Consider the following 60,929-nt stretch of genomic DNA (forward strand, 5'->3'; position numbering starts at 1 on the left):
ATTAGATATATATTTTTCAAAGATTTTCTCCCAGTGTATGCTTTGTCTTTACATTCTCTAAACATTGGTTTTGCAAAGAGTATATGTTTTTAATTTTGGTAAATTTCAATTTATAATGTTTTTCTTTTGATTCATGCTTTTTGTGGCCTAAGAAATCTTTGCCTGAACAGAAGTCACAAAGATTTTCTGTGAGGTTTCTTATAGAACTTTTATCATTTTAAACTTTTATGTGGAGGTCTGTGGATCCATTGTGAGTTAATTATAGCATATGGCAAGAGGTAAGAATTGAGGTTATGTTTTTCCACATGGATATCCTATTATTCCAGCAACATTGTTAAAAAGACTATCTTTTTATCTTTTGTCAAAAATGAATTGACCTTATGTATGATTCTATTTCTGGACTCTATTCTGTTCCACTGATCCATATACCTGTTTTTACATCAACACCACACTGTCTTAAATACTGCAGTCTTATAGTAAGTCTTGAAATCAAGTAAAGTTCTCCATTTTGTTCTTTCTCAAAATTGTTTTGGCTAATCTAGGTTCCTTTTACTTCTAAAAATTTTTAAATCAACGTCAATTTTTATTAAAAAAATACTGCTTAGATTTGTGATTGAGACAATGTTGTATTTATAGATGATTTGGGAGAGAACTGAGATTGTAAGAAAACTGATGGTTTTGCTGTATAAACATAGTATTTCTTTCCATTTATTTAGATCTTCTATTATTTCTCTCTGAAATGAGTAGCTTTCAATATTGAGTTCTTAAAAATATATCAAGTTCTTGTATTCAATTTGTTAGATAACCCCAAATATTTTTTACATTATTACAAATGGCATCTTTAAAACTTTGTTTTGCAGTTGTCTGTTTCCAGTGTGAAGAGATACCCATGTTACTTTCTATCTGACTTTGAATCTAGAACTCATTAATTCTAGTTGCTTTTGAATAGATTCTTTAGGACTTTCTACATACATGCTCACTTATGAATAAGACAGTTTTCTTTCCAATCTTCTTTCCTTTACTGCGCAGTCTAGGCCTCCAGCACACTGTTAAAGAAATATCATGAGAATTGATATCTTTGTCTTGTCCCCCACATTTAGGGCAAATATTCAGCATTAACTATGATGTTAACTTAGGTTCTTTACAGATGGTTTTTTCCATCTATTCTTAGTTTTCTGAGCTTTTGGGTGTTGAATTCAAATGGGTGTTGAATTTTATAAAATGATTTTTTACACCTATTAAGATAATCATAAGCTTTTTTCTTAGAGAAGGCAATGGCACCCCACTCCAGTGCTCTTGCCTGGAAAATCCCATGGATGGAGGAACCTGGAAGGCTGCAGTCCATGGGATCGCTGAGGGTTAGGCACGACTGAGCGACTTCACTTTCACTTTTCACTTTCATGCCTTGGAGAAGGAAATGGCAACCCACTCCAGTGTTCTTGCCTGGAGAATCCCAGGGACGGGGCATCCTGGTGGGCTGCCGTCTATGGGGTCGCACAGAGTAGGACACAACTGAAGTGACTTAGCAGCAAGCTTTTTTCTTACTAATCTGTTAATATGGTGAATTGTATTGATTGATTTTTAAAATGGCTTTATTGAGATATATTTCACACATCATATAATTCCCTCATTTAAAGTGTACAATTCAGCGGTTTTTAGGAGAGTCCCAAATGTGTGCAATCATCCACTCCATAATATTTTCATACCTCAAAAAGAAGGTCTGTACCTTTTAGTCATTACCACCCTATCCTCCTTGTTCTCCACATTCCCTAGCCCCAAACAACCATTAATCTACTGTTTGTTTCTATAGATTTCCCTATTCTGGACTTACATATAAATAGAATTACATAATATGTGACTTCTTTCACTTAGCATAATGTTTTCAAGTTTCATCTATGTTATAGCATGTATTGGTACTTTACTCCTTTTTGTGGCCAAATAAAGTTTCCTTATATGAATATATTAATTTCATTTATCCATTCATCTATTGACAGACATATGAGTTGTTTTCACCTTTTGGCTTATTATGCACAATGCTGCTGTGAACATTCATGTACAAGTTTTTGCGTGGACATATGTTTTCCACTTTCTTGAGTGTATACCTAGGAGTGAAATTGGATTATATGATAACTCTACCTTTAGTTGTTTGAGAAACTGTCAGTCATAATTCCAAAGTGACTGTATCATTTTCCATTTCTATTAACAGTGAATGAAAACTCTAATTTTTCCATATTTTCACCCACACTTGTTATCTAACTTTTAAATTTTAATCTCCTCCTTTCTTTCCAATTTTTCTCCTTCCTTCTGTCCTTCTCTCATTTCCCTACTTCTCCTCCCTTGGACAAATTGGCAGAATATTATTAAAACTAACCAAGAAACCCATTCCTCTGGGCTTTTAACCCCTAAACGCCTCTTCACTTAAAATCATCATTGACCTCTACACCCACATTTCTACTGTATTTATCTTTGAATTTCAAATTCTAGTGGCCAAGCCTCCATTTGAATGCACTGCACTTTATCAGTATTTCTAAGGACCTCAGGGTTTGAGAAGACCCTTAAAAGTTCCCTGGTCTAACTCATTTTGTTCAATGAAGAAAGGGGGTAGAGGGAAGATTTAATGAAAAGAAGGTTGGAAAGAAAAGATGGGGGAAGCAGAGCAAGGGAAAGAGAAGCAGCACCCAGCATATGCCTGGCATTTTACATACGGGATCCTATTTAAATTTCACAGCCACCCCATGCTATCGCCCTCCCCCTATTTCATAAATGAGGCGACTGAAGCAGAGATGTTAATTATTTTGCTCAAGGTCAGTTTGTGAGAGTCAAATTTAGCTAAGGTGCAATACCAAATCCTGTGACCCAGCAAACTCTTGAATTTCAGGGAGGAGGATTACCCTCATGGATATATGACTGTCTTACCCCGGGTCCTGGGACAGAAATGTCCTGGATGGACACAACTGATGAGGCATTATTAGAGGAATAACAGTGTCTCCTCTCTGGACAGAAGTCAGTGCTCTGATAGGAGGAGTTTTGTCTCAAATTACAAACAATGCCTCAGGCTAGAACAAAATTGGTGAGGAAGTATGTTCTACAGCCATGGTTACGGTATTTGTCGCCTGGCAGGAATGCCAAAGCGAGATACGTGAGATGGTATGGAAAATTCCAAAGCAAAACTTCAGAACATGAGTTACCTCAGTAGCAAAGGAAACAACTCAGATTTCTACAAGCTATTCAAAGAGCAGCAGCAATTTATAAAAATAGACAGAACCAGGTCATTACACAACCAAGTTCATTTGTTTCATTTTGCTTTTAAGACTTGCTTTTGGAAACATTAAAAAAAATTAGACCTTGTTACATACTTAGCAAAGTCATTTGTATAAACCAAAGTACAAAGAGAGATTTGACATGCTTCCCTGTTCTTCTGTTCTATTCCTTCCTTTCCCTGGAGGTAATCAGTCTTCATTTGTTTAAATAAAACAAAAATTTTAATTTGTGTTTTATTTTATTTTTATTTTATCCTATTTTTCTAAAACAAAGATATATTCATATCCCTCCCAGTCCCGCCCCCCACCCTGTTAAATGGTTCTGCTTTGCCTCCTTGTCCATTTTTCACTAGCAATCATGCCATAGCTCTGTGGAATATTTCTCATGTTTTTACAGCTGTGTAGTATTCCAGTATGTGAGCAGATCCTTGTCTATTTGACCATTCTGATGGACACTGGGATTGTTTCCACTATTTTGCTAATACAAATAGTGTTCAGTGAACAACTCTATGTATACATCTTTTTGTATTAAAGTCAGGGTATCTTAAAAATATATGTATTTATGAGACTCTAAATAGGCTCCGAGAACCGAGAGCTTTTCTTTATTTATTTGACTTTGTCAGGCCTTAGCTGCAGCATGTAATCTTCATCGTGTCAATCGGGATCTTTTGACGCAGTGTATGGACTCTAGTTTTGGCATACAGGCTATGCCTGTTGTGGTGCTCAGGCTTAGCTGCTCCACGGCATGTGGGATCTTACTTCCCTGACCAGAATCAAACCCAAGTCCCCTGTACTACAAGGCAGATTCTTTATCACTGGGTTACCAGGGAAGTCCCCTGCCAGTGTATCTTTAGGTTAGATTCCTAGATGTGGAATTTTTGGATTGACAAGTGCACATACATGAAATTTTGCTAGAGACTGCCAAATTTCTCTTTCCATGGATTGTACCATTTTTTCATTCCCACTAGCAAAATATGAATGCCTGTTTCCTCACTACCTTGTCAACACATTACATTGCCAAACTTAGATTTTTGCTGATCTGATAGTTGAGAAATAGTATCCCACTATAGTTTTAATTTGCATTTCCTTTATCATAGGTATGATTAAACATCTTTTCATATGGCTCATTTAAGGGCTGTTAAATAGAACTTTTATTTTCATTTCTTTGTGTTTGTGTGTGTGTGTACTGTGTGTTTATATTACTTGCCTATTTTCCACAGAGTGGTTTTTCTTTTCTCTATTTGTTGAAATCCTTTCTGTAGTAGGGATATTTACAATGGCATGCAGAGCTGATGGGTGTTGCCCTATAAGTACAGATGGCTTAATTTTCAGGAATTTGGTTAGTCAAGTGACATCAAGTTGGTACAGCTGATGTCATCTTGGCAACTTAAAAATCTGCTATGGTGGAAGTATTTACGCCATGGGCAAATGCCACGAGTCAGGGCTCCTTCTAGCCCTCCCCTCCAGAACACACCACTGGACATTATTCCTTTGTCTATAAGTTGGAAATATTTTTCCTGGTTTGCAATTTTTATTTTTTATCTTGCTTATGATGTATTTTGCTACACTGTTGTTGTTTTGTACAGTCCAAATTTCAGTCTTTTTCTTTATTGCCTCCAGATTTTGTCAGTTAGAGTAACATGGAAACATACATCACCATATGTAAAGATAGATAGCCAATGGGAATTTGCTGTATAAATCAGGGAACTCAAACCAGGGCTCAGTAACAACCTAGAGAGGTGGGATTGGAAGGGAGGTGGGAAGGCTGTTCAAGTGGGAGGGGACATATGCCTGATTCATGTTGACACTGGTAGAAACCAACACAATACTATAAAGCAATTATCCTTCAATTAAAAATAAATGAAAAAAAAATGTCCCCAACTCCTTGATTATACAGAAATTCACCCATACTTTCTACTAGCATTAATATAGTTTTATTTCTTTAAAAAATTGTAAAATTTTGATCTGTTTGGAATTCATCCTGATGAAGAAAGAGATAGGTTTGTGTTTTTCCCACTGGCTATCTCTTCACCCTCACACTATTTATGAAGAAGATCTTTTTCTTTTTCTTTTTCTTTTAAGATTTTTTGGTATGTACCATAGTCTTTATTGAATTTGTTACAATGTTGTTTTTATGTTTTGGGGTTTTTTCTGGCCATGAGGCATCTGGGATCTTAGTTCCCTGCTGCTGCTGCTGCTGCTGCGTCGCTTCAGTCGTGTCTGACTCTGTGCGACCCCACAGACGGTAGCCCACCAAGCTCCGCCGTCCCTGGGATCCTCCAGGCAAGAACACTGGAGTGGGTTGCCATTTCCTTCTCCAATGCATGCAAGTGAAAAGTGAAAGTGAAGTTGCTCAGTCATGTCGACTCTTAGTGACCCCATGGACTGCAGCCTACCAGGCTCCTCCGTCCATGGGATTTTCCAGGCAAGAGTACTGGAGTGGGGTGCCATTGCCTTCTCCGAGTTATACACACACACACAGTGCACTGGGTCGTCCCAGTGCACTAGCCCCAAGCATCCAGTATCGTGCATCGAACCTGGACTGGCATCTCGTTTCATACATGATATTTTACATGTTTCAATGCCATTCTCCCAAATCTTCCCACCCTCTCCCTCTCCCACAGAGTCCATAAGACTGTTCTATACATCAGTGTCTCTTTTGCTGTCTCGTACACAGGGTTATTGTTACCATCTTTCTAAATTCCATATATATGCATTAGTATACTGTATTGGTGTTTTTCCTTCTGGCTTACTTCACTCTGTATAATAGGCTCCAGTTTCATCCACCTCATTAGAACTGATTCAAATGTATTCTTTTTAATGGCTGAGTAATACTCCATTGTGTATATGTACCACAGCTTTCTTATCCATTCATCTGCTGATGGACATCTAGGTTGCTTCCGTGTCCTGGCTATTATAAACAGTGCTGCAATGAACATTGGGGTACATGTGTCTCTTTCCCTTCTGGTTTTCTCAGTGTGTATGCCCAGCAGTGGGATTGCTAGATCATAAGGCAGTTCTATTTCCAGTTTTTTAAGGAATCTCCACACTGTTCTCCATAGTGGCTGTACTAGTTTGCAGTCCCACCAACAGTGTAAGAGGGTTCCCTTTTCTCCACACCCTCTCCAGCATTTATTATTTGTAGACTTTTGGATAGCAGCCATTCTGACTGGTGTGAAATGGTACCTCATAGTGGTTTTGATTTGCATTTCTCTGATAATGAGTGATGTTGAGCATCTTTTCATGTGTTTGTTAGCCATCTGTATGTCTTCTTTGGAGAAATGTCTATTTAGTTCTTTGGCCCATTTTTTGATTGGGTCATTTATTTTTCTGGAGTTGAGCTATAGGAGTTGCTTGTATATTTTTGAGATTAGTTGTTTGTCAGTTGCTTCATTTGCTATTATTCTCTCCCATTCTGAAGGCTGTCTTTTCACCTTGTTAATAGTTTCCTTTGATGTGCAGAAGCTTTTAAGGTTAATTAGGTCCCATTTGTTTATTTTTGCTTTTATTTCCAATATTCTGGGAGGTGGGTCATAGAGGATCCTGCTGTGATGTATGTCAGAGAGTGTTTTACCTATGAGTTTTATAGTTTCTGGTCTTACGTTGAGATCTTTAATCCATTTTGAGTTTATTTTTGTGTATGGTGTTAGAAAGTGTTCTAGTTTCATACTTTTACAAGTGGTTGACCAGATTTCCCAGCACCACTTGTTAAAGAGATTGTCTTTAATCCATTGTATATTCTTGCCTCCTTTGTCAAAGATAAGGTGTACATATGTGCGTGGATTTATCTCTGGGCTTTCTATTTTGTTCCATTGATCTATATTTCTGTCTTTGTGCCAGTACCATACTGTCTTGATAACTGTGGCTTTGTAGTAGAGCCTGAAGTCAGGTAGGTTGATTCCTCCAGTTCCATTCTTCTTTCTCAAGATTGCTTTGGCTATTCGAGGTTTTTTCTATTTCCATACAAATTGTGAAATTATTTGTTCTAGCTCTGTGAAGAATGCTGTTGGTAGCTTGATAGGGATTGCATTGAATCTATAGATTGCTTTGGGTAGTATACTCATTTTCACTACATTAATTCTTCCGATCCATGAACATGGTATATTTCTCCATCTATTAGTGTCCTCTTTGATTTCTTTCACCAGTGTTTTATAGTTTTCTATATATATAGGTCTTTAGTTTCTTTAGGTAGATATATTCCTAAGTATTTTATTCTTTCCGTTGCAATGGTGAATGGAATTGTTTCCTTAATTTCTCTTTCTGTTCTCTCATTATTAGTGTATAGGAATGCAAGGGATTTCTGGGTGTTGATTTAATATCCTGCAACTTTACTATAGTCATTGATTAGTTCTAGTAATTTTCTGGTGGAGTCTTTAGGGTTTTCTATGTAGAGGATCATGTCATCTGCAAATAGTGAGAGTTTTACTTCTTCTTTTCCAATTTGGATTCCTTTTATTTCTTTTTCTGCTCTGATTGCTGTGGCCAAAACTTCCAAAACTATGTTGAACAGTAATGGTGAAAGTGGGCACCCTTGTCTTGTTCCTGACTTTAGAGGAAATGCTTTCAATTTTTCACCATTGAGGATGTTTGCTGTGGGTTTGTCATATATAGCTTTTATTATGTTGAGGTATGTTCTGGAAGGCAAATTCTTAACCACTGGACCACCAGGGAAGTCCTGAAGATCTTTTTCTTCAAGATTTGAGATACCTCCTTTATTATATATTAAGCTTCCAGATGAATTTAGGTTTATTTTTGGATTTTTAATTCTGTTTTATTGATCTATGTATTCATGTTTCAATACCACCTTATTATACAGGTTTCATAATGTTTTAATAACTGGTAAGGTTCAACTCTCATTTTCTTCCTTTTCAGGGTTTTCTCATATATTCTTGCTTATTTATACTTTTGAATGAATGTTATAATAAAACTGTCTTAGCGCTGAGGCTCCCTCTTCTGTTGCTTTTGCAGTGTTAAAAATATTTCCTTGTATTTTCTGACTTCTGTTTCCTCTGTTCTCTTCTACTTTTGTCTAGATTTTCTCTTCCTTTTTCCTCTAACATCCTTGTTAGTTTGAATTCTATTCTCAGAAGTTCCCTCTCAGAGAAAGCATTTTCTATATTTCATCCAGCATTTTTTGAAATTATTAATTCAGTTGTTCATTAGCTATGGGACTTTGGGCAACACTATCCTTTGCTATTTTTACCGATGCATTGCAAATGAAAAATAATCTTTTTTTTTTTTACAGTTAGAAATAATTTCAGTTGGTTCTCAGTTCTATCAACAGACTCTGACTCATTTAATTTCTCCCTTTTTTAAAAAAAATAATTTTTACTGTAGTTTCTTTACAATATTGTGTTATTTTCTACTGTACAGCAAAGTGAATCAGCTATGTGTATAACTTTCACTTTTCACTTTCATGCATTGGAGAAGGAAATGGCGGCCCACTCCAGTGTTCTTGCCTGGAGAATCCCAGGGACGGTGGAGCCTGGTGAGCTGCTGTCTATGGGGTCGCACAGCGCTGGACGCGACTGAGGTGACTTAGCAGCAGCAGCAGCATACATATATATATCCCCTCTTTTTTGGATTTCCTTCCCATTTAGGTCACTACAGACCATTAAGTAGATCCCTGTGCTATACAGTAGGTTCTCATTAGTTATCTATTTTATACATAATATCAATAGTGTATACATGTCAATTCCAATCTCCCATTTCATCTCATTCCTCTCTTTCCCTCTTGGTATCCATACTGTTGTTCTCTGTATCTGTGTCTCTATTTCTGCTTTGTAAATAAGATTGTCTATACCAAATTTTTCAGATACCACATATATACCTTAATATATGCCTTAAAGGAGTATTTGTTTTTCTCTTTCTGATTTACTTCACTCTGTATGGAAGTCTCTAGGTCCACCCATGCTTCTACAAATGATTCAATTTTGTTCTTTTTTATGGCTGTCACTCCTTCTTGAAACACATTCCATCAACTTCCAAGATACCGCACACACCTGTTTTCTTCCTAATTAACTCGCTGTTCCCCTCCGGCTCCTTCACTGTTTCCTCTTCATCCCCTAAATGCTGGAGAACCCTAAAACTCAGATTTCAAACCTCTTCTCTCATCTAAACCCATCCCCTAACTGACTCTGTATTGGCTCATGGATTTAAATGTATCAACAACTCCCCAGTTTTATACCTCCAGCCTGGACCTCTATTATGCACCCAAAATTTGTACATCTAACTGCTACCTTATAAATTTCTGTAGATGTCCCAAAGGCATCTCCCAATTCACTTACCCAAAACAGCATTAATATTTTCCTCAAACCTGTTTCTCCTATAGTCTTTCCAATCTCAGTTAATGACAGTTCTATTTTTCTAGTAGCTCAGGGAGAAATTCTTCTTCCACTCTCTAATCCACCTATCCACAGGTTCAATCCTGTGGCTACAACTAGGAGCTCAGCTGGAATGGCTGAACCCACTCAGATTGCTGGGCTTATGTGGATAACCTTCACTCAAACTTCTTCAGATCTGGCCTCTTCAAGAATCCTAGAGGGCAAGCCCTGACATACAAGCACTTCTTAAATCTCTTTTTGACTTTCTTGGTGTCTTAATGTATTATTTGAGCTCAGTGTTTTTACTACTGGGGCAAGTTCAAGGGAGAAGAACCAACCCATACAAATGTATGTGCCCATGGACAAATGACTGTGCTAAGCCCAGATGCCAGGAGATTTCTCAGTTTGACAGTTACTTATTCATTCCTCATTCATAATCAACAAACTTTTGCAAAGCTGCAGTTAGTTGGCATTTTGTGGGTCCTGGTGATGTGAACACAACATTCAGCTTTCCCTCCCCACTGATAGGATAGTTCCTCAGCTATTTTGTTTGTTTTCTTTCTAAGCCAAATAACCCCAGGATTTCCTTTGAGGTCTCTTTTGCATCTAAACCCTCAAATGTTCCCAGCTTTGGAGATCAGGAGTCTCTATGCACCTAGTTCTCCAGTGTTCTGTAACTTGTACTTGTCCAAACTTTTTAATTTGTTAGTTCTGTTCTTAAGTTTTCTGATCCTTTTACTTGCATTCTTTATCTAATCCTTTCAATGGATTATTTTGATGTTTTTTTCTAACTACATGAGCTGAATATTTAATTATTTTTATTCTTGCTTTCTTAGTAAGAAATATGAATGAGCTACTAAATTTCTTTCCACGTACAGAGCTGTCTACATATTGAATTCCCCCACCCATTCTCCCAGCTCAGATTCACTAGGGAGCAAGCTTTCTCTTACCATCTCTCTCTGATATAATTTCTATCTTTTAAATTGAAAGCAGTTTGGGGCCACTCATTTGGCCAACTTCTGTGAAGGATGGCACTGTTTATTTTCACAAAACCTTCTCTCTGCCTTAGCACAGTGACCTTCTACAAAAATTGTTAACAATAATCGATGACTCTAATGTAATACTGAACACTTACCCTGTGGCTGGCATTGTACTTTATACCCATAATTTGAGCAACTCCAAACTAATCTTCCATGCCCATTTTACAGAGGAAATAGGTCTTTTTGTCTTGTGTTTCTATTCCTGGAACATGAAAAACATGCCATTTTAGAGCCTTTTCTCCTTGACTTTGTCCCTCTCCCTCCACCTTCCCATTCAGTACTCAGAGCAAACAAATGCCATTTCTTCAAAGCTTGACTGACCACTAGATATAAAACAGCCTTCCTCCACGCATTCTACTTTATTTTGTTCAGGTTTGTGTTTTAGTTGCTCAGTCCTGTCTGACTCTGTGCGACCCTATGGACTGTAGCCCGCCAGGCTCCTATGTCCATGGGATTTCCCAGGCAAGAATACTGGAGTGGGTTGCCATTTCCTTCTCCAGGGGAATCTTTCCCACCTGGGGATAGAACCCAGGTCTCCCGCATTGCAGGAAGATTCTATACCACCTGAGCCACCTGGGAAGCCCCCTATTTTGTTCATAGTACTTATCTTAAATTACCTTGCACATTCATCTGCCTCCACTAGACTTTCAACTGCAGGAGTGGAAATTTAACTAAGTATTTATAGAATCAGTGAGTGAGACAATATGCTTGGGCGGGCCGAAGGCAAACAATAGAACCTGAGGAGTCAGTATTTTTAGGCTCTGCCGAGTAAAAGCAACAGTTACTTTTGAATCTGAAAGTGTGATCCTGGGAATTAAGAGACAGCCCTCCACAGACTTGTGACTTAGAACCCTGTGCTCAATTTCGACTGGGATTCCTCTTCTGTGAAATGAGGAGGAGAGCCCTTTGGGTTCACTGCCACCCACTGTGACTCTACTCAGATAAACGTACCTCAAAAACCGCCGTTAGAAAGCTAATGAGGAGGAAGAGTCTCAGCAGCAGAGAAGGGAGTGGAAGGGACTGCGGGTTTAGGAGGAGGGAGGGGGAACCTCTGTTAACCCTGGGGACCGAGGGGCAAGAGTGAGGGGGCAGCAAGTGGGGGACGCGCAGAGGAGCGCGCCGGGGTCTGGGGAAGCGAGAGCTAGCGCGGTCAATCCTCCGGGACTGAGCAAGATAGGTCCTGGAGTGCATGAGCGGTGAAGGGTGAAGGAGGGTTGGGGGGAAGGGTGATACCCTGTAGTCCAGAGGCGCAAGCGGCGGTCAGAGGTCAGTAGGGGGCGCGGCAGGAGTGGCCAAGTGTCAAGGAACCGGGCGAGGTCTCTCCTGCTGGGACTGGGCAGGACAGGGCGGGGCCCTGACAGGTGTGAGGTGCGGGCCTGAGGCAAGTGGCGGACATTCGGGGGTCACCGAGGAGGGCCCCCGGAGGCGGAGAAAAACAAAGGCTATACGGAGGGGAGCGGGCGGATGGGGACGAGGCGCGGAGGGCCGCAGGTCGCGCGGGGAAGTCGTCGCGCTCTCAGGGGTCGCCGCGGGAGCGCCGAGGGGGCGCGGCTTGCGCCGAGGGGGAGGGGAGGGGTGGGGCCAGGAGCCGGGGTGCGCGGGTCGCGGGGGGCGGGCGCTGCAGCGGCGGGGCGCGGGCGCGGTTGCCCAGTGGCTGTCTCCTCACTTCCGGGAACGCCTGGGCGACAAGGCCGCCCCCTGCTCACCGCGCAGCCAGCCGGCCGGCCCGGGCGGCGAAGTGAGTGAGCGCGCAGTTAAGAGCCGAGTCAGGCCGAAGCTCCACTGTCCGCGCGGGCCCAGCCTCTTTCTGCAGCTATGGGGGCGTCTGCGCGGCTACTGCGCGCAGCGATCATGGGGGCGCCGGGCTCTGGCAAGGGCACCGTGTCCTCGCGCATCACCAAACACTTCGAGCTGAAGCACCTCTCCAGCGGGGACCTGCTCAGAGATAATATGCTTCGGGGCACAGGTTGGGAGCCCGGACGTGAGGGGTGGCCGCGTGCTGTCACCGGGTGGGGCTCTGTGGGCGGAGGGGCCGGGGCGCGGGCGCAACCTCTCCCAATTGCCGCCCAGTGAGGAGTCCTTGGGACTGCTGAGCGACTGCTCCCCGAAACCTCTGACGTCAATGCACAGCTTCAGGAGGGTTACTGAGGGAAGGCACTAGAAAGTTAGGACACGTTCGAAGTTCAAAGATGAGAGGAAACCACATGGCTTTGAGAAGTTTGTCCAGCCCCAGTCGGAGCTGCTCCTAAGGGGCCACCGAGCTGTGTATGGCTTATTCTCCTTGTGCCTTTGCGCTTGGAGAACTCTTAGCTCTTTCTCTTTTTACTTTTTGTTTGTTAAATGCTATGGAACTTTCTGGTTCTGACCTTTCCCCCATACTCTGATGACCGAGTATTACTTATCCTCATTGCTGTCGCAAAATTGGCTTAAATCTTTAGACACGAAAGCTATTCTTGTGCCTTGTTATCTGAAAGATTGTTTTGTTTCTCCTTCCAAATAAATTCTTATAACTCAGCACAAAATCGAGTCAACAAACTGTACACTGTACAGTGGGTGGACTTTATCTTATGTAAATTCTATCTTAAAGCTGTTTTCAAAAAGTCAACAGCAAAGTGAGTTTTTTTTTTTTCTCTCAAAAGCGTTGACCTTTATTTTCCAAAACAAAGTCATTTTGACTCTCCTTTTAGAAAGTAGAACTAATCCCTTACACAAGTTCAAAAAGAATTGGAAACAATTTTGGATGGAAGTACATAATATTAAAAGGAAAGTCCTCTCATTCCCTACCTCAGTCTCATTCTTCAGAGGGGAGCAGTGTCATGTGTTTTAGGAATCTGTATTTATGTTCAAGCATATATATCTGTATCCTTTGTTTTATGCAATATATAATCCTACTAAAATGTGTTCTGCACCAGTGTGTGTTCACCTTATATCTGGGATATCTTTCCATCTGAAAACACAGAAATCCGTTTCATTATTTAATGTTTGTGTAAGTGCCTATTTTCTGGATCTGCTATGATTTGTTTAATCCCCTACTGATGGGTCATGTAGGTTATTTTCGGGTGAGTTTCCCTTTGTTTTAAAACACTTGACATTTAAATGAAAAGAAGAATCACTCCACTGTTTTTTGTTTCTTGGAGTTCTGTGGTTCATCACCTAATCTGGTGAACTACTAGCTTTATTTGTCTCTTCTAACATTGATCTTCAAAAAAAAAAATCATAAAGTATTTTGTAGTTAATTAAGCTTCAGAAGGTTAAACTGTTTGGCTCACTTGCTAAGTGTTCTTGATGCTATGTATTGATGTCGTTAGGTAACACTGTATAGTCCCCAGTTCTGCAACCCGTTGGGGTAAGATTATCCAAACTGGAGGGGAGTAAGGGATCCGAAAGTGAATCTCTGAAAAATAACTCAGTAGTGAGGCATAATTGCGTGGTTAGGGACCACCTTCAGTGGAGTTAAAGATATGTTAACTTGTGAAAACAGAAAACTTAAAAAAATTAAAGAAAATTAACTGAACTTTTAAAATTAAGAAACAAATCTCTTTGTTTATCTATAACATCCTTTGACAAGCCTCATCATCCTCTTTCTGACTCCACAACGTGAAAAGAGAGACTAGAGGGAGGCAAGAGAGGATCTCTGGGAAAGATGTTCAGTCTGCCTCAGATACCTGCTCTTTCTGGAGTCTCTACAGGCAGTTCTTTAACAAAAAAAGCAGAAGATGGAGTTGAAGGAGGTGTCATGAGATTGTTATTACAGATGGTCTGTATCTCAGGTCTAAGAATACATCCTCAATAAATATTTGTGAACAGATTGGATATTTCACACAGGGTCAGCAACAAAGGAGAGGTATAATCTTTTATATAAAAAATACTGTTTAATGTTTTTTTGATGCTAAGAAAAACATATTTATTATAAAGCAAGAAAAACATGAGAGTATAAAGAAAATTAAAGTCCTTTATAATTCTACCATCCAGACACAACTATAATTAACTCTTTGGTGCTTTTTCTTCTATTCTGTTTTTTCTCTTTTTTTCTCTATTGTATTTACATGTGTTTGAAAAATTGTTATAGTCTAAATGATTGCTTGGATATCTTCTTTTACACTTATTGTGATTATGTTCACACATCACTAAGTAGTATTTAAAATGATATTTAATTTCATCAAGATTGCACAATTATTAATTGAAACGTTTTCCTATTATTATACCCTTATGTGGTTAACCATTCTTTGCTGTAATTAATATTGTTATGGTTATACTGGTACATGAATATTTGGCAGCACCTCCACTTCCTTCCTTCAAATAAATTCCATACTGTGGAATTTCTATAAATACTGTATCATCAATACTGCTAAGGAAGGATGGTGCCAATTTACCTTCCAACCACCATTTCACAATGATTAATCCATGTCTGTATTTTATAGCTAAAGTTTAAAGTCATCCCAGCAGATGTGATAAAGATCCTGGAAATAAAAGGCAGCCTGTTGACAGAAGCAAACCTTGAGTAACTGTAGACACCACTGAACCCTGCAGTCAGAAAACTTCAGCGTCTGCCCCTTTGTCTTCAGTCCAGCCTTCTCATTTAGAGATGAGGAAACAGAGTTCATGAGAGGTTAAAGACCTTGCTCAATAATAAAAAGCAGTCACTGGGAAACAAGTGTGAACACCCAGGTCTCTTGTATGCCAATTAAATTACTCTTTCCATTATGCAGTATTTCCCAAATTGAGATTCATGAGATAATTTTAGGTAGACAAAAAATTTTCTCTAAAATAAAAATAAAATTCAAGTTAATAAAATCAATAAAAAATTTTATTTCAACTTTTATTTGAAAAAATGATAACTTGGAGAAGGAAATGGCAACCCACTCCAGTATACTTGCCTGGAGAATCCCAGGGACAGGGGAGCCTGGTGGGCTGCCATCCATGGGTTTGCACAGAGTTGAACACAGCTAAAGCAATTTAACAGCAGCAGCAGCAGCAGCAATCAGTAATGTGATGTCTCTGCTTTTTAATACGCTGTCTGATTGTCATAGCTTTTCTTCCAAGGAGCAAGTGTATTTTAACTTTGTGGCTGCAGTCACCATCTACAGTGATTGATTTTGGAGCCCAAGAAAATAAAATATGTCTCTATTTCCAAAAAAAAAAAAAGAAAAAATGAGAACTAGCACACCAACCCTTTAATTTCTTGAACAACATAGCTTATTAAATTAAAAGAGTCTTTTTATGGCCAGAGACAAAAGAGTCTTTTAAAAAAATCTCTTTTCCCATTTTTTTTAAAGTTATTTTTAATTGGAGGATAATTGTTTTACAGTGTTGTGTTGGCTTCTTCCAAAAAACAATCTGAATCAGCCATAACGATACATATGTCCCCTCCCTCTTGAAACTCCCTCCCACCCCCCACTCCATCTCATCCCTCCAGACTGTCACACAGTACTATGTTGAGCACCCTGTGGTGGTGGTTTAGTTGTTAAGTTGTGTTTGACTCTTGTGACCTCATGGACTGTAGCCCGCCAGGCTCCTCTCTGTCCATGGGATTCTCCAGGCAAAAATACTGGAGTGGGTTGCCATTTCCTTCTTGGGAAGTGGATCTTCCTGACCCAGTAATCAAACACGGGTCTCCTGCATTGCAGGCGGATTCTTTACCAGCTGAGCTACAAGAGCCTGTATAATATAGCAAATTTCCACTGGCTATCTGTTTTACATATGGTAATGTATATGTTTCAACACTACTATCTCAATTTGTCCTACCATCTTCTTCCCACTGTGTCCAAATTCTCTATGGTTGTGTCTCTATTCCTGCCCTTCAAGTAGGTTCAAAAGTACTATTTTTCTAGATTCCATATATATGTGTGTGTTAATGTATGATATTTGTTTTTCTTTTTCTGACTTAACATCATTCTGTGTAACAGGCTCTAGGTTCATTCACCTCACTAGAACTGACTCAAATGTATTCCTTTTTATGGCTAAGTAATATTCCATTGTTTATATGCCCCACATCTTCTTTATCCATTCATCTGTCAGTGGACATGTAGGTTGCTTTCATGTCCCAGCCATTGTAAATAGTGCTGCAGTGAACATTTGGGTACATATGTCTTTTTGATTTATGGTGTTCTTAGGGTATTAGCTCAGTCGTGTCCAACTCTTTGCAACTCTGTGGACTGTAGCCTACCAGGCCTCTCCCTCCATGGGATTCTCCAGGCAAGAATATTGGCGTGGGTTGCCATTTTCTTCTCCAGGGGATCTTCCCAACCCAGAGTTTGAAGCCGGTCTCCCGTATTGCAGGCAGATGCTTTAACCTCTGAGCCACCAGGGAAGCCCAGGGTATATTCTCAGTAGTGGGATTCCTGGGTCATATGGCAGTTTTATTCCTAAAAAAACAGTCATTTTAAAGAAATTACATAGTAAATGATAGATCTACTATGGCAGAAATTGTACGGTTGCCATGTGATTGTCCAAAGTTTGAGAAACTGCACTGCAGCTTGGTGCTTCTCAAAAACATAATCCTGGACTAAATGAACCCCTTTTGAATGTCATTTGTTCTCATTTGTAAATTGGGAAAACTGAACTCAGTAGCTAATCCTCAAAGCATTTGTCAGCTCCCAAGTTTCTGTATATCTAACAAAACTTCTAGTTTGTACACCCAGACAGCATAGATGTGCCTCATCAGAATGGTATTGACGGTAGAGCAAATTATTTTTGTAATGGCAAAATTTTTTATTTGTAATAGGCAATACATTTACTTGGTTTTGAACTCTAAAAAATATAAAAGGACATTTAGTGAAAAGATTCTTCCAGAGCTATTTCATGCATATGCAATCCATTATTTATCTCTTCCTTTTTTTTTCTTTTTTACACAAATCACAATAAACTGTACATGCAGTTTTCTACCTTTAACAATATTGCTTTCCATGAGGATTGCTCCATTTCTTTTTTTCTAACAAAGTAAGGTAGGCCTTTTTAAAATTCCATGGCTGGAATCCAGGATAATCCAGGCAGCTCCTCTCTTCATCTATCCAGTCATTCGTCTATGGGTTTATCAAGCTGGGTACTGGCAACAACAGAGACAAATATATTTCACTGGAGGTGCTCAAGTCAGAACATGGGCAGGCAGGTGGCCATTAGTCTGCTTGGGCTGCCATATAGAATAGCACAGACCAGGTAGCTTAAACAATAGAAGTTTATTTTCTCATAGTTCTGGAAGCCAGAAGTTCAAGATCAAAGTGCCAGCAGGGTTGGTTTTCTGGTGTGGCCTCTCTTGTGGGCATACACATGGCCTCCTCACTGGCTTTCCTCTGTTGTGTACATTCTTGATGTCTCTTCCTCTTCGTGTAAGGACACCAGTCATACTGGATTAAAGTCCCCCTTTATGACCTCATTTAGCCTTGATTACCTACTTAAAGGCTCCATTTCTAAATACAGCCACATTGGGGGGCAGGGCTTCAACATACAGATTTTAAGGGGCACACTTCTGTTCATACCAACATATGAACAGGTAATTTCAACAGTGTGATAAGTGCTCCAACAGAGATAAGTCTGTGACATTAGGGAAGTCCAGAGCAGGAACTTCTGATTGCCTCAGAGGTTAAGGGACCTCTTAACCTTTTAAGATGTGTCTTGAAAGAGGAGCAAGAGCTTATCAGGTAACAGAGAGGAGAAAGAGACTTGTGCAAAGGCTCAGGGGACATTAAGTATGTGCAACTCCTTATCGGGGCCATGGTTTGAGGGTTGTGTGGGGATGGTGGGGAGGTAAGTAGAGGAGAGAGATGAGGCCAGACCTACTTGGGCCTTGAGTTGAGATTCTGTCCTGAAGCAGGGAGAAATATAGACCTGGAATGGGAGTTTCTTATAAGTGCTTCACTGAAGAGGTTTCAGCTTGAGTGATGGTTGGAGGGAGAACAACTGTCAAGGGATGTTTTGATTTTCAGCATTATTCTTGTGAGGTATCCCATGCATGAAAGTATTATGATTTCTATGATGGTTAGAAGAATAAAATGAACACCAAAATGTGGAATATCCATGCAAAATTCTATTATTTAGCCATAAAAAGAAGTACTGATACTTGCATGGATATTACCCATGGATATTGCCCACCATCAGGCAGAGAACCAGTACCTTTAGGGTCACCACATGTGCCAACCCATCACATCTTCCCACCCTGCCAGAGGTAACCACTAGGTTGATTCAGAGTCTTTATTATTTGAGAAAGTCATTTTTTCTAAACTCTTGATTGGGTGTAAAGCCATCATTTGATGCATTTCCTCTTGTAGTTTTGTTTTGTTCCAACATGTTTTTAAAGTAAAGATGTATATACATCATAAAAAAGCTAAACGCAGTTTTGTCAGAAACTAGATTAATTCTCTAGCTCCTCTTGGCATATGTAAAAGAGAACTGTATTTACAGTTGGTCAGGCCCTCTTTTGTACTTCATAAATGCTCAAACATAAGTTGTTTCTAGATCATTCAGATATGAGGTGTGGTTGGCTTGAGGAGTGTTATAAGAATGACCAGATGTTAAAAGGAGACATAGAATTAACAATTTTTTTTTGTATAATACAAATATCATCTCTCAGATTAATGTTTCTGTGTTTTAGAATTTTTCATTATTAAAAATCAAAAGCTGGTTTTAACCCTTCCTATTTTCATATAACCTTCCTTTTCTATTTTTGTATACAACTTTATAGAAAATTAGCTTGTTTTAAATGATTTACTTTTTTTTTTTTTTTTTCAATAATCAATAAGTAAAAGCATTTTTACTTGTCAAAACATCAATGGATAATATATATCCTTTTTAGGATTCTCTTTATACTTTCTAAAAATCTTATAATTTCAGTATCAAACACTAAATACAACATTCCAGAACACAAACATTTTTATATAATATTTTTTACATTTTTAAATAATCTTTTATATTTAGGGGGTAAGTCATTAGCAAATCCTGATCCCACTGATTATTGTTGAAATCAACATGGTTTAGAATTCTCAGTGGCCAATATATAATCTGTCCCAATGGGTTATGGATTAAAAATAATTTGTACATTCTTATTTTTTGCAAGAGTGGCTAAAGAAAAAACATACCATCATCTATGAAAAATACTCGTTTTTAGCTCGAGTTTCTCTATTGCTAATTAGTGCATTAAAAGCAGACAAATCAGAATGCCACTGAGAAGGCAATAGCCACTCTTGCAATAAATGATTTACTTTTAAACTACCTTTTGGGTTTTGTAGGTGTGGAAGCTCACATATTTGTTAATTTTTGGAATAAAAAAAGAAATAGTCTTTTTAATGAGTCTATTTAGATACAGCATTAAATTATAGGCAATCAAGGGAATAAAAATTTACTGACTGTCCAAAGAATATGCTGGACAAGAGTCCTTGCATAATTTTAACATGGGATGAAAACCTGAAATGTAATAAACAAACTGCTTACATTTTGATATAGAGAGTTGAATCATTTTTATTCTTCTTTTAAATGAAAGCATTATAGACTTCAGATTTTAAAAACTATTTTAAGTGTTTAGTGTTATAGAAAGTTGTTAGTAATAGTGAAAAAGATTGTTAGACTATGCATGGAACTATCTGTTCACAAAACAAAGTGTCTGTAAGTTTTAATGTTAACAGTTTTGATGATAATTATCTTAGTACTGCTGAGTTATATAGGTTATATGAGTGGCTTTTTTTCCCTCTTCTTTTGCTTACCAGGTATTTTTTGTCTTTACTTTCTTTTTTAAAAAAAATCTTTTTAAAGATATAATTCACATACCATAAAATTAACTCTTAAGTTATGAATCAGTATTTTTTTTTAATTTATTTTTTTTTGAAGGATAATTGCTTTACAGAATTTTGTTGTTTTCTGTCAAACCTCAGCATGAATCAGCCATAGGTATACATATGTCCCCTCCCTTTTGAACCTCCCTCCCATCTTCCTCCCCATCCCACCTCTCTAGGTTGATACAGAGCCCCTGTTTGAGTTTCCTGAGCCATACAGCAAATTCCCATTAGCTATCTATTTTACATATGGTAATGTAAGTTTCCACGTTACTCTTTCCATACATCTCACCCTCTCCTCCCCTCTCCCCATGTCTGTAAGTCTGTTCTCTCTGTCTCTTTCTCCATTGCTGCCCTATAAATAAGTTCTTCAGTACCATTCTTCTAGATTCCATATATATGTGTTAGAATACAATATTTATCTTTCTCTTTCTGACTCACCTCACTCTGTATAATAGGTTCTAGGTTCATCCACCTCATCAGAACTGACTCAATGCATTCCTTTTTATGGCTGAGTAATATTCCATTGTGTATATGTACCACAACTTCTTTATCCAATCATCTGTCGATGGACATCTAGATTGCTTCCATGTTCTAGCTATTGTAAATAGTGCTGCAATCAACAATGGGATATATGTGTCTTTTTCAATTTTGGTTTCCTCAGGGTATATGCCTAGGAGTGGGATTACTGGGTCATACGGTGGTTTTATTCCTAGTTTTTTAAGGAATCTCCATACTGTCTTCCATAGTGGTTGTATCAATTTACATTCCCACCAACAGTGCAAGAGCATTCCCTTTTCTCCACACCCTCTCCAGCATTTATTGTTTGTAGACTTTTTGATGATGGCCATTCTGACCGGTGTGAGGTAATATCTCATTGTAGTTTTGATTTGCATTTCTCTGATAATGAGCAATGTTGAGCATCTTTTCATGTGTTTGTTAGCCATCTGTATTCTATGGAGAAATGTCTGTTTAGGTCTTTTTTCCACCTTTTGACTGGGTTGTTTATTTTTCTGGCATTGAGTTGTATGAGCTGCTTGTATATTTTGGAAATTAATCCTTAGTTGTAGTAATTTGCTATTATTTTCTCCCATTCTGAGGGTTGTCTTTTCACATTACTTACAGTTTCCTTTGCTGTGCAAAAGCTTTTAAGTTTAATCAGGTCCCACTTGTTTACTTTTGTTTTTATTTCTGTTTTTCTAGGAGGTGAGTCATACAGGATCTTGCTTGATTTATGTGATTGAATGTTCTGCCTATGTTTTTCTCTAAGAGTTTTATAGTTTCTGGTCTTACATTTAGGTCTTTAATCCATTTTCAGTTTATCTTTGTGTATGGTGCTAGGAAGTGTTCTAATTTCATTCTTTTACATGTGGCTGTCCAGTTTTTCCAGCACCATTTATTGAAGAGGCTGTCTTTGCTGCATTCTTGCCTCATTTGTCAAAAATAAAGTACCCATAGGTGCATGGGTTTATTTCTGGGCTTTCTATCTTGTTCCATTGGTCTATATTTCTGAATCAGTGTTGTTTTTTTTTTTTTTAATTACATTCAGAATTGTGCAACCATCACCACAGTCAATTTTAAAACATTTTTTATCACCCCCTAAAAGCCACCCTGTTCCCATTAGCAGTCACTTTCCATTTTCCCCCAATATTGCCAGCCCTGGACAACCACTGATTTTTCTTCTCTCTCTCTAGACTTGCCTACTCTGAACATTTAATATAAATGGAGTGATGTAAGATGTACTCTTTTGTGTGTGGCTTCTTCCACTTAGCATGTTTTAACATTTCATATACTGTGTGACATGTATCAGTACTTCTTTTTATGGCTAAATAATAGAATTTTGTATGGATATTCCACATTTTATTTACCCACTTGTCACTTGATGAACATTTGGGTTGTTTCCAATTTTTGGCTATTGTGAATAATGTTGCTATGGACATTCATATATAAGTTTTTCTGTGAGCTAATGTTTTTATTTCTTTTGAGAAAATATACCTAAGAGTTGAATTGCTGTGTCATATGGTAACTCTGTTTAAACTCTTGAAAAACTGCCAGACTGTTTTCTAAATTGCCTACATCAGTGTTAGGGACTCAGCCCTGGAGAACTGTGGTTTTCCTCAGTACTCTTGGTGAGTTTGAGCTTTATGTCCCCCAGCGCGGTGGTCAAAAGCCTGACAACAGAGATGTTGCACACCAGCAATATATGAGGGTTTCAATTTCTCAACATTCTTGGCAACACTTGTGTTAGATCTTTTTGATTACGGCCATCCTGGTGAATGTGAAGTGATGTTTCATTGTGGTGCACACATATTGTTTGTGGACCTTTCCAGTAGGGTGTTTTAGTGAGTCCAGGGTGCTCTCAGGCCCAGTTCCAGATGTTGTTTGTAAATCCAAGCAGTGCACCTGTCAAATGGCAGCCAATTTCCGTAGTTAATGTGCTTATTTAGAAATCTGAAGTTTCATGAATTTGACAATTTAGGGTCTTTTCTGAAGTCAGTATGTCAGTTCATACTAAGAATTATGAAAACAGTCATAAGCATTGACTCTTTAATCTCTGATTCCTGAGAATTTATCCATCAGAAATAACTCAGAACCCCACCTCCCCCCAAAAAAAAGAAAAAGGAAAAGGAATGTTAAGATCTTTAAAAGCAGAAGTGGTAGGGAAAAATCAAGACTAATTAAAAAATTTAGATGTCCAACAGTATATACTGCCATGATAGAGTGTATTTTTATCAAATATAGACATATTTTCCAAAGATGACTGAATGACTATATAAAATCACTGAAAAGTATCTACAAAAGGATGGTTAAGTGAACAAACACAAAATTGTAAGTGCACAGATTATTACAGTGACATTACAAATTCTATATGGGCGTAAATAATTTGCTAACAGATGATGAGAAAATTAAAATACCATTGCACAAGAATAACATATAATTGTAGGTAGTATTTTAAAGTGTTCATAAATGCTTTTCAGTGTATTTTATTTATAAAAATGTAACAATCACAGTGTTGATCTAGTCAAAAACTGAATTTTGACAACAGCATCTACTTTAGAGGATTAGAAAAATGTCTACAGTAACAAGATCTCAGGTACTTAAGCTGAGCCACTTAAAAATAATGACTATTTCAATTTCTTATTAAAAAGAAAATAATTTTAGTGTATATATTTTTCTGATAGAAAATTTATAAAAATTACAGAAAAGTACAAATATGTTAAATCACATAATTCATCACAGAGATGACTACTGCTAACATATTGCTTTATATCTTTTCATTATTTTTACATTTATCTATTTTTATATGATGGAAATTTTGAAATAGGCATTGATTATTTTACAATCTCTTTTTATCACAAAAGTTGATGATGCACATTTTCAAATGAGTGTGTTATCCATGGGGTTTCTTTAGGCAGCCAGTTTCCTAGAGGCTTAGAATGGGATAGAATAAAAGCACTTGCTGACTTGCCTTTTTTTCCTGCCTCTAATGTAGAAATTGGTGTTTTAGCCAAGACTTTCATTGACCAAGGGAAGCTCATCCCAGACGATGTCATGACTCGGTTGGTCCTTCATGAGCTGAAAAATCTCACCCAATATAACTGGCTGTTGGATGGTAGGTGGAGCATTGAGAATATTTCAGCTGCCCTAAAGGATGCATGCAGACTGGAGAGTGAGCATTGCATGTGCTACAGAAACAGATGGTGGGCGGGAGGACTGTGTGTGCCGCTACTCCTGACCCTGGGGACTCGGGGGCCAGTCTTCTCTCTGTCCTACTTCTTTTTTTAAATGCAAAGAGGGAAGTGCACTGCATTATTTCTAAGCTCCTTCAGATATGACTTTTGTTCCTGCTCCCCTTTTTGAGAATATTTAGGATGAGGGAGGATCCCAGAAGGAAGAAGGAAGGACAGAGGGTAACTTACAGTAAGATGTAAACTCTCCCCAGCCAGGGGTGCCGTGGGGTCCTTGAGGATAGGTTGATTTTTAGTTTTTAGAGGGAGGTCTTTATTACAAGGAATTTGCTCATGCAGTTATGAGGCAGACAAGTCTCAAGATACTCAATGTGGGTTAGGAAGCTGGGGACCCAGGAGAGCTGGTAGTGTGATGGTGTAGTTCGAGTCTGAAGGCTGGTGAAACCTAGGAAGACCCGATGTTTGAGTTTGAGTCTAAAAGCAGGAAAAAGCCATATCCCACTCCAAGGCAGTCAGGTAGGAGGAATTCCCCCTTATCTTCTGGAGAGGGCCAGCGCTTTGTTCTGTCCAAGCCCTCAGTGGATTAGATGGGGCCCACCCACATTAGGGATAATAGTCTGCTTTACTCGGTCAACTGATTAAAATGTAAATCTCCCCCACCCCCACAAAGACACCCTCAAAGACATATCCAAAATATTGTTTGACCAAATATTTGAGCAACCTGTGGTCTGGACAAGGTAACATATAAAATATTAACAATCAGGGTTGCCCTATAAGCGTCATCAGCCTTCCTGGTGTTACTGCTTTTGTTCAAGTTGGTCAACATTAATTTTCTTCCTTCTCCCCTCTCCCCTCGGTCCTTCCTTTCTTTGTTCATTTTTAACTTAATTTGTAAAGGCTTTCCAAGGACACTTCCGCAGGCAGAAGCCCTGGATAGAGCCTATCAGATAGACACAGTGATTAACCTGAACGTGCCCTTTGAGGTCATCAAGCAGCGCCTTACTGCTCGCTGGATCCATCCAGGCAGCGGCCGTGTCTACAACATCGAGTTCAACCCTCCCAAAACCATGGTGAGTAGTTGGGGTAGAACTGACTCTGCCTTCTGCGTAGCCAGCTTTCTCCAGATGACAGATGACTTCTGTCATCTGGAGACAGTTGCCCTCAGTTGGCCCTCAAAGATTACGTTGATACTCCTGGATGACCAGAACTCCAGAAGGCATGTTCTCAGATTACTTTTGTACTCTGCTGGTTTAGTCCAGTCAAGTTGGTGGTAAAGACATCCCCAGAGGCAACAGGGGTTTGTTGTTCCTTCAAAAGCATGTGTTGATTTTCTACTGTGCCAGGTGGTGTGTCAAGAATTGGGGCAGTAGGGATTAATGACACCTTGGGTTATTTAGGGTTTACAGTTCAGATTCTCAATCTGTAGCTGAATCCTTTTCATATATGTATAATATCACAGGCTTCCCTGGTGGTTCAGATGGTAAAGAATCTGCCTGCGATGCAGGAGACCTGGGTTTGATCCTTGCGTCAGGAAGATCCCCTGGAGAAGGGAATGGCTACCCACTCCAGTATTCTTGCCTGGAGAATTCCATGGACAGAGGAGCCTGGAAGGCTGCAGTTGCAAAGAGCTGGACACAACTGAGCAACTAACACTTTCACTTTTTTTTATAATATAATACATATAATATACATGTAATATATAATACCAAATTATTTAGAGGCTGCTTAAAGACCCTTTTGCTGTAAAGAGAAGGTGATTGTCACCATGGAAACATTTCCTGGGGTCTCATGGCTCTGTGTTGCAATGACCTGGATTTGAATTTGATTCCATTTATTTAAAAAGCACATTTTGTGTTTGGTGCTTACATAGATGTCTGTTTACAAATCAGTTAACTACCTATAAAAATATCCTTCAAAACTATGACACTTGATGCCAGTCCTTCTAACTCCCATTTAGGGAATTGATGATCTGACTGGGGAGCCTCTTGTTCAGCGTGAGGATGATAGACCAGAGACAGTTGTCAAGAGACTGAAAGCTTATGAGGCTCAAACAGAGCCTGTCCTGGAGTACTACCGGTGAGTTGGTCGCTTTTCAGAATTTCTCTTACATGATGAATTACTAAATCGTTTTCTGATCTTTCATGCTTTCCAGCCAAAATGCTAAACTACCAGACGATCCAACCTGAATTAGTTTAAATAATAAAAGGAAATTTATTTGTGAAACAAATCCAGAAGGTAGTTTGGGCTTCAGCTGCCCCCAGGTTTGATCAGAATTTTGCTCATCTCCAGTTTGTATTGGCTGTCCTTATACTTCCTGCATAGTTGCTGACGGTTGCTAGGGGCAGGCACAGCATCCTATTTATAACAGGGTGAGGGGCCACCTTTTCCCCAGTGAACAGAAGTGCTAGCCAGTGCTGGGACTGGCTATCCCAGCCAGTCACTGGGATGGGAGAGATTATACTGATTGGTCCACACCCAGAGCAGGCAGTGGGTCAGTCTCACCCAAACTCTGCTGTCTGGTGGAGGGAGGGCTGGCGTGAATGCCGGGAAGGCAAACCTAACGGTGCCCACTCCCTGTGACAGTAGAGGACACTAGAGCACAAAAGCTTAAAGGGCAACTAATCCTCAGATCATTTATTTGGCAAATAGTGTTTAAAAGTTTTCATTTTTACATAGTTTTTTGACTCCTCAGGGAATTCATATCCCACCATGAATACAGGAACTCTAGTGAATTAATGTTTGGCTCGGGCCAAGAAACAATTCTGTTTCTTTATTCAGCCTTCCCCTCTCCTAACAGAGGGTTGATTACATTCACTTTCCTGTATTCACTCACTTACTGAATAATGACTCAGCATTAAGACAGGACAGTGCTGTGGTAGAGCACTGACTCTGGAGCCAGAGTGCCTAAGCTCAAATCCCAGCTCACCATTTATTAACTTGGCCTTAACTTCTTGCTTAACCTCTGTTTTTTTCCATGCAAAATGGGATTGAGACTGGAGGGTTGAAAGGTAGAGTTAACATGTGTAATTCTTAGAATTGTGTCTGACACACATTAAGCACTATACTTATTATAGTGCTATACTATATTAGCTATTATTAGCTATTACTATTATTATTAGCTATTAGATTATTAGCTATTACTATTGTTGTTGTAATTGTGTAACTATGCAGTGAATTCTGAAGTAGCAGTCTCCAAATTATTTTAAGAGTTATTTCTGGAGGATGAAATTACAAGGAAGTTGGCAATTCACTTTCTTCACTGTTAGTATAATTTTGTGATTATATAATGAGCCTGGCTCCTGCAGATTACCAGCTGTGTGGCCCTGGGCAATGTGTTTGAACATCTGTGCCATGAATTCTTCATTTGTAAAATCAGAGCAATTATTATATAGTACCTTCTTTATAGGGTTGTTAAGGGATTAAATGAGAGAATCCATACAAAGACTTAAAAACAGTCCTGGCACTGTTGAATCACTCAGTATTGATGAATATTGTTTACCCTGTGGACACTATGCTAGGCCAGTGATCCACACAGATAATTAGACCCAGTCTTTGTCAAGCCCCAAAGAAACTCAGCTTTCTTTGTGAGGCAAAGTGCTGGGTAAACAGTATTTATCATACAGTGTGCTGGGTGCTTATATCAATCAGGAACCCAATTCACACAAGCTTTAGCAAAAGGGAAATTTATTGGTCATGTAACTGAAGAGTCCAAAGGTAGATGGTTTGGGTCCAGGTGTTCAAACAGAGTCATCAGGCCTCTGTCACTCTTAGCTTTGTTTTCCCGTGTTGGCATCAATCTCAGGTGGGCTCTACCTGTGTGAGCCCCTCAGCATTCCAGCTCACTTCCTCCCAGTTCATCTACCCCAGAAAAAGAGAGTCTCTTTGGTCTCAAAAGTCACTAACTAGCTCTGATCATGTCCATCCATGAAGCTGGGAGGTGGGGACTATCCCGTCTGAGTCTCATGGACTGAATTTAGTGAAAAGGTGGTTTCCCAAAAGTGGGTTGTTATTCATTCAAAAGTAACCAGAAGAAGGGAGAGCACATTGTTGCTGAGCTGGTAGCAACACTGTGAGTCTATTAACGGAAGTCATGACTGAATGCAGTGGAAGTACAGAGGCTGTAAGCATTAGTTCTGTAAAATGTGGGAGGGGAAGTTGGGGAAGGCTGTAGAGATGAAGTGTATGTCCTGGGTCCCTATCTCAGGAGATACCCTAGTCTTTCTGAGCTTCTGGCTTTTGCTACTTCTTGCCCTTAATTGAAACTTTAACCTCTAAGCTCCTGTACATAGATCTAGGACTGAACTTAACCAACAATTTAAAATGGTATTTGCAGTAACCTTAGTGAGAACCAGCATTGTTATTTTAAAATACTGACAGTTACATTGTTGCTTTTAAAACTCTTCTCAGCTGTGGGACATTTGATAGTATAACTAGGTCTCTGTTTACAAGCGACATGATGCTCTTTTTAGAGGACCAACAGCTTAAGCCAGTTCTATTTTATTACATAGAAATGAAGGTGACAAATGTTCGTCCAAGGTTCAGCCTTAGGACTGAATAGGTGTGCATAGTTGTTCCCTTGGAAGCAACCTGTTGACCCACTTGTGACATAGGCTTGATTTTAAGATGGCTCTTCAAGAGGCTTACAACAGTTAAGAAGCTTGTTCTATTGAAAACTTTATAAGATGCTTGTGAACTTAGAAGCAGGAGGGCTTTAGCAGATGTTTATTAACCCAGGAAACATTATTTAAGTTAGTCTTTAACTGTGGCAAATCTTATGAGGAATGCATAAAGGAATGTTTTTGTTCCCAGTGAAACATCTTAAAAACTTGCAGAGGTATGACTGATCCTGTTTTTAGAAAGTGATAAACCAGAGTTCTTGCTCTTCTGCAGCCTTAAAGCCAGTGTGTATATGAGTAGTTGGAGGAGGAGAATGAATAATAGGAATGCCACAATCTCTGGCAGGAATTTTTCCGTTTTGAAAAACAACCCCTGGATTTTGATCCTTCTCACCATCGAACCTCAAGGAACTAGTGAGTACAGACTTTGATTGCTGGCCTGGTAAAAAGCCAGACAAATCTGCCTGGGAAGAATGGACAAACCCAGTAGGAAACATGATAAAAACAACATTCTAGAATTCCCCTTTCCTTTAAAATTCAGAAGGAGGGCACAGAGGAAAAAAAACCTAGGTGAAAGAAGGAAGGCTCATCAAGTATTAGGAAGCTGTCTTGCAGAGAGGTAAGCAGACAAAAGAAAGCCAAGGGTGTTCTAGTGTCTGACAAGACCCGTTTTGAAGCCTACTACCATTTTGGTGATTCAGGTTATTACTTTACATCCCTAACACAGTTTCATCAGTAAAATAATGAAACTTGAGTTTTAAATAGGATTAAATTATTATATGTAAAGCACTTAGCATGTGCTCAGAAAATGATAGATGCATCTCAAGTGACCATTTTTGTTAGCCAGAGGGCACAAATGAAACCAAAATCTAGATTTTCCAGCACCCAGCCACGCGCCTTTCATTCCTGATCACACAGATCTGTACTTACTGAGACCATTAAATCCACACTATTATCTTAAAAAAAAAAAAAAGAAATTATTTATTTATTTTTGGCTATGCCAAGTGGCATGTGGAATCTTAGTTCTCTATTCAGGGATTGAACCCAAATTGGGAAGTACTCAACCTATCCATTTTTAAAAAAATTTTTATGATAAAAGCCATTTTGACAGGTGTGAGTTGATCTGACTTTGGTTTTGGTTTGTATTTCCTTGATGACTAGTGATGGTGAACATCTTTTCATGTGTCTGTTTGCCATCTGTATGTCTTTGGAAAAAGACATGTTAAGGTCCTCTGCCCATTTTTAAATCAGGTTGTTTATTTATTTTTTTTGATGTTGGGTTTTGTATATTTTGGATATTAACCTCTCATCAGATATATCACTTGAAAATATCTTCTCCCATTCAGTAGGCTGCCTTTTCATTTTGTTGATCTTCCTTGGCTATACAAAGTCTTTTAAGTTTGATGTAGTCCCATTTGTTTATTTTTGCTTTTGTTTCCCTTGCCTGAGGAGACAGATCATATATATATATATAATATACACATACACACATAATATATATCATATATATATACAATGTATATACATGTTGTATATATGTTAAGGCTGATTTCAAAGAGTGTACTGCCTGTGTTTTCTTCTAGAAGTTTTATGACTTCAGATCTTACATTTAGGTCTTTGATCCTTCTTGATTTTCTTTATATTGTGTGAGAAAGTAATCTAGTTTTATTCTTTTGTGTGTAGCTGTCCAGTTTTTCCAACACCATTTATTGAAGAGGCTGCATTTTCTCCCTTGTATATTCTCGCCTTCTTTGTCACAGATTAACCTGACCATACTGCAGGTTATTTCTGGGCTGCCTATTCAGTTCCATTGGTCTGTGTATCTGGTTTTGTGCTAGTGCCATTACTATTTTGGTTACTGTAGCTATGTAGTATAGCCTGAAGTCAGGGAGCGTGATGTCTCCAGCTCTGTTGTTTCTCAAGATTGTTTTGGCCATCCGGGGTCTTTTGTGTATCCAGATGTTAGACTTTTTGTTCTAGTGCCATGAAAAATGCCACTGGGCACTTCCCTGGTGGTCCAGTGGTTAGGAATCCAGTTTGCAATGCAAGGGATGCTGGTTTGATCCCTGGTCCAGGAAGATCCCACATGACACGGGGCAGCTGAGCTCACCTGCCACAACTAATGAGCCTGTGAGCTGCAGCTACTGAGTCCATGTGCCTTAGAGCCTGTGCTCTGCAACAGGAGAACCACTGCAATGAGGAGCCCTCGCACCATGAGTAGCCCTCACTTGCTGCACCTAGAGAAAGCCGGCATAGCAATTAAGACCCAACACAGCCAAAAATAAACATTAAAAAAAAAATGCTGTTGGTATTTTGTTAGGAATTGCATTGAATCCATAGATTGTCTTGCATAGTATGGTCATTTTAACAACACTAATTGTTCCAATCCATGAACAGGATATATCTTTCCATTTTTTAATGTCTTTTTCAGTTTCTTTCATCAGTGCCTTATAGTTTTCCAAGTATAGGTTCTTTACCTGCTTGATTAGATTTATTATTATTTTTTTTAAATGCAGTTGTAAGTGGGATTGTTTTAATTTCTCTGATAGTGTGTTATTAGTGCATAAAAATGCAACAGATTTCTATAATTTTGTATCCTGCAGCTTTACTAAATTCATTTATTAGTTCCAATAGTTTTTTGGTGGCATCTTTAGGCTTTTCTATATACAGTATCATGTCATCTGCTGAAGTGACAGTTTTAGTTCTTCCTTTCCTATTTGGACTGCCCCCCCCCCCCCCCTTCTGATTGCTGTGGCTAGGAATTCCAAAACAAAAGTGCTGAGAGTGGAATCTTTGTCTTGTTTCTGATCTTAGAGGAAATGCCTTCAGCTTTTCACTATTATATTGGCTCTAGGTTTGTCATATATGACTTTTATTACACTGAGGTATGTTACCTCTATATCCACTTTGTTGTAAGTTTTATAAAAAATGGATGTCAAATTTTGTCAAAAGCTATTCTGTATCTTTTGAGATGATCATATGATCTTTATTCAATTTGTTAATGTGGTGTATCACATTGATTTGAATGTATTGAACCATCCTTAAGACCCTGATGCTGGGAGGGATTGGGGGCAGGAGAAGGGGACGACAGAGGATGAGATGGCTGGATAGCATCACTGACTCGATGGAGGTGAGTCTTAGTGAACTCCGGGAGTTGGTGATGGACAGGGAGGCCTGGCGTGCTGTGATTCATGACGTTGCAAAGAGTCGGACATGACTGAGCGACTGAACTGACTCACCGACTGGGACAAATGCCACTTGATTGTGGTGTATGATCCTTAACTGTTGAATTTGGTTTGTTAGTATTTTTCTGAGGATTTTTGCATCTATGTTCATTTGTGATACTGGCCTGTGATCTTCTTTTTTTATTGTCAGACCTGTCTTGTTTGTTTTTTATCCTTAGGAAAAAAGGGGTGTTGGAAACATTCTCTGGAACAGAAACCAACAAGATCTGGCCACACGTATATGCTTTCCTACAAACAAAACTTCCACAAAGAAGCCAGGAAACATCAGTTACTCCATGAGGAAAAGTGCATGTAACTAGGAAGATGAGCAGAAGCTCCTTGTCTTGTGCATTTACAGGTTCCTTGTCCTAAGACTCTGGCCTGTATAAATTCTTTGAAAATTATGTTAGTTTCATTTCTGCTGATTTTAACCTGGAAATTAAGGATGTGCCAAAAGAGTCAGTTATGAAGATTCATCTTCTGAAATGTTTAGTGTGTTTTATCTAGTTACCTTCTAACTAGATAAAATTAGAATTTAATTAGCACAATTATAAAACATTATAAACGTCTAACTAGACTTTTGAAAATTGTTGAGTGTAACTGAAAGGGCAATTGGTAGTCTAAGTTTTGTTCAGAAAAGAAGTGGTGGATAAAGTTTCCTTATTTTTCTGGAGAAGTAGAATAAGAAAAAACTTCTGTATCACTTGTGGAAAGTATCTTATCAGAGGCTTGTGGATAGTGATGCAAAAAAAAGAGACCTCTAGCACTGTGATACACACAGACTGTGGGACACTGTCTATGGAGTTCCTTGGAGGGGGGAGGGGGGGGGAAGCAACTAAATTTGCTGCCTTTTATTGACCTCAAACAGATTGCCAGATATTTCTCCAGCAAAATGGGTTTATTCGGAATCAGCAGATAATTGCAATTTGGAGTCTCAACCATGGTGAGCCAGGTGCAAGTCCTCCCCACAGCATGGGAATGACAATACTTTTATAGAACAAGTCCATGGCTTTTCGTTGGCTGAGTCCTTGCCAGAAGTCTTGCCTTCTTCCTTTTGGGCTATGCTATCTTCACAAGGCATGAGAGCTCCCCCTCGTGGTCTCCTGACTATTGAGGTTTCTGGGGTTTTTTTACACTTTATACTAGCAACCTTTCGATAACCATATATCCTATATTTTGTTGTTTTAAAACACAACTTTCACTTTACTCCAGATTTTCAGTTTGCGATAAAAATGTATCAGTTAGCACATAGCAAAATGTATTTTCCTATCACTTTTCTTTTGAAAATCCTGTGTACTGAGGGATACGACTTGTTAGAAATTGACATCGTAAATTCTTGTAAAAGCACCAAAGTTGGATTTCCAACAGAATATGTAATTAAACTCTCATGCTTTCAGAAGTTACTCAGGTTGAAAAATGTGCACTTTAGGACCTACTTGCCAGTTTCTTTTTTGATCCCAATGTATGATGTGCCTTGATGAGTAGCAAATTGAAGGAAGGAAGACAGGGAAGGAGGGAAGAAGGAAAGGAGACTCATGGCATTAGGTTAAGTAAGAATACTTTGTCATTAGGAAATAGATCAGGTTTGCCTGGGGGAAACTCCCTTGACATAAATAAAAATCATAATTAGTAAACAGGTATAGAAATTAAAAGGATTTACACAACATATTAAAAAGAAATCAGGAAACTCATTGATTTGGCTTAGAAGAGTTCTTTATTCCTAATCAAAGAAGTTCACACTTGCTCATGTTCACTGCTATCCTTCCTTAATGGGGAAGAACTCTGCCAGTGAATGTAATCTGTGCAGCCATTTTAAAATGAAAATGATTTGATTCCTTAGAAGGGCAATAGGATGCATGCTTATGTACAGTGGTAGGAAGAGTGGGGCAATATGAGAGGTGAAGGAGAAATCTGACAATATCTTCAATTCTCTTACTTGGTGCTAGATTAAATGAAATGAGTCATTGTATAAGCTGTTATTAACTGCCTTTGAAAATTTGGCCCATTTTATTCCAGGCACTGAAAATACAAATGCTAGCAAGTGATTCTTATGTATCTTGTGGGGAAAAAAAGCTGACTTTTCTTTGATTTTTAAAAGTTCAGTACTGATCTTTCAAAAATGTACTAAGGCTTTTTAAAAAGGATTATGGTAAACATTCACATAACTGCCTTATTTCAATGTTAGTTATGTACATTCTAAAAATGTTGGGTACTAATTATTCAGTTTATCAATGAATTAGCATTAAATGAAAATTCAGAACTGTGAGTATTACTTGGTCTTTGGTAACACACAGGGCCCACTCTAACTCACCTTCCCTTTATTGCCCTCATGTCTCATTGGCTTCTGAGTTAGTCTCTGCTTTCTAATAATTGTCTTAGAACACTTTTACATATATAGGTTGGTTTCATTTTACCCTTTATTTCCTGCTGCAGTATTGCAGCCATACTGGCCTTCTTGACACTGTCAGATTTGGGAATCAAAAAGAGGGATAGAAGAACATGGCTATGAAAATCAAGACCTGTCCTTCCTGTGATCATTTCCTCTCCACTCCCAAAACTAAAGTTTTGCATACAACCATGACCTTGGGAAACACCTGTGCTATTACAAGAAGAACTTGTTTTCTGCTGTAATACCTATCATGATCTGTGTGCCACATGGAAATGTGTCCAGAGCTGACTGCCATGGCCAGAAGCTACTGTGCCTTAGTTAAAAGCTAGTAAGGCTTCAAACCATTACCCTGTTTTCTATAGCACCACAGTTATTTTGGTACACCTTTCATAAGCAGAGTGTGTTGTGGGAAATGCAAATTGGCAGTTAGTACCATCCAGAAATTTTATTTATTAATTCCATTTATTTCTTTTTCTATTTATTTCTATTTCTTATTGAAATAGTTTAGATTTCTAAACCCTGCCCGACAACTACTTCCCTCCAGCTATTTTCAATGGCACTTGAACAAAATATTTTGGACATTCATAGTTTGTGACAAAACTTACCTAACAAATCATAGTAATTGAAGACCTCATTATATTAAACTGCTATAATATTCAACAGCAATAAATTTTAAAACATGTTTATAAGTTGTCTTTTCATTGACAAAAGAAAAAAAAGACACTGGTCAACTGCAAAAACACCCTTCCTATCTTTGCAATTCAAGATTCTGATTTTAGAAATTATAGTTTAAAATTTTTAAACACAAAATAATCTGTGTTTAAAGCTTCTGGTAAAAGCCAATATACTTCGAGTCCACATCCAGCTATAGCTTTTTTTTTTTTTTCCTTTCAGCTCACTAATAACTACATTTAGCACTGAGTAAAAAGTTAAAATTGCTATGCATGTAAAATTGCATGGTGGAAGAATGTCACCAAAGTGTGAATCAGTTTGGTGATGTGTCATATTTTACCAAAAGACTCTATAAAAAGTGTTTGAAGAGTAAGTAGCATGACAAATGTCATTTAACAAAGTGAAATATGTGGGAGTTTTTAAAAAATCAATTTCATACTTAGAAAAGATGAAAACTTTAAGTCTTATTCTTTGAGGTTTATGACAATGGTTTCAACTTCATTATTAGATTTTAAGCAATTCATAATCAACTTTTATTCATCATTGTACCTCTTCCCGCCATCGGCTTACATAGTAAGCAAGCACATACTTATTAGATGAGTCAGCTTCTCAGAAGACCTGTGAAATAGCACATACATGTCCATTACAGATGGGAAATGAATGTGCAGACTTTTAAAATGCATAGGAAATAGAAGCAAAACTGAAATGAAAAGCCTGACCCTCAATTGAGATAAGTACATTTCTGTCCTGTATCAGTTTAAGAACTGAAATACATGACCAACTTTGAGAACAGTAAACTGACATCTTTTTATTTGTCTCTGAAAATATCCCAAGATTAACTTCAAAATCACTTTGCCTAAACTCACAATCAATATTTTAATCTTGTAAAGCCACTACTAAACTATATTTATGTTCTTTGGGCACCATTTTAGTTTACTTTTAAAAGGGTAATAGGAATGCCAGTCTGACAGAAGTCCCAAGTTTCCTAGAGAGAAATTACAGGAGAATGTGAGCTCACTAGGCAAAATTTGAAAGAACCCACGGTATAACTGGATGAGAATATTACTCATCTCTCTCTCCTAGAGAAGAATCTTTGATTTAAATCAGTTATATCTACCACCACTGATAAAACTGAACTAACAAGAAATGTAGTGATAGCTATTTTAAAAACATCTTTCATTAGAAGATTAATTTATCAATGAAGTAAGAATCTCTGATACCAAAGATGCTTCATTTGTTTAGATTTTCCATGGTTTGTATAATTTGTTTGGAGAAAATTGTGCAACCTGAAAAATAAATTATTCCTTTGCTTAGTATACCTTTATTACTTAAGAAACAGAAGATATTTCTCCTAATAGGAATTCGTTCTTAGCAAAATAAAGAAAAATAAAAAGGATGTCAATTTATTGTTCTGAGTACTAAGTACTGCTAAACTGTAAGTTATAGTCTTTAGGTGCAAATTATGGCATCAGTCAGTAGTTCCCAAAATAAATCCAATCACTTTCACACTGAAAACATACAACACTTTCCTAAGTAAAAGCATATACATAACCAAATTTTAAATAGTTCTTAAATAATTCATATTTTATAAAATAGAAACCAAAAATATCCTCCAGGAACAGTGTACTCAGTTTGTTGATAATTTCTCTCCTTCCACTCTTCAGTTTTTAGTATCTCTAAGGCAAAATGAAATTAAAAACAATTTAGAGCTTACAGGCAAATCCTGGGGAAAAGTGAGGTTGAGAAATAGAAAGTAATGGTTCAAGTTACTTTTCTATGAAGCTGGGAATTTTATTCCTATACTCATTCTCCATTTGATAGGACAGAAAAAACAAGAGCTTGCTCCAAAATAGGAAAAAAAAAAAAAAAAAGCAGAAGCAGAAAACTTCTATAACTAGGTCACTGGTTAAAAAAAAAAAAAAATACAGGCTGATGAATGCTACCACATAAATTAGTCAAACATTTTATTATAGAGTATATATTAAAAGCACAAAAACAAGTTTTATTCTGAAAACCAGGAAGATTGTGATGTTACATATGTGTGATTCAATAACTCCAATCTGTTTCTATGAGTACTAACTGCCTTATCACCTCAGGTTAGTTTAAAACAAGGTGCAAATGAAGCCACCATCACAGATCTGATCACCACGTGGGTGGCTTCTCAAATTGAGACATGTAGTCCAAATCCCATTTAGTCATCTTCTACATGTTTACTACTAGTCCCAATGGGACTGAGCCACCAAAGACTACATCTGGTGCAAATCAAAGCTCATGTTCCTATAAGTCAGAAGGTTAATCCTCAAATAAGGATAGCATAATTAACAGTCATCTCATTCCTAGTAAAATGAACCATCAAATATCCTGGCATATTTAAAGTGAATTATATAGGTAAGTATTAAAGCTCAGAAGCATTCTATGGTAACTGAGCTAAAGAGAGGAATGACAAATGTAGTAAAAGCCATCATTACCAGTAAGGATCACCAAATTCTTAGAAATAAGTAGTTCATGTCAAAAGATTTCTCTTGCCTTTTAAAAAAGTCTTTGGGCCACATCAGAGTAAAACAATAACTGTAACTTAAAAAATCAGATTATTTTTCCTATTTGTTCTTACAGGCCTTTAGTTCTTTTAAAACTTGCTCCCTGAGAGATCCCAGACTATGTCAAGAAATTAAGAGTGAGCTTTAAGTTGGATCTTACTAAGAAAAAAAAAATGTTACGAGCTTTATCACTTTTTATATCACTATATAACCCTAATGCTAAAATGTCAATAGGGTAAAATCAACTTCTAAGGCAAATACGTCTGAGAATACTTGGGGGTTAATTTAGTATCCATATAACATTGATACTATAGTTAAGGATTTAACTGATGGTGCTGAAGAAACAAATGTAATATTATTTTAAGGGGAAAGACTGTTTTAATTTGTACTACCCAGCTTATTTAGTAAAGCAGATTATCAACTACTGATTTATTGCTTTTAATATGATGAAACACCAGATTTGACAGCTAAATTAGCAATAGGATACATTTTAATCTTTAATCATTTTTGTAGAGTAGGACATGTACATATCCATATAAAAAGACTGTAGCAGATGCCTCCTAGAATCAACCAGTTCTTGTAAACATTACATTTGTGCAGATTTTCATACTTTGATTCCAAAATTGAGAACAGTAAGATTAAAGGCAAATTTAGTAGCCAAAAACCCCAAAAAAAGTCCAGTTTGACTTCTTGCAACATATGGTACCAATCCTCTCTTCAGGAAAAAAATAAAACAAAAAAAAACCTAGCAGCACATAAAAAAAATTTTACAAAACGTTTCAGTACTCTGTTTTCCCTCCCATCAAAAACCGAACAAAAATAAAGTGCAGCACCCATAAAAGTGTCAAGAAAATAGCCAAGTTCTTCCTTTCTTGTAACAAAATAGTACTTGGCTTCAGCAGTCTTAACCAAATTATACAGTGTCCATCATTTTCGGTTCATCATCTTCTTTATGTACCACTGAGTTTAAACTGCAGAGAGCTGTGTTGATAGAATACTGAAGATAATCTGGATTCTGAAAAGTATAGAGAGGAAAGAATGGATGATCATCAGTTATGTGTCAGTACATGAAATTGCATATTCAGTTTCACATTCTCTCTCTCTGCAGTATAGCAGAATAGAAAAAAAGATGAACGTTGAAGTCAGACTTTGGTTGAAACCCAAGACGATAAAGAAAAAATAATAGATTACTACCACTTAATCCAAAGAGATGTGGCAAAGACAGAATGATATATATAAAAGAGAAATGTAATAAACACTACCTCTTCCCTCCATTTAAGAAAACTATAATTTTAATCATAAGGCTATATCTATGTGATTATATGTATACAGCTATTGACAATTTAAAAGATAAATGGCTTTAAGCCAGCAAGGTATTATGATGATTATTATCTAATTATAATAGTAAATATTAAAATTACAAAAACACTAGAATAAGGTAAAAAACTATTTACTAAGTGAAAGTTATAGCTACCTTCAGAATCTATTTTGGTTTCTCAAAGGTTAAACTCAAGTGAGAAATCTTTTGAAAGAGACTTGTATTTAAAAAGTTGAAAACAAAAGAAGAGTGTAATTTAGGTTTTATTTTTTTAAACAGAAAAACTCAAAAATGTTCTAATTATGAACATTTCTAAAACTAGGAACAGAAAACCTTATTCAATAAATTGAAAAATAAAACCACTATTACTAAAACACCAAGAATAGAGACATAAGCCCTTAAGACCCAGGACTTTAAAGAAATTCTTCCAATAATTCAATTCTGTCTACTCAGTTCTGAATATCTCCTAGCTATTTAGTTTTATCATGAATCACCTACTTTGATCTGTTTGTTTAATATACATCAATGAGGAAAACAGTCCATACAGGGGATAGATATCAGATCTCTCCATCCCAAAGGGAGGACGTGTTCTCAAAAATCTTTTTAATCTTTCTTCTTTTTTAAAGAATCTTTTTGATTCTTTTATTGTAATAGTAAAAAAATGAACAAGAAGTTAGTTGGATTATTGTCAATAAGGTTTTTTATGAAGGGATTGGCACAAATAACTGACTCAAGTCTGGTACATTGAAGTAACCTTGGACCTAAGTTCTAACCCTGACTCTTCCACTTAGTATAATGCCATCCTCAGAGAAAATAATTCATCAAAATTTAGTAACAGTAAAAGCTAGTATATAGGATAAGCCTAAGGTAACTCTTACATCTCTGTTCAGGGGGCCTTGGTTCCGTTCTCTCAAAATTAAGGATACTGGTATTTGGTCTATCTCGTAAGATTGTTGTCAATTTAAAAAAAGAGATTAAAAGCTAAACTGTTATCCAAATTTAAGTTTTATAAAAAATTATTAATAGATTGTTATCCCATTCTCCAAAGAGACAGGCTGCTAAGACCTTTTCTGACCATCCAGGTCCAACAGAGCTTACAGTTACTCTCTATTAAGACTAGGTTCCAGTTTTTTATGAGAGAATTTTGACTATTAGAAGTAGCTAAAGAGATTCTTTAAAATTCATCTACCCATCTCCTTAAGAACTGAAGGTGGCAGTAATGGTGGTTTCATGTCCGACTCTTGTGACCCCATGGACCGTAGCCTGCCAGGCTCCTCTGTCCATGGGATTTCCTAGTCAAGAATACTGGAGCGGGTTGCCATTCCCTTCTCCAGGGGATCTTCCCAACCTAGGGATCGAACCTGCATCTTCTGAATTCCAGGTGGGTTCTTTACTGCTGAGCCACTAGTGAAGCCCTAAGAACTGAAGAGACTTAAAAAAACAAAAAGCACTCAATATACCTAACCTAATGTACACTTAAATCCCACTGCTGCTAAGTCACTTCAGTCGTGTCCAACTCTGTGGGACCCCATAGACGGCAGCCCACCAGGCTCCCCCGTCCCTGGGATTCTCCAGGCAAGAACACTGGAGTGGGTTGCCATTTCCTTCTCCAGTACATGAAAGTGAAAAGTGAAAGTGAAGTCGCTCAGTCATATCCGACTCTTAGCGACCACATGGACTGGAGCCTACCAGGCTCCTCCGTCCATGGGATTTTCCAGGCAAGAGTACTGGAGTGGGGTGCCATTGCCTTATCTGTAAATCCCACTGATTACCCCATATTCTCATCCAGTAACATTCTCAACACATTTATTGTCTCAGAGACCAGTTCTTCCCAAGAGCACACAACTGAGCATCTTGTCATATTTCAAGTATATGATTCAATAACAGTTTATGATGTAGGTGAATGAGCAGTGGAGTAGAACAGAAATCCAGGATTAGAATAATAGCTCCATCACTTACTGTATTGACTTCAAGCAAGCTACTTAACCTACAGGAGCTTCACTTTATTCATCCATAAAATGAAATCAGTTTTTTTGAGAAGATTAAATGAGATACCACATACAAGTGTTTTGTAATCTATAAACTGATATATAATAAAAATAAGTTATTTTAAGCTCTTCTTCCAAGTCTCTTCTCAGTTGACAACTTGATCTCTCAGGTTGTTTTCCATCTTACCCTTCCCTCAAGCAGGTGACTGTGTTTCTGTGGCTCTAGCTGAAATCTTCTCTTTCCCCTCTTATGTTTAGAATCAGCAGCATCCTCAAAAGTCTCTTTTTTTCCTCTGCATTCATTATGTGACACCTTAGTTTTAGGAGGTCTATATGTTGGACTTGACAGTGACTTAGTCATAAAATTTCTTAAAGACCATGTTCCTGTTGGGCTATTTCTCACAGAACTGCAGAGAAAATCATCACTTTATTAAAACAGCCTTAAGAGGTAATCTGGGGACAAACAGGGAGAATGTCGCTTACATGTCTAAGGGATAACATGACTAATTATTTAAAAATCAGATTTTCTTTCTTGTTCTTGAGAATTATATTTTTGGCTGAGTTAAATATGATCAGTTGCTTTCCTTAAATTGTTTCTTTGGCCTACAAATAACTGGACTAGTGAAATTATAGCTATAAAGTCAAGGCATTGAAAATCTCAATTCCTACAACTCTTTGAGAATTAAAAATAAATACAGGTCTCTCTTCATACTGTCTTCTGAGTGAGACTTCCCTTTCACTATGTAGGCAACAGGCTATAATGCTAAAGCTGGTCTGAAAATGAGAGATAACTGGTTCAATTTAAATGCTACTAAAACCAAAATGGGCAGCAACTTCCTAGTGATAACTTAAAATTGTAATTCTAAGTAGAATCAGGCAGACCCAGTGGTCCAACTTCCTTTTTTTAACATAAATTCTTTCATGCTAGTGAGATAATTTTATGTTAATCTAATCACAGACTTCTAAGATGCTTAAACAGTTTACCAATATTACCAGAAAGAACAGTTCAGTGTAAGTTACATTAATTTGTACTAAAATTTATCTGGTAGGCAACACCAACATTTAAAAAGATAATACTAATAAACTCATGCAATAAATCACCTCAGTTGCTACTTGGGTATATGCTTGGAGCTAATGTACCTTCAATTCTTAACAGTATAGTTCTACTCAGGATGGGATGTTGGAGCCATCTCAAGAAGTTTATGACTTAGATGATCAATAGGTAACATGTGCCCTTAAGAATGCTTAGATAGTCCTCATCTCTTCTGTATTTAAAGGAGTAGAATTTGGTGTCTCTCTAAAATACCTAAGAGATGGATGAAACTTAATGCCAAAACATGGCATGAGATGAAACTCGGAGTTCTCTTTTGAGGCAAGAATATTTAAAATGACCACACATACAAGAAGAAAGAGAAGTCCAAAAGAACAAATATTCTGTGAATACATTTATAAAATATTTACTTTTTCAACTTACCTGTGGTAAGGAGTCTAATAAACCTATAGATCCAACACCAGAATGGGGAACATGATTCTGAACTGTCATAGGCTGAAAATTTGGTGATTGAGAATAAAGTCTGACTCTTGACTTGAAAGCTTCAAGTTCATTTTTGAATGCTTCAAAATAACCTTCCTCCTCTGCCTTGAAAAAAACAAAAAGACTGATTTTCAAGATTTCTAGACCACACAGTAAACTCTAACAAAGCATATACCAAGCCTGAAGTGGAAGAAGTAAAGATGAGGTGAACAGTTTAAATGTAGAAACCACCAAGATCTCTGTCAGATTTCTGAAAACTGCCTGTTTTATATGAATATTATAGATTGGTCTGTTTCATTTCCCTCTGCTTCAGCAAAATAAAACAAACTAATAAGAAACAACCCTTCTTTACACATACACACAAATGTAATGAAAGAAAGTAGGCTTCCTCTGTATTTCTCTTGATTTATCCGTATTCTTGGTAGGATCCAAAACAGTCCTCATTTAATCGCTCACATTGTTCTCTTCTTGTCCCACTGCGAAGCAACAGCCAAGGTATATTCTTTAAACCTTCTAATTCTCTGTCAGTTAATGCAGAAACTTACTACCTGTTGTTAGTAATTCTCTGACCCTAAAATCCCTATTTGTTAAAAGCTGAAAACCAATTAAAGTCAACATTTAACTTTGGTATGAAAATATCTTACTGTTTTAGTTACGCAAGTACCTTCTTTTCAAGATTATGGGAAAAAAAAGTACAGTGAGTTATGTTGAGGGAGGGGAATTCTCTCCATAATGTATATAATATAAAGAAAATTCTTAATGCAAAATATCCTTTTGGCAGTAGCCACCATTTATAAATATTTCCTTTACAGATTAAAAAAATGACACAGAGCACATCCTACACAATAGACCACAGGTTTTAAGTTCAAGTGGTGGAAAAGATTTTGTCAAAGTCTCATTCCTGAATTATCACGGTCCATTTGTCTGCAGTGTGATTTTTCTCTTTAATGTAGTTTAGGTTGTATACCTCCATTAAAACCTATGGATTAGCTATTAGCATCAATATCTATATAAATAATACACACAATGTTCCATGCTGCTATTCTGTATTTTTTTAAATGAATTTAGGAGTCATTTCTTTATAACACTCCACTTTATAGTCAATAAATGGTACTTAGGGAGACACATACAATGTTAGCCTTCATATCCAAAAGTAATCCTTCTGAAATGGTTATGTAACAAACCATTAAAGGAATCAAGTGACACAACTGCTGACCTTACTGCATGCCTAAACCCTAGGTATTTAGATCTAGAGAGACTTGATTGATTTTCGTTTTATTAAGCAACCTATGGGTCACTTGCTCAATTTCTCTATGCTAACTTCCTCATTTGTAAAAAAAAATAAGTAATTATCCTTATAAAATGTTATGAATGATTAATGAGTTAATCCATGTGAAGTGCTTAGAATACCTTTCACAAACCAAATAGTTCATGAAAGTTATTCCTTAATTAAAAAAAATATTAAGAACAAAATGTTAACATCTATGGCTTCAGAGTTGTTCAGTTCTATTTTGTCAAAGTATTATAAATGTCAAAAAATACATATTGTATGACTATGTTCCATTAGGCTATTAAACACTAGTTCAAACATATCCTTTAAGATGAAAAAGAAACTATTTTTTTTTTACTGCCTGTGTGTCAAAATTTAAAACAGTCATCAGAAGCCTAAAATACCAACTCAATCATTTACTCATTAAAACTACTGTTTTGGGAAATTTTCCTATTTTAACAGTAGAAGTGGAAGGTACAACTTCTGCCACACTAAAAAATTTTTATAATTTAAAAATACAATGTTTTTCTCTATTTATAAAAGGAAATATGTTCATTGTAGTATATGAAAAAGAAAATGGAAACCATTTGTAATTCTACCACTCAAGTCAAATCAAAATTAAACTTCTGGTACATTTTCTTCTAACGTCTAATTGTGTATGCTAAAATGTATCAAATATGCAAAAAATCACGTAAAATATGTATGTACAACTTACAGGGCAAAAATCCTACTATGTACCCACAAAAATTAGGAAACAGATCAATACTAGTATTTTAGAGATCAGTTTCAATAATGAGCATTTCATCTCTCTGAGGTTACAACTGTGACTTGTCAATCACTCCTTTGTCTCTTCAATTTTACTGCTTATTTATATATCCCTCAACAATATATTTACTTAGTTCTGCTTGTTAAAATATAAAATACTTTAAAAATAATAGCAGATATTTCATTCTGAGACTTGTTTTTTTCAGTTTCTTGTTTTTTTATCCATGCCAATGCTGATTAGTATATTACTAAATGAATATACCACAATTTATTCATTCTACTGTTAACAGATACTTGGGTTGTTCCCAGACTTCTTGCTACTATGAACACTTAAATGAAGCACATACATAGGAGTTTTTCTAGGCCATCAATTCTCAAACTTTATGGTCTCAGGACTGCTTCATGCTCCTGAAAATTGTTGAGGAACCTAAAGAGCTCCTGTTTATGTGGGCTGTATCTATCAATAATTACATGTTAGAAATTAAACTGAGGAATTAAATATTAACTGAAATATAATAACAAACTCATTACATGTTAACATTTTAAACATGTAACATATATATATATATATCTTTAAACTATATTTCCAAAACAAACAATTTAGTGAGAAGTCTGGGCTTAAAAGAAGATAGCTGTACTCATACATCTGCTTCTGTATCAATCCAAGCTGCACACCCATGCAAGAAAGACAGTGAAAATGACAAATAACATCTTAGTATTATTATAAAAATAATTTTGACTCAGGGCCTCTGGAAAGGGTCTTGAAGACCCTTGACTATCCTTGGACCACATGTTGAGAAATTTTTTTTGAGGGTATATATCTAGGAGAATTTCTGGCTGTTGGTACTTGCCTTGTTCAATTTTACAAGAAAATCTTCCAAAGTGGTTACACCAATTTAGACTCCTATAGCGGAGAAGGCAATGGCACCCCACTCCAGTACTCTCGCCTGGAAAATCCCATGGATGGAGAAGCCTGGTAGGCCGCAGTCCATGGGGTCACTAAGAGTCGGGCACAACTGAGCAACTTCACTTTCACTTTTCACTTTCATGCATTGGAGAAGGAAATGGCAACCCACTGCAGTGTTCTTGCCTGGAGAATCCCAGGGACAGGGGAGCCTGGTGGGCTGCTGTCTATGGGGTTGCACAGAGTCGGACATGACTAAGGCGACTTAGCAGCAGCAGCAGCAGCAGGCAGTTAATATGAATTACTATTGCTCTACTTCTTGTACAACTTTTAAATCATTACTAATTTACTGAGTATGAAATGTCAATCTTTCTAAACATATCTATTTTTCTTTAATATAGCTGACATCCTATATATATAAATGTGTTGTGTCTTTTCACTTTATAGCAAAGCATTTTCTCAGATTAAAAATACTTCATGTAATTTTCATATAATCTTGAAAGCTGCATAATATTCTGTGAACTACAGGTTTTTTATTTTCTCAAACCCTTCCTCTAATTTTCCTGTATACATTCATGTAAATGGGTCTCAAGTTCACATAATGCTATATATATAGTACAGCCTCTTAAAATCTAAATTAGCATAAAAACAGCAATATAATTTTTCTTTTCATTATAAAATCTACAGAATCTAGCCTGTGGCATCCTGGTTGGATGGCCTCCTTTGATGTGTATGGACAAAAAGAGGTTTCAGCTAAACCCTAACTTTCCCATTTAATAATACCAAACAGCAATTATCCTTCAATAAAAAAATAAAGAAAATAATAATACCAAATAGCTACTTACTTTGGCTTTCTGGAAAAATAAGCGAAAACATCCTCTTGGATCCACATTACAGTTTTTGGCCATTTCCATAATAAACTGCATTACAACTGCTTGATGTGCTATTTGTTCCATTAGAGCCCCTTTCTGAAAATAAACATATTAAAATTATAAGAAATATACTTAATATTGTGATCACTATTTAGATTTTTAAAACATGAGTTTTTAATAGGTTAAAAAAGAAAAAGGCTTATAGTATATGGGAACAAGAGAGATGAGGGGACAGGAAGGTAGGGAAAGCACACTGGAAAAAAGTTTCCCTATGCTAACTGAAATAACTAAAAAAAAGATGCCAACAGTAAGCTCAAGCAGATCTTGAAAACAAAACAAAACTGGAATTCCATTTAATGACCTTCCTGCTTATGTTTAAAGTCATGGGAAAAACAAAAACAAAAAGCAAATCAGCATTCCACTAAGGTTCTCAGAAATTCAAGTTTCACATGATACCTGTTCAGCTTCTAGATGAAAACACCATAAAATAAGATATTTAGCAGTTTCTTCACATACAAGGTATGGATGGTCAGACAAAAATCTCTGACTATCATCCCATCGACTTAACATACCTGTAAAACAAGAATTAAGCCATGAATGTCAAATACTTTCCTCCTGTAAGCAAAGAAATGTCTTTAAAGACAGCTTGTATTACCATAGAAATGTTATGGTAAAAGAGCAAATGAAGATAGATAATAAGGCAATACCAGCATATTGGAAATAGCTTTTAGAATTCACAGCAAATTTTATTTCAAATAATTTGTCAGGATAAAGTAGAGTGATTGGTTTAAAGCTATAAAAGCCCTGTATCTAGGGAAAGCCCAAAGTCTCAGGCAAATAGACATGGCTGGTCGGTCATTCTAGGCTCAAGTTAAGTACAGATAATTTTAGGAGATTCAGTATTATTTATTCATAGAATATAAATTTTTCTATTGGAAAGATGGAAAAGAAAGCAAAACCTTTCTTTTCAAACCTTTACTTTTCAAAAGTAAACGACACTGAGCCAACAAAGACTGAGATTCAGAAAAATTACATTTTCTCTAATTTACTAAAATATGTCTGATATAGTAAAATACTGCATGCAAAACCAATCCAGTCAGTGTTATAAAAGTAAATATAGTTTAACCATTTTAGTTATGTTAACCATTTAATCATGATCACTGTTTAGACACAGAAAATAAACTCTTTTTAAAGTTGGTTAAGTATATTTGGAAATGCTGCCCTTTTGCTTCAAAATACGAAACTAATCCAAATGCTACTAAAGGTGTACTGTCATCTTTACCCAAATTAGTAAGAAATTTGGTCAAAAAGTTGATACCACCCAAGTAATCACAGAATCAGCAAAGTGCTGAGCTTTATTTAGACTCATCCAACCAAGAAAATTATCCGAGAATCATCATAGAAATTTTACAAAGCTACCTCAATAGTTCAGCAATAAATCCTTTCTCTAGACACAAAATGAACTTCTGTATGTTAAAGTTCCACATCAGAACATAAGTAAAAACAAAACTGAGGACAAATGTCTTACTGAGAAATACACAGTAACACAAGGAAATCAATTAAAAATAAATGATTTTTTCCTCATTAAAAAAATTGGAAAATAGCATTTTAGCATTTTCTCATAGAGTTTTACAAGCTTTATAGTTATTTCCCCAGCACTTTGGATACAGTGACTAGGTCATTTTAAATTCTGAGAAACATAATGATTATTTAAGTGACTTTAAACTTCTTCTCAAACTACAGTTAAAGAATTTAAGTAATAACTTCTAGGGGTCAGATCTAAAGAAAGTATAATCCTTATTTCTTATACCTGATGCCATAAAATAAATCCTATACAGTAATTTTGCCTTAGCTTTGTTACACTTCTGAAGAGGGAATATTTTCAACTCTATCAACTATTCAGAGAGATCACTGCTTCTCCTGTTTACTTCCCCATGGCAGCACTGTGACTTACTCAGGCACAAAATTCCTATCCATTTTGGTCTCTTTTGAAGGAAAGAGAATATATGAAAGGGTTAGTGACACTTGTAAGGGCCGTGAAAAAGGGTGTCACTAAATGTTAAAGATTTTAAACTACCTATTTAATAATGGAGACAAAATCAACTCTTGAGGATGACCATAGTTTTTCTATTTGTTTCTATAATAAATAATGCTGGAATGATAATATGTGCAAAAATAAACTTTACTTACTTCTTCAGAAACTATTCTTGAATTAAACAGAATACAAGCTTATTTCATTTTTTAAAATAAAAAGTATGAGAAAAATTAATATATGAAGAAACTACAAAAAAGAAAAACAAAAACTATAGTAGTATCCATTATACTGACATAAGGATGAATGATATTCTAAATACTTTGGGAGAAAACCACCAATAGAAAAAAGTCTCAAAATGTCACTTAAAAAGCTTATTAACATATATTTACTAAATTGACACATTATACTCCCCAGTGGCATTTTCACTCCAGCAGTATTGTCACTGCTTATAATTCTTAGGACATATCACACTACTTCCCGACTCTGGCTTCGTACATGCTGTGGCTGCTGCCTTGCCTCCCTTTATCTACAGGAAAGCTCCTATATGGTCCTCAAAATCTAACTCAGATGTTCCCTCCTCTGAGAAGGCTTCACTTTCATCAATCCCAATCCTATCGTTTTTCTCCAAAAGAGAAAACTATTTTTCAGTTCTTTGTATATGTATTTCTCTTACTTATTATAGACTGTATTTTTACTTGTTATTTATCTGAATAACAGTTGAAGGATCTGCCTGAATTGTACAGCATCATATCCAAAATCTGAAAAATGTAATCTTACAACCGTAAGATAATAAGATACCAAGAAAGCAAAGATAAAAAAAGACAAAAGCAGGGACTAGTTGGGACATGCAGAGTCTAGGTGGTAAAAACAAAAAACAAAAACGACAACCAGGTCTTAGAGGGTAGCATTATATAAACAGGTTGAATTTTGCTTTTTTTCACAATTCAGTTTACTCTGTCACTCTATTTTTTTATGTATAGCTCTTAAACAAGCCACAGAACTGTGCCAGAAGTAGCTATACAACTGGAGTTTGTCTCTATTTTATAAATTCACTTTCTGTACATATATTTAGAATACCAAACATTACAAAAGAAGGAAACTCAAGTAGTAGACTTACCAAAATGTCTAATTTTCTGCTCATGTTTCTGCATAAATGATTTTGATTTATCTTCATCTTCTGTTTCTTTTCTTTTATCTTGATTAATAAAACTCTAAGAAAAAATTTTGAAGTTAAAATTGAATATATTTTAAAATCTAATATATTCTAATTGGATCTTCTTTCTCAGGTATTGAATGCCCAGCAATCCTTCTTATAGACATTATAAAAAGGTGATACAATAAAATGATATTGTTTCATTAAATTCATCTGTAGAACTATTTTAGAAACCACAGAGAAAAACAAATGAATTAACTTTTTTGTAAAACCAAATATACCTATCAAAGGCAGGTATAGAAAGATCCTTTACATGCATAATTTATTTTTGCATTATTCATTTCCATTAAATATTTGCAACTCTAGTCTAATCTTTGGAGTTCTTGCTGGAAACAAACTCAGAAATTCAAAGATTAGAGATTATATTTACTACAAAATTTTTGATTAAGACATAAACCTAAAATAGATCTTTGTTGTAAACTTTTCTTAGGAGAGGTAAACAGTTTGATTCTGAAATCACGTATAAATTTCTATTAAGGAAGTGCTTATTTTCAGTTAAAGTCATAAAACAGAACAAGATGAAGTTTTTATTTGGCCACAAAAACTGGCAAAAAGTTTCTCAGAACATTATGTGATCACATTTAAACCTTGAGATCATCACTGCCAAAAATGGAAATCAAAAACTAGCTCTCTGCCAGTTTATAGTCAGGAAACACGTTAAGTTTATATATTTCAAAATAAAAGCATTTTTTTTCCTCTTTGTATATATCCTGCCATCTAGACCAGCACTGTCCAACAGAAATACAATCCAAGTCACAACTGTAAAGTTTTCTATCAGCCATATTAAAAAAAGAAACAGATGAAATAAGGTATCTATTTAACCCAACATATTATTATTTCAACATGTAAGCAATATAAAAATTATTAATGAAATATTTTACTTTTTTGGTACTAAGTCATGGGAATCTGGTGTGTATTTTACACTTACAGCACATCTCCGTTTGGACTAACTACATTTCAAGTATTCAACAGCACATACGGCTAGCAGCTATCAAGTTGTCAGACAGCGCGGATCTAGACCTGTCCTCTCAAATCTCAAGCTCCCCAACAAAATGAATGCATGATTTTCAGCAAATGACTGGAACATAATGATAGTCCTAATTAATTCTGGTATAAATGTAGGCTACATTAGAATCTAACTTAAGAAAAAAAATAATTAAAAGCAGAGACAAAAATATTTTCTTTGTGACCACTGTGTTAAGAGACAATAACTGTATAAACAAAAGAATACTGTTTTGACCATTCCCTCTATTATAAAAAGATCATTTTAAATAGTTTTGGGGTATAAATGCAAAACATAAATAAAGTAACACTTAAGAAGGCAAAACCTTAGAACAATATACACAGAGATAGTGAATCATTCTGTTAAAGAATGATTCTATTGAGGGGAAAGGAAAATATATAATTTGGTACCAGCACAGAAAGTCTAGAAAGATATGACTTATTGTTAACAGTGGTTATCTCTGGAAAACGGGAAATGAAGAAAGCCTTTCAACTCTATTTTACAGGCCTATGTTTTGTTTTTTTTACAAGAAGTATGTTATACTCCTATAATTTACCTTCACTACAGAGTAAAGTACTGATAAGGCTAGTAGTACAGGACATTTACCTATGTGTATTACTTATCGCTGCAGCAGGACTAGAGCTAGTGCAGAGGAAAGAAATTAAAGAAGCCTGGGGAAGAAGGGGCTTTTAGAGTGGATGCCAGAGCAGAAACAAGTAGTGTTACACGCTACGTCTAGAGAATAATGAAGGTTAAAGATAAAATGAATGTGGACTTAGACAAGAATGAGCAGTCTACACCTGAGGCTTGAGAGTTCAGTACAAACAGAAAGAAGTACTACTTTACACATTTAGATGAAAATGACTTTATTTCATTGCCCACTTCTTTTTCAGATACAAAGGTCAAAGAATAAGGTCTATGTAATCCAGTGAGAAACATAAGACTGCTCTTAATAAACTACTGCTGCTCCGAAGTCACTTCAGTCGTGTCCGACTCTGTGCGACCCCATAGACGGCAGCCCACCAGGCTCCCCCGTCCCTGGGATTCTCCAGGCAAGAACACTGGAGTGGGTTGCCATTTCCTTCTCCAATGCATGAAAGTGAAAAGTGAAAGTGAAGTCACTCAGTCGTGTCAGACTCTTAGCGACCCCATGGACTGCAGCCTACCAGGCTCCTTCGTCCATGGGATTTTCCAGGCAAGAGTACTGGAGTGGGGTGCCATTGCCTTCTCCTAATAAACTACTAACTTGGCATAAATATTTTACTACTCCTTTCAGCAGTAATGCCTGTAACACTAAGTCCAGATTACTATCTGAGGGTTACTAAATACGTACTGGTAAATAACAGTGAGAAACTTTGTTTTACTTGATAAAACCAATAACTACATTAAAGTTGGGTTTCCCAGGTGGCTCAGTGGTAAAGAACCTGCCTGCCAAGAAAGAGACATGGGTTTTATCCTTTGGTCAGGAAGAACTCCTGGAGAAGGAAATGGTAACCCACTCCAGTATTCTTGCCTGGAAAAACCCATGGACAGAGGAGCCTGGCGAGTTACAGTCCATGGGACCTCAAAAGAGCTGGACACGACATAGCGACTAAATAACAAAAAAATTGAAAGCAAGCTGATAAGCACAGCAACATCAGAAATCTCTGGTAACATCTGAGCTTTACCACATGCCAGGCCCCATGCTACCTGCTTCTATGATGTTACCTTGCTTAATCTTTATACCTGCTCTTTATATTTGAGGAAACTTGAGGCTTAGGGAAGTGATCTGCCCAAGGTTACAATGCCAGGCTGTGACAAAGTTGACATTTGAGGCAGTCTGACTCTAGAACCCACATTTATATTTAGCGTGCTATGCTGCAGCCACATAATTGGATTAAGGACTACCAACATTAGACACTACTTGGGATACATGTTTCTGTAACGATCACTTTTCCTAAACTGTCAAAATTGAATACTGTTTACAGGATTCTGTGGCTTGTTATCAGATATGCACAACTGGTTTGCAAAAACATTTCAGTCTTTCCTTATTTCAGTAGGCCCAATAAAAGATAATACCTTATTAAAAACATCCTTGCTAATGGCATCCATGTTCCACAGACACATTCTCTCTCTTTGTACTAGAGCCTCTTCTTTCTGCCGCCATTCTTCTTCCCGTTGCCTCAGTTCTGATATTGCTGTTTGTGCTTTGGCATGTTCCTGATCCAAGGACTCAGAGTTATGCAGTGCTAAGCTACCAAGTTTCTGCTGAGCTTCAGCGAGATTCCATTTACACGCCACAGAGCTCTTCACAAACTCTTTCTGCTTCTGGCAAGCCATTTCTATTCCATGGCTATACATCTGGATAAAAAACAGTATTTTTAAGAAATGAAGAAGGCAACAGAACAGGTATGCTTATGTAGAACAGTTCAATTTTCTATCAGTCAAGGATTTCTGTACAATGTTTTTGGCATATAGGTATCCAGCCTTCTGTGTCTGCAGTTACAATTTTATATTATAGGTCTTGTTTCATCACCTAGACTCTAAGCTTCTTCGTTAATTTGTGTCTCTCCCTGGACAACTAACAGCAACAAAAAGCCTGGCAACTAGCACAGTGTCCTGCATACAGCAGGGCCTCAACAAACATTTGATTCATAGCCTTTATAATCCTGGAACAAAATAATGAGAACAAAAGCTTAAATATAGTTCATCATCTTATCATTCAACATAATGAAAACCAGACCTTTAGAGTTTTGCTCTGCAGGTTCTTCACTGCAAAGAACTGCTTATTTAGAAGTAATCACTTCTTGGTTTTTATTTTCTTTCTGTATTACCACAATCCTTGGTAATCTGAGAAGTTCTTATTGGAAATTTCTATTTATAACTGACTATATCAAATACATAACCTTTAACTTAATTCTAATAAAAATAGGCTATTTTTTTAATTAAAAAGAAAAAAAGTCACTAGGTCCACCCTGGTGATTCTGTTCTGCTCAGATGCAAAAGTACTTAGTTTTAACAATTATTCAACCTCCATATGTAAAGCACCAAGATGGATATTTAATTCCTTCTAATCCTCGGCTCCATAGAACAAAAGCTAACAGCACATTCTTCATGATTTCTTAGCCAAAATGTAGACCAATTTCAAGGTAGGTATTCAGAATAATACTCCAATCTATTCCCTTACCTGCATCACTATTCCAGCCCTTATAATTTCTCAGTTTCATTATATAAGTATAGCCTTTCTAATCTCAAGCCATTCTCTACTAGACTTGGCGTGATCTCTCCAATAAAAATGATAATTTTACTTATTCACAGAGTCTTGAGAACTTTTAAAGTGCAAACTTTGTGGCATGGCATGGTGCCTCATGATCTCACTTCCTATTATCTCTCTCAACTCAGCTGTAGTTACTCTTCTACTCCTTTGCTTATTCTTTCCTTCTCACCCCCACCACTTCAATGTGGCACTCCCCCATCCCTAAACTCCCATCTCTATCCTAGATTCTAGCATCATTTCCCTTCCCTCTTATCCTGTCCCTCTCCACCAAAGTTATGCATACTTCTTTATGCATTTGAGTGCTTTCACACAATATTGTGCTTATTTACTCAACTATAAGCTTCTTGAGGGGTTAGAATTCAATAAATCTTAGATGAATAAATGACTCCTGACTTCTTGGTACGGACTAGTGGTGGTAAGGAATTCTAAGGCAAGTAGCATGCAAGGTTCCTCCTTCCTGGCTGAGTCTTCAGGCAAACTTAGACTTATTGGGCAAATGTGGACACTTGGTATTCAAATGTTTTAGTTACTCATTTACACATGGTCCTAGTCAACCAAGTATTTATTTTCACTTTTTGTTATTTTAAAATAGGATTAAGAATAATTGTAGATTAGCTATGCTTAAGAAGGAACTAGGAAGAGGAGACAAACGAACCTGTCAAATTTATTTTGTAAAAAAAGACAAATACTAACAAAGATGAGGACAAACGGAAATATCTTGCATGGTCAAATTATGCAGGAGCAAATTCTCAAATCATTTCTCAAGTCAAACATAGAAATCTTATTTCCAAATTCTAAAACTGATTAATGTTTAAATGCTTCTCCAAAGACTATGTTTGGGCATTTGAGTTAACTATCCCACATGTATTGAGATGATTGATTATATTTAATAAACACAGATTTGAAAAAGGAACTGTTGGCATTAAGGTCTACTAATATAACTTGACATAAAAAAATTTCCAAACAGGATCTCTAAGTTCCAAATTGCATTTAATTGGATCTCAGAACTATACATATGACATAAAGATGTCTAGGTTCCCTATATTAGGTAAAATTACACCAAGGCTGTTTTTATAGAGATTATAAAATGTTTATAAATGAAATTAAACATTTTATTCTAAATATTCCAAAAAGAAAAACTTAAGTCGTAATACATAAAGCCAGCAAGACAAATAAGTAGGTTTGTTGTAAACACATGAACTAATTTAGGATTAGAAATCATTCTGTAAATTTTAGCACCAAAATTAGTTTCAGCCAAATAAAGTTTTACATCACAGGATGGGCAGTGCAGTAGGTGGGAAAAAACTGTACCAGGTTCCAGAAGTGGGTTCTAAACCAGGATGTGGCAGGATCTAATTCTGCCACTGACTAGCTATATGGTCTCAGATCAGATCAGATCAGTCGCTCAGTCGTGTCCCACTCTTTGCGACCCCATGAATCACAGCACTCCAGGCCTCCCTGTCCATCACCAACTCCCAGAGTTCACTGAGACTCACGTCCATCGAGTCAGTGATGCCATCCAGTCTCAAGGAAATCACTTTTAATGAAGGAGATAAGCCTAATCATTTCTAAAATTTTGTCAGCTATATAAGGTTATAAATTAATACACAGCTATTTTTAGAATTTGGTTTCTTTTAGGTTACTCTTTAGATTCAACCACTATGCAGTGAAATTGAGACCTTTCTATTCTCTCTTTAAGCCTTCAAAATTGACAATGGCAGCTGCTGTTCATTCTTTGTTTCTAGCTTTGTACCACATTCATTACATGCTTATATAACATATTTTGTATATAAAGATGACTACCAGCGATCCATAATTAGTGAGTGACTATCGACTTATCAACTATCATTCTGTCCTCCTAAAAAATGTCTTGTACTTTCCCAGTGACTGGCTGGATGAAGAACAGTCTGTGGTTATGAAACAGCATTTTTCTCTTTGCAGCCAACTAACCCTGTGAGCTGGGCTTAAGATCAACGACCCTATACTTACTGGAAAACAATTTAAATCACTCATTCTCATTAACAGCAAGATAAGTCTAGAGAAAAACTATTAACTCAGTTAAGCCTTCAGGGATCCCATTTTCTAAGAAGGCTAGAAGGCAGATACCTAAACTCCATTTTATTTTACTTGTTAGTGTTTAGTCAGTGATCCTGAAATGTACTCCGAAAACAGGTTAGGAGAAAAACAAGGACTAAGTGATATGAGCACTATATAAGCACTCCCTAAGGTGGGACCCAGAAAATCCTAAGTGGTAGTATATCACATCTGGATAAGTTTCAGAGGAAAAAAGGCTTGGCTGAAAACCACAGGAAGCGGCAGGAATCTGAGGAAAAAGCCTGAAGGAAAAGGCAAACGCGTGCCTATGTTTTTAACTGAAGAATGGTATGAAGCAAAACTAAAATCATAAACCTAAGGGGGAAATGGTCACGCGGAATGGCCGAGATTTACGCCAGCATCAAAAGCAACGTTTACAGAATTTGCTAAGACGTCAAAAGTCAGTAAAATAAATTGGACCTAAAGTCTTTAGTCAGGGGCTCAGAGAATTATTGAAACACAACCATTCACTGTTCCCATCAACTGTGCACAAATATTAGAACCTTCAAGAGAATAAAGTGCTCGGATAAGAGCAGGCACAAGAGGACAAAGGGTCAACATTATAGACTGAGGGGTCCTAAATCTGGGTGCCATCAGAAGAGGGGTGGGGGAGAGGAACTTCTTCAAGGGTGAGAAATTAGCCAAGGTGAAAAAGGTGTGTGTGGAGGTGGAGGTTGGGAATATATGGCCAGCCCCTCTTCGAAGAGCTCAGTAAATGTTACAAAGCGATGGGATGACATGAGGCCCCCGACGCCCGGGGTCGGGGGTGGGTAAAAGCGGGAGGTGGGGGCTCAAAACAGGGTCGCAGAGACAGAGATCTCTGGGGGCCTGGTGACGACACCTCCCATTCCCGCCACCCCCCACCCCGCAGAATACGGGCTCCCTTCTCACCTGAGTGCCGCCTCCCGGCAGCTGCGGGCAGCGGGGAGAACCGGGGGACAAGTCCAAGTCACTCTCTTCCTCAGCCTCGCCCTCTGCCCGAGGGAGGCTCCAAGGTCCTGGCGGCGGCCACGGCTGCTCCATGTCCGGCTGCCCGCGGCTCTATAACCCCCACAGCCAACGGACCTGGCGCGAGTAGAACCCGCTGCGCGGAGGCAGCCGCCCCAGCCGGCTGGGGCCGTTACCCAGAATCCCTCTGCTAGCCCCGACGCCGACGTACGCGCCGCGTTAGTCCCGGCCGCGCAGCTGGCGGACGGCGGAAAAAGACGGACTCCGCTTTGTACATCACTTCCGGATTGGAAGGCGGGGCCGCGGGAGGTGGGTCCCGGGGCTTAGAAGTAGGGGTTGGATTTGGACTGCTCACTAGTTTAAAACTTCTTTTTATGAATCCTTTCCGCGGTGCTGATTACTCTCCCTGGCTCTGAGGGTCATGTCGTATTAAATACTGGTTATCTGGAGTTTCTTACGCAGTAAACAGTGGGTCCTAGAAGTCCATAGAGAGTATTGTTTAAAACCTGCCACTCATTCCCATACTCATTAAGGATATGTAAACCAGTGTCTGAAGCGGGGGTGGCCGTAAGGGGCGGTTGAGGGGAAGAAAATTTTGAAAACCAGACAATTTTCCTCTCATTTCGAGTTACAAGCAACGAGGATTCTGCGAAGCTTGGCAGGGAGGAGGAGTGTGCCAAAGATAAAATACTGAGGGGCTTAAAAAATACCGTTAATAATGAGTACCACTAATAACGAATGTGTAGAGAGGGATTCGTTTTATTTCTAGATTCCGTTTAATCGTAAAGCTTTGTGCTCCCATTATCCCCTTTTTTGAGGCATGGGTCCCCTTAGACCCTGCATGCCTAAGGTCACAATTAAATTTTAATGGGAAGAGGTGGGGTCACCTCAGCGTATATTACTTGAAAAACTTTTGCGGGTTTAACAATCAAGCATTGTTGTCCTACTTAATAATAATTAGAGACCCCCCCAAATAATTAAAGACCCAAATAAAAATAACCAGACGCCATGTTTTCAATCTTTTGAAGTTTGTTAACACTGAATGTAGACAAGATGTGAGGAAATGCTGTTAGAATATCACATGTGTAACCTTTCCGAGGGGTAATTTGACAGTATCAGAGGTTTAAATGCTTTGATTTGGCAGTTTAATTACCGGGAAACTATCCAACAATTATTTTTGTACCAGTAACCAGTGATAGATCCACAAAGGTGTTTATTATAGCTTTTTTCTTTTTTTGGTGGCAAGGAACAAAAGGAAGTATATATAAATGTGCTGGTATAGAAATATCTCCAAAATGTGAGTACAAAAGGCAACTTTCTTAGATGTATATAGCTATACGTATCTGTCAAGACACAATAATTCAGTTTGTGTAAAAACAATTTGTGTGTACACGTGTGATAGAAAGTTCCTAGAGGATAAACAAGAATTATTAATGATTACTCCTGGTGGGTAGGGGTGGGGAGGAAAGTTTCTGAGAATCTTTACTTTTTAAAGAAAAGTTTAAAAATTTTGGCAGGGCCAAAATATTGCTTCAGCAATATGTGGGATCTTAGTTCTCAGACCAAGGATCTCACCTGGGGAAACTTGCCTTAGGAGTTTTATCCAGTGGACTGCCAAGGAAGTCACTGAGCATCTTTACTTTCTACTTTTAGCTTTCCTGTACTATGCTGCTCCAGTATTTTCCAATGAATATATGTTATACCTTAATAATTAATTACAAATGAAAGTTGAGGAGCACTGTGACTAAACCTTTTGAGTTTAGGCGTGAACGCCTAGGAAAAAACATTATAGCACCTAAAGTACAAAGGGAGAGAAGAAAACAGCTTCACTCACTTGTGACTTTTTATTACTTGAAAAACTTTCAGTGACTTACCCTTATATATCATTGGCCAGAACTGGCTTAAATAAATTGTGATTCATTTCCTGGAGCTAGATGCATCACCACCCATGCAAAACTGGGGTTCCATTGGCAAAGAAAAAGAGCTTATGGCTCATAGAGAGGCATTCACATTGTCTTCCACAACACTAACCCTGTCTAGTGCTAGCCTAACTCTTGAGTGTCATTTCTTAACTTCCTCTATCCCCTGCCTAGTTGAAACTCCAATAGTTTGGCCACCTCATGCCAAGAGTTGAATCATTGGAAAAGACTCTGATGCTGGGAGGGATTGGGGGCAGGAGGAGAAGGGGACGACAGAGGATGAGATGGCTGGATGGCATCACCGACTCGATGGACATGAGTTTGGGTGAACTCTGGGAGTTGGTGATGGACAGGGAGGCCTGGCTTGCGATTCATGGAGTGGCAAAGAGTCCGACATGATTGAGCAACTGAACTGAACCCCTTGTCCAAGTTTCTCTTAGTATGCTCACTGGCCTTTCAGTTCCTCAAATGTATCAATTTCTTTGCTGACTCCTGGCCTTCCACATGTGGTGTTCCTTTTGCTGGAGTATCTTTGCTCTTTAAAAGTCTTGTTAGTGTGCTTTTCTTTTTAGATCTTAGATCAACTGTCATACCCTTAGGCTGACCTGTCCACTGAGTTGCAATTAGGTTCTTATTCCCTCTAACCTATAACTTTTCATCTTACCCCTAACTTGGCATTTCCTCCCTAGTGTTTATCACACTGTTATTATCTTACCTGTATTCACGTATCTATTTTATTTCTTACCTAACTAGTAGCTCAGCTGGTAAAGAATCTGCCTGCAATGTAGGAGACCCTGGTTCGATTCCTGGGTTGGAAAGATCTGCTGGAGAAGGGATAGGCTACCTACTCCAGTATTCTTGGGCTTCCCTGGTGGCTCAGCTGGTAAAGAATCTGCCTGCAATATGGGAGACCTGGGTTCAATCTCTTGGTTGGGAAGATCCCCTGGAGACAGGAAAGGCTACCCACTCCAGTATTCTGGCCTGTAGAATTCCATGGACTGTATAGTCCATGGGGTCAAAAAGAGTTGAATATGACTGAATGACTTTCACTTTCACTTTGTACCTGACTAGAAAGTAAGGTCCCCAAGGGCATAGATTGTTTCTTGTTCACTCTTGTACTTCCATTGTCCAGAATGGTACCTAGCACATAATAGATACTCAATAATGTGTGCGGGATGGATGAATAGGGAACAAATGAATGGAAACAAGTATGAAAAGAAAGGTGTAGGATTACACACAGGTAAAAGAGGGTAGAATGGGAAGAATTATGTTTTGATAGGAGAAGATAGGGTGGATATAAGTAGCCTCATCTTAGCCATGGCTGAATTTGGGGCCTAAATCTTGTGCCAAAGTACAGCGGATACTTTTTACAATTCTTGGAACTAAACCAGACTCTTTTCTGCTTTCTTATATTGGATAATATAATTCCTTGGAAATTGCTTTTGGTCATAATTAGCCTGTTACTTCCATGGACATAGAACTAGCCAGATGAAACTCAAAGGAGCAAATTAATTTTTCCTGAATAGAAATTACTTTACAATGGAAAAATATAGATTATATATGTAGTCCAGAATGCCCAAGGGCAGTCCTTGTGGAAGGTTTTGTACCGTATCATTAAGTAAGTATTGAGCCTACAAATTCCAGTCAGTCAAAGCAGAAGCTGAGAGTAGTATGAGTTTGACTCATGAACTCTGATAAAAGTTTGTGAAGTAGAGCTCATGTAAGTCCAGATCCCAAATGACTTCAAGATTTTTAAAAGCTGTTCAACTGCAATTTAGTTCCTTCCCTAGAAACATTCCTGATTCTTGGGAGAAATTCTTAAGAAGTATGTATGCTTAAAGATTGCCGGGAGAAATATCAATAACCTCAGATATGGAGATGACACCACCCTTATGGCAGAAAGTGAAGAGGAACTAAAAAGCCTCTTGATGAAAGTGAAAGTGGAGAGTGAAAAATTTGGCTTAAAGCTCAACATTCAGAAAATGAAGATCATGGCATCCGGTCCCATCACTTCATGGGAAGTAGATGGGGAAACAGTGGAAACAGTGTCAGACTGTATTTTTGGGGGCTCCAAAATCACTGCAGATGGTGACTGCAGCCATGAAATTAAAAGATGCTTACTCCTTGGAAGGAAGGTTATGACCAACCTAGATAGCATATTCAAAAGCAGAGACATTACTTTGCCAACAAAGGTCCCTCTAGTCAAGGCTATGGCTTTTCCTGTGGTCATGTATGGATGTGAGAGTTGGACTGTGAAGAAGGCTGAGCGCTGAAGAATTGATGCTTTTGAACTGTGGTG

The 60,929-nt window shown here is 37.5% G+C and overlaps 2 protein-coding genes and 1 long non-coding RNA gene across 6 annotated transcripts; 1 reads left to right on the forward strand and 2 right to left on the reverse strand.

Moving 5' to 3' along the window:
• Positions 1-605: 605 nt before the first annotated feature.
• On the reverse strand, positions 606-11,993 carry LOC129650044 (uncharacterized). The gene is made up of 4 exons (XR_008713549.1): positions 11,857-11,993; positions 11,575-11,643; positions 10,719-10,825; positions 606-1,046 (listed from the first exon to the last, which is right to left on the reverse strand). It is a non-coding gene; the product is annotated as an uncharacterized LOC129650044 (long non-coding RNA).
• Positions 11,881-32,317, forward strand: AK3 (adenylate kinase 3). Of its 3 annotated transcripts, none has more exons than XM_055578173.1 (5): positions 11,881-12,004; positions 23,878-23,997; positions 24,971-25,143; positions 26,031-26,149; positions 32,093-32,317. In XM_055578173.1, exons 2-5 carry the CDS (start codon positions 23,937-23,939, stop codon positions 32,211-32,213), a joined length of 474 nt encoding a protein of 157 aa, XP_055434148.1. In that variant the 5' UTR covers positions 11,881-12,004; positions 23,878-23,936; the 3' UTR covers positions 32,214-32,317. The 3 variants fall into 3 exon arrangements, with proteins under 3 accessions (XP_055434148.1, XP_055434149.1, XP_055434146.1); XM_055578174.1 differs by having other exon boundaries at positions 11,972-11,991; XM_055578171.1 differs by lacking the exon at positions 11,881-12,004 and adding an exon at positions 12,258-12,589.
• A 5,666-nt stretch (positions 32,318-37,983) lies between these two features.
• Positions 37,984-56,966, reverse strand: CDC37L1 (cell division cycle 37 like 1, HSP90 cochaperone). 2 transcript variants are annotated; one of them, XM_055578169.1, is made up of 7 exons: positions 56,655-56,962; positions 52,472-52,753; positions 49,315-49,408; positions 46,619-46,734; positions 46,136-46,258; positions 42,292-42,456; positions 37,984-38,526 (listed from the first exon to the last, which is right to left on the reverse strand). In XM_055578169.1, the coding sequence occupies exons 1-7, from the start codon at positions 56,784-56,786 to the stop codon at positions 38,425-38,427; spliced, it is 1,014 nt and encodes a 337-aa protein (XP_055434144.1). In that variant the 5' UTR covers positions 56,787-56,962; the 3' UTR covers positions 37,984-38,424. The 2 variants fall into 2 exon arrangements, with proteins under 2 accessions (XP_055434144.1, XP_055434145.1); XM_055578170.1 differs by lacking the exon at positions 42,292-42,456 and having other exon boundaries at positions 56,655-56,966.
• Between the last annotated feature and the right edge of the window lie 3,963 nt (positions 56,967-60,929).

The sequence above is a fragment of the Bubalus kerabau genome, chromosome 4 (genome assembly GCF_029407905.1).
Source record: "Bubalus kerabau isolate K-KA32 ecotype Philippines breed swamp buffalo chromosome 4, PCC_UOA_SB_1v2, whole genome shotgun sequence".
Taxonomy (NCBI): Eukaryota; Metazoa; Chordata; class Mammalia; order Artiodactyla; family Bovidae; genus Bubalus; species Bubalus kerabau.

Excerpts from the sequence above, each read along its gene's own strand:
- AK3 (XM_055578171.1), top strand. The coding sequence starts at position 12,439 with ATGGGGGCGTCTGCGCGGCTACTGCGCGCAGCGATCATGGGGGCGCCG. Across the intron at positions 12,590-23,877 it reads TAATATGCTTCGGGGCACAG|AAATTGGTGTTTTAGCCAAG; the intron begins GTTGGGAGCCCG and ends CCTCTAATGTAG. Across the intron at positions 25,144-26,030 it reads TCAACCCTCCCAAAACCATG|GGAATTGATGATCTGACTGG; the intron begins GTGAGTAGTTGG and ends ACTCCCATTTAG.
- CDC37L1 (XM_055578169.1), bottom strand. The coding sequence starts at position 56,786 with ATGGAGCAGCCGTGGCCGCCGCCAGGACCTTGGAGCCTCCCTCGGGCA. Across the intron at positions 52,754-56,654 it reads TGCCGGGAGGCGGCACTCAG|ATGTATAGCCATGGAATAGA; the intron begins GTGAGAAGGGAG and ends TTTTTTATCCAG. Across the intron at positions 38,527-42,291 it reads TATTAGACTCCTTACCACAG|AATCCAGATTATCTTCAGTA; the intron begins GTAAGTTGAAAA and ends TATACTTTTCAG.